Source organism: Sceloporus occidentalis, unplaced genomic scaffold (assembly GCF_023333645.1).
Source record: "Sceloporus occidentalis isolate IW3139 unplaced genomic scaffold, rSceOcc1.0.p SCAF_167, whole genome shotgun sequence".
Taxonomy (NCBI): Eukaryota; Metazoa; Chordata; class Lepidosauria; order Squamata; family Phrynosomatidae; genus Sceloporus; species Sceloporus occidentalis.
In genome coordinates, this window is record NW_028317147.1 from 523,082 (window position 1) to 595,170 (window position 72,089).

The 72,089-nt window shown below is 41.6% G+C and overlaps 1 protein-coding gene across 1 annotated transcript; it reads right to left on the reverse strand.

Moving 5' to 3' along the window:
- Positions 1-463: 463 nt before the first annotated feature.
- On the reverse strand, positions 464-34,829 carry LOC149279405 (translation machinery-associated protein 16-like). Its single transcript, XM_089501223.1, has 7 exons — positions 34,719-34,829; positions 26,962-27,071; positions 26,602-26,639; positions 25,158-25,242; positions 18,270-18,418; positions 9,187-9,229; positions 464-626 (listed from the first exon to the last, which is right to left on the reverse strand). The coding sequence occupies exons 1-7, from the start codon at positions 34,827-34,829 to the stop codon at positions 464-466; spliced, it is 699 nt and encodes a 232-aa protein (XP_089357349.1).
- Positions 34,830-72,089: the final 37,260 nt, after the last annotated feature.

Here is a 72,089-nt window from a genome sequence, read left to right on the forward strand (position 1 = left end):
GAAGGTACAGCTTCCAGCATCCATGGTTAAGCAGCTCTGGTATTTATAAAATGTGCGTTCGTTTTACACTAGCTTCAACGCCATATGAGTGGAAGAACTGCACAGTCGTGAAAGATAAATTTACATACACATAAAAACAAAAGTATTTCAAAGAACCTTTTGCAAACATGTAATTTCAAAATTCCAATTAATTTAAACAAATGAACTGCAACTAATACTTACAGAATTAGAGTCATTCAATTTATAATCATCTTTACGAAGAAATCAAGGAATTTTTCCCCCATTGATCTTGCATAAATTCCCCAGGGTCTAAAATATAAGCAACTAAAACCACACTTTAAAACTTCATTATATGAGGCGTAACAATAATGGAACTCATGATAACAGTTTGTCGCAAATTTAATTAAAATAAGTGTTAAGTGTTCTATCATGAGATACATTTCAATAGTCTCTAGGTAATTTATTAGCTTATATCCTCTTCAGAATCTGGCAAAGGTTCATCAGCATTTTCCATTGTTTCTTCACCTTCTGTCTTAGAATCTCTGTTGCTTTTGGGAAGAGCATCAGTGACAGATAATTTACGCATCTTCATGTTTGGCAGCTTCTTCAGATCTAAGTCCCATTCCCTATAAAAGATAAGGAGGCATTTCTTAAATTATCAGGTTTGATGCTCTGCTTACAGGAATACTCACAGTTACATGAAGTTAACACCAAAACCTTAAATACACAAAGTGAAAAAGTATTAGGCCCCTGTCTGATCTGCTATATTGGTTATGTTTTTCACATTAATTTGTGCAAATCATTTTGTGGGCTGTAACTATGTACAGATTGAGTTTCTGATAACATGCTTCATTGATTTGCGATGCCAGGTAATGAGACAAGGGGGTCACGGTCACTATTTGGAAATGCTTTACTGGATCAGGAATTGGAAAATCTGCCAATGTGGAAGGATCATTTTAGTTTGTTTACATCTGAAAATGTCAGGCCAACCATGAGCTGATGTTGAAGTAACTGGGCATAAAATCCTCATTACCCCAAACAAGATTATTCAAATTATTATTCTACAAATCAACTACAAAACTACAAATCAATTAACCCCTTAAGGACCGGGCTCATTTTTCGTTTTGTACCCTGTGGGACCGAGGCTGTTTTGACACTTTTGTGGTGCTTGTGTTCAGCTGTAATTTTCTCCTCACCCATTTAGTGTACCCACATAAGTTATATATTGTTTTTTTCAGGACAAGATGGGCTTTCTTCAGATACCATTATTTTGATCGTATCATCTTATTTACTATAAAAAAAATTAAAAAAACATGGTGAAAAATTGAAAAAAAAACACATTTTATGACTTTTACTTAAAAAATCTTTTACTCACCTAAAAAAGCAAGTAAAAAAACTAGCTAAATAGATTCTACTACTTGTCCTGAGTTTAGAAATACCCAATGTTTTTATGTTTTTTTGCTGTTTTTTGTAAGTTATAGGGCAATAAGTACAAGCAGCGTTTTATGATTTCCAAATCTTTTTTAACAAATCTGGTCAGTCTGCCTCCATCTCCTCTTTGGAACATCTTTGAAGCCGGTTAACTCAATTTAACCCTGTCAAACCATATATTTTTGAAAACTAGACACCTCAGGGTATTCCAAATGCTGTTATTTTAACCCTTTCCATGCACCAATTATACAACTACACTTTGTCAAACTTTGTAATAGTAATTTTTTTTTCCACACAAATTGTACTTTAGTTATAGATATACAGGTGCTGGTATATGTCACTGTCAAACAACACCCCAATATGTGTTCAGCAACATCTCCTGAGTACAGCGATACCCCACATGCATGGGTTTGTCAGATTGTTTGGCTGGTAAAAGGCTACTTTTGGGGCATGCGTAATTCAGGTGGTCATTTGGTCATTGTGCCTCCCTCTCCTCTTTGGAATATCTTTGAAGCCGGTTAACTCAATTTAACCCATTCAAACCATATATTTTTGAAAACTAGACACCCCAGGGTATTCCAAATGCTGTTATTTTAACCCTTTCCATGCACCAATTATAGAACTACACTTTGTCAAACTTTGTAATAGTAATTTTTTTTATTTTTTTTTTTCACACAAATTGTACTTTAGTTATAGATATACAGGTCCTGGTATATGCCACTGTCAAACAACACGCCAATGTGTGTTCAGGAACATCTCCTGAGTGCAGTGATACCCGACATGCATGGGTTTGTCGGGTTGTTTCAGATTTAAAATGCCACATTTTGGGAAGTGCGCTTTTTTTCTCCATTTTGGTCAGTCTGTACCTATGCCCTATCTTTGAGCTAGGCCACTCCAATTTACCCCATCAGCCATTTTTTTTTATATATTAGACACCCCTTGGGTATTTGAAGTGCTTTTATTTTAACTCTTTGTTGAGATTTTTGAGAAATTTTAGCACTTGCTCAAAATAATAAACTTTATTTTTTAATTTTATTTTATTTTTTTAATACTTTTTTTATATTTTTTTTTTTTTACACATTTTGCTGGTACTGGATGGTTCATCAAGTGACATCACTGCATAATTATTTTTAAATGTTAGCACATTTTTTTTTATTTTTTTTTTCCCATTTTTTATTTTCACAGCCCACCCAGAGGTAAGTGTTTGGTGTCGCTGGATGCCTCCTGATCGAGGCATTCCAGCGACACCATTTAAGTTTAGGAGGCGCTAAACGCTTTTAAAACGGGCGTCCGCCGCCATACAATGTATGGCGGCTGTTGACGCCCCGGGGAGGGGCCAGACATGGCCCCCGATGCCGATCTCGGCCTTGCTGAATGCCTCGACATCGAGGCATTGCAGCAAGGCCGTTTAAGCGAAGAAAGTGATCCTTGAGCTTTCTAAGCTTATTTAATTTTTTGACGGTTCAGGACCGTCAAAGGTCATTTAGTGACCTTCTGGTTATGACGGTCCTGAACCGGCAAAGGTCGCGAAGGGGTTAACATAGCATAAAATTGTATATATCACATTTGATGAAGCTTATAAAATAAAGATATTTGTAGTGAATCATTCAAGCAAATGACTGCTCATTTTTATACTTTTTATACTGAAACAACGAATCGATAAAATCGATAATTGATAATGAAAAGCGTTGCCAACAAATTTAATTATCGATTAGTTGAATCAATTTTACCAGCTATAAGATGAGGGTTTTTCCCAGAGCAAATGCTCTGAAATATACCCTCTGTTTTATAATCCGACCTCACATAGAGGTTGGATAATAACACTAAGATCCAGATCCCCCGCAGCACTGCAGGGGACCCGGATCCTCCTCTCTGACAGCCGGCAGGGGATGTCTGGATGATGCGTACAGACATCCTCCGCTTCTGCCCTCCACTTCCGCCGGAGCTTCTATGACTGAGCGCGGACATCACATGACCTTCCGGTGCTCCATCATAGAAGCACCACCGGAAGTGGAGGGCAGAATCAGTGGTTGTCAGTGCGCATCGCACAGACATGCCCTGCCGGCTGTCAGAGAGGATCCAGGTCCCCTTCAGCGCTGCGGAGGATACTCCTATCTGGCAGCCGGTGGGCATCTGTGCGATACGCACAGACAACTTCCGCTACTGCCCATCACTTCTGCTGGGACTTCTATGATGGAGCACCGGCGTCACATGACTTTCTGGTGCTCAGTCATAAAGCGAAAAGTGTTGGCCAGCAGGGGAGGTTCACCAGCTGCCCCCACTAGACACAAGGGAGTATAGGCGGGGGGGCATAAGGAATATCGGGGGGCATAGTGGCCTTTAGGGGCACTATGGCATATAGGGGGATATAAAGCATATTGAGGACACATTGGCGTATAAGGCATATCTGGGGGGCATATAGGGAGGTATTAGGCATATTTGGGGGGCAGAGTGACATATAGGAAGGTATAAGGCATATTTGGTGGTAGAGTGGCAAATAGGGAGGTATAAGGCATATCTGGGGGGCGGAGTGGCATATAGGGAGGTTTAAGGCATATCTGGGGGGCAAAGTGGCATATAGGAAGGTATAAGGCATATCTGGGGGCAGAGTAGCATATAGGGAGGTATAAGGCATATCGGAGGGGAGCAGAGTGGCATATAGAAAGGTATATGGCATATCTGGGGGCAGAGTGGCATATAGGGAGGTTTAACCCCTTCGTGACAAAGGCTGATTTTACTTTTTGTACCCTTCGTGACAATGGCCGTTTTAACATTTCTGCGCTGCTCGTGTTTAGCTGTAATTTTCTGCTTTCCCGTTTACTGAACCCACACACATTAGATATTGCTTTTTTCAGGACAAGAAGGGCTTTCTTTAGATGATTGTTTAGATTGTATCATATTATTAATTATTAAAAAAAGTATAAAATATGGTGAAACATTTAGAAATTTGTTCTAAAGTTTCTAACTTTTAGTTGAAAAATCTTTTACTCATCTATAAAACGTAATAAAAAAACCTGCTAAATAGATTCTACTATTTGTCCTGAGTTTAGAAATACCCAATGTTTTTATGTTTTTTGCTTTTTTCTGCACGTTATGGAGCAATAAGTACAGGTAGCATTTTGCTATTTCAAAGCCATTTTTTCCAAATCTGGTAATTCTTCCCCCCATGTGCCATTTCAGGTATCTTTGAACCCGGCCAATGCAATTTACCCCATCAAGTCATATATTTTTGAAAACTAGACAGCCCAGGGTATTCCAAATGCTAGTATTTTAACCCTTTCCAAGCACTTATTCTACCATCAAACTTTACGGTAGTAATTTTTTTACATTTGTTTTTTCACACACATTTTACTTCAGGTATGAATAAACAGGTTCTGGTATATGTCACTATCATAAAACACCCCAATACGTGTTTAACAACATCTCCTGAGTACAGAGATACCTCACATGAATGATTTTGCCTGGCTGTTTGGGGGCAAAATGGCCACATTTGGGGCATGCACATTTTTCAATGTTGAACTTTGGCATTTGGGGATCCACTGCCCATGCCCTATTTGGTACATCTTTGAGCCGGGCCATTTCAGTGTGCCCAACAAAACCATATATTTTTGAAAACTAGACACCATGGGGTATTTTAAATGCTGGTATTTTAACTCTTTGCATGCACACATTTTACCACCAGCATTTTTTCAAAGCTTGCAGTAGTATTTTTGTGTGTGTATTTTTCCCACACACACCTACTTTATGTATGAATTTACAGCTCCTGGTATATGCCGGTGTCACATGACAATATGTGTTCAGCAACATCTCCTGAGTACAGTGATACCCCACATGCATGGGTTTGTCATTTTTGGGGGGAACTAAAAGGCCACATTTGGTACATGTGCATTTTTCTAATTGGAAATTAGATGTGTGGCCATCCTTCCCCCCGTGTTAATTGGGACCTTGTTGAACCCGGCCAATTCAATTTACCCCATCAAATCATACATTTTTTAAAAGTAGACACCCCATGGGCATTTAATATGCCAGTATTTTAACTCTTTCCATGCGAGAATTGTTTTAAGCTAATATGGTAATTTTAGGACTTGCTCACAAAAATTTTTTTTTATATATATATATATATATATATATATATATATATATATATATTATTTTTTTTTTTTGAAAAAAACATTTTTTTTCAAGTTGAAGGTTCCCCTGATAGTGACATCAGTGGGAAATTATTTTAAAATTTTACTGTTTTTTTACTATTTTTTTTCTAATTATTATAAATTTTATTTTATTTTTAATTTATTTTTACTAATCACACTGTGATTAGAAAGCTGAGCTCCATTGACTTGCATGGTTGAATGCAGTACCTGTATTCAACCTGCAAGTGGAGCCAGAGTTCTCTAGAGGGTCTGGAGACCATCTAGCGAACTTTTTCGTCTTTATTGTTTTTTTTCACGGGCCGCTGCCATGTTGCTGATGGCAAAGATCACCGGCACCTGCGGCTGCTCTCCGGAGCGGTCACAGTCCATCCCAAGGTAGGTGTTTGGTGTCGCTGGATGCCTCCTGATCGAGGCATTCCAGCGACACCATTTAATTAAACGCTTTTACAAAGTATGGCGGAAGTTGACGCCCCGGGGAGGGACCAGAGATGGCCCCTTTGTGCCGATTATGGCGTTTCTGAATGCCTCGAGGTCGAGGCATTACAGCAACGCCGTTTTGGTGCAGAAAGCGAAAATAGATCACTTTCTGCACCCGTTTAAAGACGTGCCGGTCCTGGCACGTCAATTGTCGTTAACGACTTGAATTTCGGTGACGTGCCCGGACCGGCAATTGTCATCAAGGGGTTAAGGCATATCTGGGGGGCAAAGTGGCATATAGGAAGGTATAAGGCATATCTGGGGGCAGAGTAGCATATAGGGAGGTAGAAGGCAGTTCAGGTAAGGTGAGGGAGTAAATGAATGCGTGTGTGAGTGATAGCATGGATCCGTGTGTAGGGGGCACAGGGAGGCTGAAAGTAATGTGAATGTACTGGCTACCTGAACATGATGGGAGTGCGATTGCTAACAATTACTAGCAGCTAACATCAATCACACTCATATCATGCCAGGCAGCCAGTACAATAACTATGTAATATATATATTTTTTTAATTTCGCCCCCAAAATTAAGGTGCGTCTTATACTTGGGGAAATACAGTATATATATATTAGGGATGCACCGAAATGAAAATTCGGGACGGAAACTGAAAAGCCCCCCCCACCTTTAAAAAAATAACCACACTTTTAGTAACAAGTAACACACCAAAATTGGACAAAAACAAATAACTATATATATATATATATATATATATATATATATATATATATATATATATATACACATACATACATATATATACACACACATATACTTGTTAACAGCAATCACACTCCTTTCATGCCCAGGCATACCCAGATTCCAGCATGTACTGACTGACTTAGCATGATAGCATGGATTGCAATCACACTCCTATCACACACACTCCTTTACAAACATTCACTCATTCATTCCCTTAATCACGCATACTTGCTCATACACCCTCCCCCACCCCCTTACATGAACTGCAGATCTCTCTGCAGACTCCTGCAGGGGCTTTCTGTGCGAGCAACTTCTCTTGTTCCGCCCTCAAGGGAAGAAGGAACAGAGCAGAGTCATGTCACGTGCATTCATGTGACTCTGCTGGGTTCATGCTTCTCCTGGCCAGTACAAGAGACGCACAGGTAAGCAGCTTGGCTCCTGCGGATGATTATTTTCGGATGTTTTTTTTTTTTTTATTGCGGCATTTTACCTAAAATGCCCTTTTCTGACAATATATTTCGCCCACCGATATATCGGTGCATCCCTACTCGGGCGAGAGCGCACAGCGGTCAGCTTTCCCTACTCGGGCGAGAGCGCAGGTAGGCCAGCTTTCCCTACTCAGGCCCCTCTGCTCGACACACTTGTAGGAGGCATACACCCCTATTGGGAACACTGGTCCCAATACCATCTTGCCCATGGAGCTTGTCAATCTACTTTTCAACATGCTTGGATTCAGAGGAGGGCTGGCAACACATCCTTGCGGTGAGTCCAGTAAAGAGGGCAAGAAATAAATACAAAGTAGAACAAAACTCATTTGGCGGAAGAGGCGCCATTTATGAAAAAGACTCCATGGAAAGCACAATCAAAAGAAGCTCCCTGATCCATTTAGAGAATTAATGCTGCGAAAAGTCATTGTTACTCTACTCCTACCATAGTGGCTGTAGGTGGAATTACTAGAAAAAAACAAAGTTTTGGGTAGTGCTTTTAGATATTTATGCCAGGTCAGACCCCACTCCCCACCATCGTTTGGATCAATACTTTATTTGATAATACCAAATCTCCATGAAAGCCACAGAAAATTAATAACTTTCAGATCACAACACTGTGGTATGGTTTGACAACACTGATGACATTACGATTACTTTAATTAAAGCGGATAGGAGGTTAGCAAAGAATTTAACAGGAATTACTACCAGTCTGCCTCTTGACAAATTAACTTTCACTGGATTTTACCAAATATTACTTTGTGGCGTTTAAATTTATTTAATCCCCTCTCTTTGTGGTATAAAACACCAATTTAAACAACATTTTCAATTAAATAATCACATTTAACACACCGACTATATTTTTACTCAGATTCATAAGAATGGATGGGTTACACTGGCAAGATAGTTGAAAAGTGAAAGTAACAGTACTCTGACCTCTTATATAGTGATGCTACAGCCAACATTCAACTAAAACATTGACTCAGGATGCCAATAACTTGCTCACTGACCATGGAAAATATTTCTATTCAGTTTGTCGGTGATCCCACTGTTAGTTTGGACATGGTTGACCATTCCCTATTCCCAAAACACTGCATTTAGTATGGTTTTGTTCTGGATTGAATATTCTTTTTTTTTTGTCTATACCTCTTCCCTTGGATAATAATCCAACCTATCTGGACTTTAGTTAATCTCTCTGCTCCACTCTTTAACCTAGCACTAAACATGATAATGTCACATATCAACTTTACATGTGATCTATAGGCAATGCCTGATAAGATTTCTTTTATTCAGGTGCTCAACTGCCTGTATCACTACACACAGTGTCTAGATCTGTAAGCTTTATGGGAAAGGTAAATATAATAAAATATTTTCTTTAGCTTTAACGTAATGTAACGTGTTACATAGTAATGTACTTTATGCATTTTTTTTTTTATTTTGTTCCAAAAATCTTCCTTTATCTATAAACAATTAGGCGGCCATTGTAGACATTCATGCTATATTTGGGATGACTTTTCATGTCCAAACACCACACTGAGCTGATTTTGTATGGCAATGCTAATTAAGCCATGTTTATCTAATACAGTTCATTCCTCCATGGACTTTCATTAGTCAGTGGTAGATTAACACCGAGCTATTCTAGGGTTTACCACAGGGAGTAGAATAATGAGTTTTGTCTAGTAGATTGGGCCAAGATAACAGAGCTAGAACAAATAAAAATGACTAGTAGGCAGCGGCCTGAAAACAAAATGCTATTTTTTTTTTTTTTTTAAAGAAAAGCATCTTATATTTTTATAGTAATACAAAATAAATGAGAAACAGATAGTCACCAAAGGTTGCTTACTGGTGACTGGTAACATTTTATTGATTAGGAACTACTCAATCTGTTAGACAAATCAATCTGTAAGACTACCCAATCTGTTAGAAAACATAGAATATACTCACTTGAATTGTTTCAGATGTTTTGCATTTACAATATCTGGTATCTCTGAAAAAACAAACATATGAACGTCTTAATGCATGGCAGTGCCATAGGAATATGACTTTCAAAAATAAAATCTCAAGCACCATACACAATGTACAAAGAGGCAAATATAGTAGTGCTAAACATCACAGATCTTTCAGATAGACTGATAAAATATTTGGCCATAGTTCACATGAAAGGTCACTACTTGGGGATCTCAGTATCAGAAATACACATAGCCCAATGTAGATATATTTCTGAAACAATTGAGTTTCATTCGGCGTTAATAGTAAAAAATAACCCTGATTATTTAGCTGTATGTAAATGAAAGTATGTAAATCATCTTTTAAACATTCATTTTTCCCTCCTATTGGAAGCTAAGATGTTTACAAATAAAATGCAAAACAAATGTACTTACTGATAATGTTATTAAAAGATCTTCGACGTGTCCTGCCAAAACCACTAGCAGATCTACTTAACCAGTCACTAATGACAGGAGTAGTTCCAGAAGACTGGAAGTTGGCAACCATAGTACCACTGCACAAAAAAGGTAGTAGGGAAGACTCAGTCAACTACAGACCAGTAAGCCTTACATCAGTAGTTGGCAAATTCATGGAAACCATGCTAAAGAATAGGATTGTTAAATATCTGGAAATAAATTGTTTGCATGATTGGAAACAGCACGAGTTTACTACAGGAAGATTTTTGTCAAACAATTTTTTTGACTGGGTAGTTAAGATAATAGACCAACGAGGAGGTGCTGATAGAGCCTATCTAGATTTTAGTAAGGCATTTGACACTGTCCCTCATAGAACACTTATAAATAAATTGCATTAAATGGGTACAGATGCCAGAATAGTTAAATGGATAACCCAATGGGTTGAGTGAAAGGAGTCAGAAGGTCGTAGTTAGTGGTGTATATTCAGAGGAAGGGCTTGTCACTAGAAGGATACCTCAGGTATCAGTACTTTTTAATAATTTAAAATTACATAGGGTCTTAATGGTATGGTATGTATTTTTGCAGATGATACAAAGATCTGCAGCAGGGTAGACATTCCAGGTGGAACAACTCAAATGGGGAATGACTTAAGTAAATTAGAAGAATGGTCATGAGTATGCCAGCTGCCGTTTAATATTAATAAATGTAAAACAATGCACTTGGGAGGTAAAACTACCAAGACAGAATATAGCATTGGTTGTACTGTACTATCGATAACAACAGAAGAGAGGGCCTTAGGAGTAATTATCTCTTGACTTAAAGGTATGCAGACAATCCAATAAAGCATCTCAAAAAGCAAGCATGATACAGGGTTGCGTAGGGAGAGGCATTAGTATTATATTCAAGGTCATTTTATAATGTGACCTCAAACAGCGGTCTGACTATAAGACTAAGATCCAGATCCCCCGCAGCGCTGCAGGGGACCTGGTTTCTCCTCTCTGGCAGCTGGTGGGCATCTGCACGTTTAGCACAAACAATCTCCGTTGCTGCCCAGCACCACTGTCGGGGCTTCTATGATGGACTGCTGGCATGACATGACCTTCCGGTGCGCCACCAGTGGAAGTACTGGGCAGCAGCTGAGGTTGTTTGTGAGCATTGCGCATATGTTCACCGGCTGCCTCCACTAGACACCAGGGAGTCTGGAGCATGGGGGGAAAGTCTGGGGATGCATCGGTAAGTAAGGGGGGGGCAGATTGGCAAAGGGGGGAGTACAAGACATAAATGGGGGGACAGGTTGGCAAATAAAAAACAAGCAATGCAAATTTTTTTTAATCATAGTTTTTATTAAATATGAAAAAAATGTTTAGAAGTGAATATTTACTAGTAAAACTTTTTTCCTATAGGGTAATCTTATATTCAGGCTTTTTCTTCTTTTTTTCTAAATTAATATTCAAATTTTGGGTATGTCACTTTAGGTGAGGCCTAACCAGAGATCTGTAGAGTAGGGCTGCAACAACTAATCGAAAAATTCGATAATAATCGATAATGAAAATCGTTGCCAACGAATTTCATTATCGATTAGTTGAATCGAATTTTATCGATTATTAAATGAGGGTTTTTTCAGAGCAAACGCTCTGAAAAATACCCCTCATTATATAATCCGTTTTAGTGACTCACAGCAGCAGCTCCTACTTACCAGCCCCTCCCTGTAATCACTGTGACAACTGGCCCCGCCCCTTCCTTCTCCCAGAAGGCCAGAACCACATGGCTGTGACACTCATCTAACTGTGAGTATAAAATTAATATTTGGGCTACTGAAAGTTAGGGGAGGTGGGAGTTAATTTAGGGGCTGTTATGGTTAATGGGGTGTTTAGGGTTCATTTAGGGGCAGTTATGGTTAATGGGGTGTTTAGGGTTAATTTAGGGACAGTTATGGTTAATAGGGTGTTTAGGGTTAATTTAGGGGCAGCTATGGTTAATAGGGTGTTTAGGGTTAATTTAATGATGAGGACTGAGGGTTAATTTTATTAATTTATTAAAGTTAACTTAAGGTGCAGTTAGAGATAAAGGGGGGGAAACTAAGGGGAATCTAAATCCTGGGGGCAGTGAAGATTAACCCAGTACTTATTTATAAAAGTATGGTCTGTGACTCTATGAGGGGACTATGAGATATCTGGGGGTATAAGGCATATCTGGGGAGGACGGAGTGACATATCTGGGGGTATAAGGCATATAGGGTATATAAGGCATATGTGGGGAGGGCAGTGTGGCATGTCTGGGGAGGACAGAGTGGTGTATCAGGGTGTATAAGGCAGATCTGGGGCCTCAGTGGCTTATCTGGGGGTAGAGTGGAGTGGCATATGTGGGGAGGGCAGTGTGGCATGTCTGGGAGGCAGTGTGGCATGTCTGGGGAGGATGGAGTGGTGTATCGGGATATAAGGTGTATCAGGCACAGTGGCATATGTGGGGGTAGAGTGGAGTGACATATGTGGGGGTAGAGTGGAGTGACATATGTGGGAGGCAGCGTGGAGTGGCATATGTGGGAGGCAGCGTGGAGTGACATATGTGGGAGGCAGCGTGGAGTGGCATATGTGGGAGGCAGCGTGGAGTGGCATATGTGGGAGGCAGCGTGGAGTGGCATATGTGGGAGGCAGAGTGGAGTGGTATATGTGGGGGGCAGCGTGGCATGTCTGGGAGGCAGCGTGGCAAGCCTGGGCTCAAACGTACATAAATTGGGGGGGGGGGCTGGTTGCGAAATAAAGGCAAAAAATGCATTTTATCAAAGTTTTTTTATTATGCTGTTTGTATTTAATATAATTTGTTTATTACATTATTTTAAATAAATGAAAAATTTACATTCATTTTTTTTTTCCGATTAATTGATTAATCGAAAAAATAATCGGCCAACTAATCGATTATGAAAATAATCGTTAGTTGCAGCCCTACTGTAGAGTATTGCGTACTATTCTGGAGACCCAATCTCCAAAAAGATACAAACACTGGAGAGCGTTCAGAGGAGAGCTACAAAAACAGTGGTTTGCAGGAAAGAAATTATCAGGAAAGGTTAAAGGATCTTAATATGTATAGCTTGGAGAAAACAAAAGCGAGAGGGGATGCAACAGAAACATTTAAATACTTAAAGGGGTTTAACAAAGTACAGGAAGCTAATTTGAAAGGAGTAGAAATGTTGGGGCAAGAGGTCATGGTCTAAAACTTGAAGGCCAGAGGCTTAGATGTAACGTAAGGAAGCTCTACTTTACTTAGAGGGTAGTATATAAATGAAACGTTCTCCCAACAGCATTGGGATAGACATACAGCTATCTTCATTATGGGACCAGACCAAGGATTGATAGGGGTTTAAATCCCTCACATCAGGAAAAAATGGGCAGACTAGATGAGCTGAATGGTTCTTATCTGCCATCAAATTCTATGTTTCTATGTTTGAAATAACATGAAATAAAATACATTTGATTTACACCAGCAGGGATATTATTTTATTAGAAAGTGGTACATCCTGGATTGTTACACATACAACATAAAATTGCATAAAATGACTTGATGACACAAAAAATAACAGCAGATCTATGAAGTGATCTTTTAGCAGCAAAGAACTTACATTAGTGATTCTCTTACGTAGAAACACTGGCTTTTCACGAGAAAACAGATGGATGACTGAATTAATAGGTTTCATGAAAGTATTGGCAAGTATTTTTTTCTAACACTGGGTGACATTCCATTAGACAGAAAACCCTTTTTCCCAGAAAAAAAAAGTAGAACATATACTGTAATATTTTACAGTATAAAAATAACATAAAAATGCAATTTAGAGGAAGGAAAGCATTTTAAGAACCTAGACATAATCCAGCTTTAGATATGATGCTGATCACTTTCCATCTTTCCTAATGGCTGCTTTATTTTAACAAATGTTATTGAGGTTAAAAAAATACAGAAAACAGGCAGATGTGTACCGTTGTATTCATTTTACCCAAAGGATAGAAAAATAAATCTTTAGAACCTTGCCAGTTACGCTTCAATGTTATCACATCATCATAAATCCTTGTTTGGTGCATTGAATACACACATATGCAGAAAAAAAACTTTTATAAAGATCACACATTCAAATCATTATTCTTTATGGCCTTTAGAAAAATGTAATCCTACATTTTATCTACTTAACATTGGGCTCAAAAGGTCACTACAAGAAATGAGTGCTTTATTATAAAAAGCTTATGAGATACTAAGAATGTGTGAGAGCGCTTATAAAAAGCAGTTAATACAATTTAGAAAAATGGGGGACAAAGACAGAAAAAGCTACCAATCCTGCATAATACATTAAGTAACATGATAATGTTATTCATTTAATGGGACAGTTTACTTTCCACAATAGCCCTACTAAAGAATGCGTATGAAAGAACTTTAATATGCATTCTTAAGAAAGGGAAAAAGCACTTAACTGGCACAGAAGCTGCCTTTTCTTGCCACTGAATGGTTGAATCATTGACTGGAAATTGATCCCACTGAAACCAATGGGATCGCTTCCCACGCATGCGCATAGGGGTTTAAACAGATTGCCTTCTGCAGCGTTCAAGGAGATGTGTTTGGCCAGACATATCTCCTTCAATGAAAATAGCTGAGGGGTTGGGAAAGGTGCAAATACATAAGGCAAATTCTGCAGAGCACCCCCATACATTTAAAAAATGGAAGACACGAAAAAGTGACCATGCAGGTATTATACGCATGAAAGTCCTTTTAACTATGTTGTGATCCGAATAATAGCAATTGCATTGGAGTCTGGGCTCGCAAAGTGATCTTACACAGACAATAAAGGTTTATGCCAAGACAGACGAAAACATACTTCATTCATAGCGAAGATAGATTTTTTTCATTTACATTTTGAAAAGTGTTCATTGGTTAACCTGTTGATAACTTTAAGAGGGTAAAGCAAGGGTGCTAATAGTTGTCGGCAACACACGGTACACCAGAATTACCCCTACGTAGTTATGAGAAAATTGAAGCACCCTACGTTTAGCTGGCTAGACTGGTTATGTGCTCATCTGATACATACACACTCAAGCACATTTTTAAGTATCAGAGAGCATAACAGGTATTGAGGGTATACCATTTATAAGAAATTGCAAATAAAATAGGTGGATTGGGTGGATCAAGGTTTTGTCTCCATACAAGATCTGTTGTTTTTTTGTTTTAAGTTCAGGTACCGAATGAACAACAACAAATGTATGCTTAAATATCAACATTAAGGCATTTCTTCTAAGAGATCTACTGATTTAGTATGGGGAGACACCTTCAACTAGAATGATGTTCCATCTTCTGTAGTACTTGCTTGAGAGTTAAAAACTCATTGCATGATAACAGTCTGCCGTTTCACTTTTCAATAACCAAAAGGTCTAATCTTTGATCATGTCTTTTTTTTTTCAAACTTAAACCCAGTAAGCCACAGCTTCTAGCATAACTGAATTCTCCTACTGAAATGACTTACAGCTTGGCATTTTGTGTGAGAATCAAGGTAATTATCCTAGAGACATTTTGGAATTTGTGGCGGTGGAGGTCTGCGTCACAGGACAAACATTATTATAAGTTCTATCCCCTCTCATCCTACCCTCACAAACCCTGATTGAACCATTCAACAGCAAGTAGCACCATAACAGGCGACAGTAGGAATAATTTTCCTGGAAAAGGATATATACACATAGTTACATAGGCTGGAAAAAGACATGCGCCCATCAAGTCCAGCCTTTAATTGGTTGCGGTTGATCTTTCCAATTTTGGCTCTTTCCAATTTTGCACTAACCAGGGAAAAAAAATCCTTTTGACCCCAAAATAGCAGTCAGATTTGTCATTACTCCTAATTCACTACCGTTGCTTGTGCATTCCCTACCCCGAAGTGCATAACTTTACATTTATCTACATTGAATTTCATCTGCCATTTGTGTGCCCAGTCCGCCAGTCTATCTAGATCCCTCTGCAGCACTGTAATATCCCGCTTGCACTGTATTACTTTACCTAGTTTAGTGTCGTCTGCAAACACAGAAACATGACTTTCAATGCAGGGTCATTTATAAATATGTTGATTTATACACATCTTCAGGATATTGAACCTTGACTATCTATGCTTCGATCTGCATGATTACCTCTACTAAGTGATATCACCTTTTTCCTTGTCGCATATTGGTTTTGATTGGCTCAGACCACCTTTGTAAGGGTGAGTAGAATGGGAAGATCATTAGGGCAGGAATTGATTTTACTACCTACAATACAGATATCAGACTTTGAAATGAGATATCAAAAGTCAATTATGTTAGTTGTAAAAAAACAAAAACAAAAAAAACCACACAAAAGCAGTGGTAGCTAGAGTAAAATGTAATATTTTTCCCACAAGACATTCCTCTTAAACATTTAATGTTTGTATACTGTAATTAAGACTAGAAAAAAATTGACAGATGCTGGAAGAAAGTAAGCCTCTGCCATTCTTTCCAACACTGATTAATTTACCTGTCACGTGGTAAAAAGTGCTACAACAGCACCTCTGTGAATATTGGGTATTTAATCATTGTTTAAAAATAGGCTCCAATCACATTGATTTTGAATGCAATAAACATTTTATGGTACAGAACCGTAGATGATAAACATTACAACCTCTTCACAAAATCTAAAGCCAAAAAGATTGAAAGCCCAGGACAAGCATGCATATTGGAAACTGACAGATTGAATTAAATTGCTGTCTTCTTTCCTTAGACGGATTGCGGAGTTTTGTTTAATGAAGGTTCTACATAAGACCAATAACTTATAGCTAATTATTTCAACCTGTCAATTTCCTTAACTCAGCTTAAATAAGCAGAATGTGCTTTAAAATGTAAAAATGCCTCGGTTGGATTAAAAGTACTTTTATTGCCGCATAGGTCACAAAGAAATGATCTTAGCAAACTAAATGACAATTTATAATGTCTTTATGAGGCTCTATACAAAGTACCCCACATGTAGAGCTATTTTTGGGGTGTGAACTTGCCTGAAGTCTCAGGAAATCAAGTGGAATTTGTTATTATTCCAGTAACAGTTTAAACTGTTATGCTCAGTTCAATCCTGAAACCTTCGACCAGGATTTGAAGTGTTGGGAATGCATGTTGCATCAGGATGAAAGACTGCGATACAGGCTAATGCGCTGGCTTCTGTGAAGGAACCACTCTGAAGGATGCACCAAGGCCAAGAGACTTCAATTTTTTAAATAAAATAGAAAATGACCACTGTTTCAACAAAGAATATCATTGCAGCAGGAAATTATGAATGAAGAGCAATGGAGGTTCAGGGTCCTTCACTTCATCTAACTTGTGTTATTATTCAAATCGACAATCAATCATGCAATAGGCATAAAGCTGTACTGAGCCTAAGACAAGACCAAGGACTGATAAAGGTCTGAGTATGTACACCTGGAAAAATAGGCAGGCTAGATGGGCCGAATAGTGCTTTTCTGTTGCTAAATTATGTATTTCTATGTCATTTATTTCTCCAGTTCTTCCAAAAATGATACCCGAAGCAAAGAAACCCAATATACTTATCAACTCTGGGTGATACAATATGCACAATTAGCTTTTGTGTTCTAGAAATGTCTTAGATTATTTTATTGAAAGTGTAAATGATAGTTTAAACACACATGTTAAGAATTTAGTTTCACAAAATAGTAAAAAGAAAACGACTTAGCGAGAACATTGCATAATTCAAACGCACACAAATAGCACTTCTATTTTCGGCAAGTAATTTTAGTCTAAATAAATCCCAATCTGTACAAAACAAAGTCATTGTAAATCACTACTATATGTTTCACTGTATTTGCAATGTAAGCATTTTGAGTGATAATTTCTGCTGTGGAAAACTTTTCATGTTAAAAGGTAATAAAACATTTTTTACCTCAGAAGTTAAATGTGTGAAGAATGACAAACTAAAAATAAAAATACCTAAAGGAATGTTAAAGCTAGTAAACCAGAGTCAGCCAAAGGGTAAGCTTTGAAAAGGTTTCCAATGTCAAATGAGACAGACTAGTAGCAAAACAGGCTGTTTGACAAGTTGTATAAAAGAAATCTAAAATTCGACCTCTACAGTATTCTTAAAATGTAACTACTTCCTGATTAAAGAAATTCCTTGGAAAACATTTCATATTTCTACTCTACAGCCTATTAAAGGTACAAAAGGGAACACACAAGACCCCTTTTATCGTCTGAATTCGATATTAGTTATTAAACAAGAAATATATACATATTAAACCGTATTACCCACTGGGCCTTATAACTATAGTACCAATATATCTACTGAATTTGTAGCCCTATGAACGTCGATAGACTAGACCAAGGCAAAAAAGCTGGTAAAGATGAATCTGTTGAGACCACACTATATGATAAATCCATTCTTTAACGGCTGCGCATGAATCCATTTTTGAAAACAAGAACATTAAGGAACCAAAGCTATTGTGCAATAAGCAGATTGGCAAATTCAGCCTATTTTTACAAACGATATGGCTCTTGATATTACAGAATCCTCTATATTGTTGCAGCATAAACTATTTTTGTAAAATCATCCTCACAGAGATGCAAGCAGAAAACTCTCAAGATATCATACCGATTCCATATCCATTGTACAGTCTTCTTTCACGCTCCATTGTCTGTTTGATGACTGTCTCACGGGATCCGTGCTGTCTCGCTTGCCTGCCTTTGATGCTGTTATGTAATTCAATTTGCTCTAACTCACTATCGAACCGATGCAAATAACTGCAAGACAGAGAAAATTACCATCATAAACGTTCATAATTTTCCTGACATCTAAACAAAGCTTACAGTGACAGAAGACTCATATAGATGAAAACATCTCTGCGGGATATGCCTTGATATAGCTAAAGTGTGCAATGAAGGACTCAACAGCACGTCACCACTGACTACTTTTGCATAAAAGATAGTTTATGGCAATCTTGCTTCTAAGCGATATAAATGTAACATGGAGGCAGAGTAGCAATTTTCCAACAAAAGGTCTGGCGGTATATTGATTAATGGTGACCACTAAGATACCAGAGACCTTATTTCAAAAGAAAATAATTGGTCAAGGTCAGGAATATTTGAACAGAATATTTCATGTTCATGTTTAAGAGATTTACGGACTTCAATCGTTTTGGTTTACCAGGAAATCAAAACCAAGATTTAACTGCTCTGTTTCTTTGATGACATTGTATGGCATAATTTGAGTAATTAAAAAGGGGCACTTTAGTGCACTGTTATGGATGAATACATAATTAACATACTGTGTCAGCACTTTAATATGCATTCTTTAATGTAATTGCAGAGCTTCTGAAAGTATTCAATCACTGGTAGAGCAATGCCACCACTAAAGCCATGGGAGTGTCTTATGCAAATGATAGTAATAATAGTAATAGTAAGAATAGTAAGAATAGTAAGAATAGTAATAATTAGTAATAATAATAGTAATACTTGTACTTATGTTGCATTATTTAACATTTATGTTTATTATTATGCAAGTCCAAGTAATTTGGCTCTTGTTTTTTTTGTGTGCATATATATCAATCGACATACGTTAAACCTAATAAGAACACGTATCATGCAGGGATGAAAGCAGAAATCTACAGACACATCAGTTATAGAGGAGATCTTTTTTGGCAAGTGTGCACTGCACAGATACTCCTGCTAGGAGCTGATAAAGAGTTTAATTTCACATAAACCTTGCCACAGACAGGAGAACAAAATGAAATAAGCTATATAAAAAAAAAACAATACATGAGTCAAAGTATTGGAGATAAGAAAAGTCTTTGATTTTTAACTATAGCTCTATACCTTCTCACAAGGTAACCCATTAAAATAAAGTTAGGAAAGTGCAAGGACAACACATAACTTCCAGAACTAAGATTTTACAGCTTACAAGCAGAATATATCCTTAAATATAGTACAAAACACTTTGAAATCAATTATATATTCATTTATTTGTTATCTTGATGAATGGAGATATGACCATGACATGCACCGATGTTTATTTATAACTAGTGTGAAGCAAAACAAAAATCAAGAAAGAAAGAAAAGGCTATATAAGACCATTCAAATAGAAAAGGGAAACAAAAGTGTACATATATTGAAAAAGGAAATACTACTATTTGCCTAAATGTTGAACAAAAAGTAGCCAGTTTAAAGCTAGTTCTATAAAATACATGTATAGGTATCCCAACAAATAATGTACCATGCTAAAACTATACAGTTACTGCAAACCACACGTGCAATATGTTTACTTTTACACTTCCAACTTGAGAGAGAAAAAAATGTGTGCATTAATGACTCAGAATTCCATTACATGATATTAGGTGGCATGGAAAATAAAAAACACTGTACGAAAACTTGGAGCTTCATTAAGTTAGCCACGGATTGATATCAGTCATAGTATTTAGAACATCACACAATCTCGTTTTCAAGTTATGCGTACTTCGGAGTCACTTTGTGCGGACTCCAATGTATTGATGAATGCATTCTTTGCATTGTCATTGCTCACTCATTTAACCCCCCAAGAAATGTACCGATAATGTCCCCCACCCATGATGCAACAAGAATACATGACATTATCGGTACATTTCATGCACCAGGTCAATGGGTGCTAACTATCAATTGAAATAATTGGAGTAACAGCAGCCAATCATGTGTATGCTATGTGAACACTGATGTTTTTGTTAGCTTACATGTGATTGGCTGTTGGTACTAAGGAAGTAAGCATCATGCCGAGTAGATGGTTTTAGTAGATGCAGCCAGGGGAGGAAATTTCTAAACTCCATTAACTAAGCATTGATTTGCATGCAGTGAAATGTATAATATTTATTTTCTTTACAAGGTACGCAGTTCATAGATACCATGATTAAAACTAGGGCTGCAACTAACGATTATTTTAATAATCGATTAGTTGGCTGATTATTTTTTCCATTAATCGGATAAAAAATGCAATTTTTTTAAAATTTAAAATAATGTAATAAAAATGTACAATTTACACTTTCACCTCTTTATTGCAATGGCCTCTCTCTATTCACCTTCTTATTTTACTGACATAATAATAAAAGCTACAAGAACCCAAACAGTGTTTCTCAAACTAGGTTTTAATACAAAGTTATTAGTAAATATTAATTCATATGTTAACTATTTTTCATATTTAATAAAAACTGAGAAAAAAGCCTTGTTTATATTTTCTTTTATTTACCAAACTGCCCCCAGTTATGCACATCTGACCCCCAGCTTGCCACTCTGCCCCATATATGCCAGAGATTCCACTGTGCCCCCTGATATGCCACTGTGCCCCCGATATGCCTTATACTCCTTATATGCCAGTGATATGCAACTGAGCCCCCTGATATACCTTTTATGCCCAGATATGTCTTATGCCCCCTGATATGCCTAATATCGATATGCCTTATACCCCCTATATGCCTTATAACTTCCAATATGCCACTCGCCCCCATTTATGCCTTATACCTCCCTATATGCCACTGTGCACCCTGATATGCCACTCCGCTCCCCATAAATGCTCTGCACCCTGAAATTCATTATACATCGTGCAGACCCCCACCAGCTGACAGAGAATCGAGGTCTCCTGCAGAGGATCATCCTCTGTCAGCTGGTGGGGGTCTGCACGATGTGCACAGACAGCCTCCGTCACTGCCCTTCACTTACGCTGATGCTTCTATGAAGCTGCAGTGAAAGTGCCTGTCAGCAACGGAGGTTCACAAAACACCAGGGAGTCGGGAGAGAGGCAGAGCAGTGTATGGGAGGGGGGAGGAGTCAGAGGGGTGTATGGGAGGGGGGGGAGAGATGGAAGTGAGAGACCGGCCGACAGTTAGGGGAATCCATGTATCCTGCAGCGTTGCGGGGGATCTGGATTCTAGTGTTATAATCCGATCTCTGTTTGAGGTCGGATTGTATAAGGAGAGGAGTTTTTCAGAGCATTTGCTCTGAAAAAACCCTTTTTATAATCGATAAAAATCGATTCGACTAATCGATAATGAAAATCGTTGACAACGATTTTCATTATCGATTATTATCGATTTTATCGATTAGTTGTTTCAGCCCTAATTAAAACAATTAAAATCTAAAACTAAATCATTTTCTCCATCACCTATGTAGGCGGCAACATACAATATAATGAGGTTTGGGCACACATAAAAGGATTAAATCCCATATTTATTAGAAAGAAACAAACACATAGTAATAACACATGCTCACAAATATGCCAACCTTGTTTGCACTTCTGGTGCATCAGCTTTTAAGGTCTACAACTCCCATCACCCTTATCAATCTGGCTGAATCATTAAACCAATAATCAAATAAGAAAACCTCAGAAGTACTATTTCGTTGTATAGCAATACATGCATTTAACCCCTTCGAGACAAAGGCTGATTTTACTTTTTGTACCCTTTGTGACAATGGCCTTTTTAACATTTCTGCGCTGCTTGTGTTTAGCTGTAATTTTCTTCTTTCCCGTTTACTGAACCCACACACATTAGATATTGTTTTTTTCAGGACAAGAAGGGCTTTCTTTAGATGACATTGTTTTGATTGTATCATATTATTTACTATTAAAAAAATTATAAAATATGGTGAAAAATTTAGAAAAAAATGACTGTTTCTAACTTTTAGTTGAAAAATCTTTTACTCATCTATAAAAGGTAATGAAAAAACCTGCTAAATAGATTCTACTATTTGTCCTGAGTTTAGAAATACCCAATGTTTTTATGTTTTTTTGCTTTTTTCTACCCATTATGGGGCAATAAGTACAGGTAGCGTTTTGCTATTTCAAAGCCATTTTTTCCAAATCTGGTAATTCTTCCCCTCATGTGCCATTTCGGGTATCTTTGAACCCGGCCAATGCAATTTACCCCATCAAGTCATATATTTTTGAAAACTAGACAGCCCAGGGTATTCCAAATGCTAGTATTTTAACTCTTTCCATGCACCATATCTACCACCAGTCTTTGTCAAACTTTATGGTAGTCATTTTTTTGCATTTGTTTTGTCATACACATTTTACTTCAGGTATGAATTAAAATGTTCTAGTTTATGTCACTATCACAAAACACCCCAATATGTGTTCAGCAACATCTCCTGAGCGCAGCGATACCCCACATGAATGATTTTGCCTGGCTGTTTGGGGGCAAAAGGGCCACATTTGGGGCATGTGCATTTTTCAATGTTGAACTTTGGCATTTGGGGATCCACTGCCCATGCCCTATTTGGTACATCTTTGAGCCGGGCCATTTCAGTGTGCCCAATAAACCCATATATTTTTGAAAACTAGACACCCCAGGGTATTTCAAATGCTAGTATTTTAACTCTTTCCATGCACCATATCTACCACCAGTCTTTGTCAAACTTTGTGGTAGTCATTTTTTTGCATTTGGTTTTCCACACACATTTTAATTCAGGTATGAATTAAAATGTTCTCGTATATGTCATTATCACAAAACACCCCAATATGTGTTCAGCAACATCTCCTGAGTACAGCGATACCTCACATGAATGATTTTGCCTGGCTGTTTTGGGGCAAAAGGGCCACATTTGGGGCATGCGCTTTTTTCAATGTTGAACTTTGGCATTTGGGATCCACTGCCCATGCCCTATTTGGTACATCTTTGAGCCAGGCCATTTCAGTGTGCCCAACAAAACCATATATTTTTCAAAACTAGACACCACAGGGTATTTTAAATGCTGGTATTTTAACTCTTTGCATGCACATATTTTACCACCAGCATTTTTTCAAAGTTTGCAGTAATATTTTTGTGTGTGTATTTTTCCCACACACACCTACTTTATGTATGAATTTACAGCTCCTGGTATATGCCGCTGTCACACGACACCCCATAATGTGTTCAGCATCCTGAGTGCAGTGATACCCCACATGCATGGGTGTGTCATTTTTGGGGGGAACTAAAAGGCCACATTTGGTACGTGTGCATTTTTCTAATTGGAAATTAGATGTGTGGTCATCCTCCCCCCCGTGTTAATTGGGACGTTGTTGAACCTGGCCCATTCAATTTACCCCATCAAATCATACATTTTTTAAAAGTAGACACCCCACGGGCATTTAATATGCCAGTATTTTAACTCTTTCCATGCGAGAATTGTTTTAAGCTAATATGCTAATTTTAGGACTTGCTCACAAAAATATATTTTTTATATATATATATATATTTTTTTTATTTTTTTAAAAAAAAAATTTAACATTTTTTTTCAACTTGGAGGTTCCCCTGATAGTGACATCAGTGGGAAATGATTTTTACATTTTACTGTTTTTTTACTATTTTTTTCTAATTATTATTAATTTTATTTTATTTTTTAATTTATTTTTACTAATCACACTGTGATTAGAAAGCTGGGCTCCATTGACTTGCATGGTGAATGCAGTACCTGTATTCAACCTGCAAGTGGAGCCAAAGTTCTCTAGATGGTCTGGACTATCTAGCGAACTTTTAAAATTTGTGGTTCCTGTTACAGGACGGCGGCCATCTTCCTTGATGGCGAAGATTGCCGGCAGCTGCGGCTGTGACCGCTCTCCGGAGCGGTCACAGCCCATCAAAAGGTTAGTGTTTGGTGTCGCTGGATGCCTCCTGATCGAGGCATTCCAGCGACACCATTTAAGTTTAGGAGGCGATCGTCGATCGCCTCCTAAACGCTTTTAAAACGGGCGTCCGCCGCCATACAAAGTATGGCGGATGTTGACGCCCCGTGGAGGGGCCAGAGATGGCCCCTTCGTGCCGATCGCGGCGTTGCTGAATGCCTCGAGGTCGAGGCATTCAGCAACGCTTTTTGGGTGCAGAAAGCGATAGTAGATCGCTTTCTGCACCCGTTTAAAGACGTGCTGGTCCTGGCACGTCAATTGTCGTAAAGCACATGCTTTGCCGTGCCGTGCCAGGACCGGCAATTGTCATTAAGGGGTTAAATAAATACATGTTCCTTTGTGTCTTTATTATCAAATTTTTTAAATGTATACTTTGAATGCGAAGAGGAAGGTTTGGACTTCGAGGCGGGGGGGAGGAACATGTGATATCACAAGACCCTGAATTGCAGCTCAAGCTTATAATAGGCTACTACGGTTATGTTTTACTTTTTTCATGCTTCAAGAAGCACGGTCTATGCCCGATCTGCAGCTTTCTCATGTCCCCAGAGGAAGTCTCTACGTTTAACAGTAAACACCAGACCTCTTTACCTTGCATGTATACTGTTAAACGTGCAAGACTTCCACTAGATGCATGAAAAATGGATGCCAGTTGTCTCAGGAGCAGCTTGACAGCTTCCAATATACTATGGTGGGTTAACTCTGATATGCCACCACATATGAGATAACTGGTTGGTAGAATGGTTACGCAATATAATGGTATTGTTACAATGGTAGCAATGCAATGCACTATGCGACTATTTGGGGGTAAGTCTAGCTTTGCACACCTGGATCAAGCAATTGTGCATATTTTGCAACTTTTACCTTTCGATCAGCTCACATGCTTCTTTCTTTGTATATTCATTTTTGTTTGGGTCAATGTGATTTTGAAACCATTGTAGCTTTTCACCTATGGTGGAAAATACATAGAACACAAAATATATGTACAAGTAAAAACTGGAACAGATATCACATAAAATCATAAAAAAAATAGAGCTGAAGTCATTATTATGACTAGTATAGGCGAAAATAGGAACTTTCCTAAAACAAAAGCATTGTATATGGTTACCAGTGACATCACATTTAAGAAGCTGTTGGTGATGAGCAGTGAAGAGTTCATACTCATTTAACTGGTGTTACTGTAACCTAAACGTTGTACTATGTGACAAGATGGACAACTGGCAAGTACACAAGCATATTTATCTTATATAGATTATTTTGTAGTAAAAATATTAATTGATTAAGTTAACACAAAAAAAGAAATAAACGTTATCTTACCCTGTCTATGGCTTCCATACCTTACTAAACAGGATAAGCACCAGTTTCAAACATTTACTTTTTATTTCCTAATACCATTCTTATTAACCTTATCCATTCTCTTCATCCCCCAATCATATGAAACACTCTTCTTAACGCACATTTTTGAAATCTTAGCTCACATCTTTACCCTTCCTGTGTGATTTTACGTTTGGTTCCATTCTATCTTGTTTTTTTATAATGTTTGTCCAGAAACTGGCATACAAAATAAAAGAGAAATGTTTGCCTTTGAAGTATGGTGTTGATGTATATTAATATATATCATCTAGATCATATTTAATCCTTTGGGTAGAGAGTTGTATGTGAGCTGCCTTAATGCTATCCATTATAGTGTCAGTCATGGTGAATTTCTCCTGCAAGTATGTAAAGGATGGTTCTTCCTAACAATTATGTATCACTAAGGTCTGCTACAGAGTGGGTCTACATGCCACATAAGTAATGCAATAAGTAGCTTTCCCCTGTACTTCTTTATTGAATCTGCACGGTTAAATGTATATATGCTTCATATCCCAGCAGGTTGCAATGTTATTTATTAGATGGGATTTACAGCAGAATCAAATCTGCAGTAGTAAATAAACACAGAAAGTTTCACTGGTGAAGGTGCACATCTGTGACTACTGAGACGTAACTCTGACCGTACTGCGGGTCACCGGAAAGGGGAAAGTCTTTCCAGTAGGGAGAATATTTATTTGCAACATTTTTGAGACGCATTTTGTGGTTCCCCACGTGTTTTCAGCTAATACGCCAGAGCATGCCATTTAATCACAAAATCACATGCCCTGGGTATAGTGGAGTACTATGCAGTTTATAAAAATGTACGGCCCAGATATGTATGGCACTTTACATACATGCACAACTGTTCAAGCAATTTCGGGAAAAAAGTGTGACCAGACAAGGTCCAATTACATTGCTATTTCCCAGCCATCTGCAAAAGCAGGTAAATAATACTTACTAATAATGCTTAGTCGCAAAGCTTTCTCATTCTTTAACCTTAGTTTAAGGAAGAAAAAAAGAAATCAGAATTTTAGTTGAGATCAAACTAACAAGTTTATTTAAGAGAATCAAATGATATAAGATTTAAAATGGATATTAAATATTCTTGAACAGTTTTGTGATCTGTTAATTGACACAACGGTGGATAAAGCAAATAGATGCAGTCTACGCTAAAAATGACAAGACTATTAAATTGATTGTAGAATATATAGAACAGAATCAAATAGCCAAAATATTTTTTTTATTTAATTTTGTGCTATACAAAAATGGAAAAATGTGAATGCCATACACACACATATGTGCAAATGGTATAACTTACTTTTCTTTTCTGTCCTGCTTATGACCTTCTCGTACAAGTTGGGCTGCTTTCCTACTATATGGGTGGATTACCTTCTTCTCTTGCTTTGCCTTATTCTGCTGTGCCTTGGGCTACAATACAAAAAAGGGGGGGAGACCCCAAGGAATTTTAAAATGTGCACGACAAAATAACATTTGCACCCTAAAGGAATGATTGTATTAAGTTTAATTCTAAAAAAAAATATATATATATATATATATATATATATATATATATATATATATATATATGGATTTAATTTGTAACAGGGAACGAGCAGTTATTTCGATTATTATAGTTTCATCTGCAACAGGCAAGAACTGAAAATAGCTTTGCTAAAACAACTGCGCTAAGTAATCAGCTTGACTCCTTCTGCAATGAGGACTATTATTTCCATCCTTGTGACCTCTGGGCAATATCGCTCAGTGCTATGGAATCGGTAGCAAGATAGTAAAGCAGTTGCTTATCTGTGCAATTTGTGTGTGAAAAAATCCATGCTTGGTTTGTTTTAGTTTTCAGCTGCTAAATTTAGAGCTTGTGTTCATTTCCATGGAAACACAATATTTTAAATCCTAATGGACTTATTTATCTTTACCATGTGAAGAATTTATATTAGATTAGGAATTGAAGCTGAATTTCAGTTTCTACAACCACAGAGAAAGTACATATATTTTTCTTCTTTAAAAATACATTTGCTCTTAACGTTGTAGATATGAAAAGATTACAGATACAGATACACAGAGCTGTAGTTTTTATTGGTACTCATTTGTAGGAAGGAACAGTTTGAAGCCTGACTGTTGTTGCAACAGCATGAAGCTTTCACAGCATATGGCATCTGCTTACATTAATAACACACACACATTATATATATAAAAAGGATTGGAGGAAAAAAACAAAGAATAAAATGTACTCTATGCATTCAGTTCAGTCAAGCTAAAGGTTTACTAAATCTTGCATACTAGAATAAACCTTATGCTCATACATTTTATCAAACAATCATTTTTTTATGACTTCAAGGACAATTTACTAATAAACATATTTACTTAACCTATTCACGACAACTGACGTCACGAAAAAAAAAATACAAAGACAATTGATGTGCACGGTATGTAGTGAAATTCGCTTAGAAAGCAATCAACGATCGTTTTTTTTCTTCTTAGCTGGAACGGATGAAACGCCTATTTACCAAGACTTTCAGCAACAACAAAAAACATGGCTGGGTGCTGTATGATCACTCTCCAGAGCGCCCATATACACCATATTGAAAGGCAGCATGACATTCAAATATAGTGCTGCCCTTCTGCTACGAAGGAGCTTCGGAATAATAAATACATTAAAAAAAAAAAACATTGGCTATTTCAAAACTCAGGACAAATATTGGAATACATTTAGCTATTTTTTATTACTTTTTTTTCCAAGATTAAAAAAACTCAAATTAAAGTCAGAAAAGGTGTTTAAATTTTTTTGACAAATTATATGATTTGATCCAAATAATTGTATGTAAACAAAGCCCTTCTTGTTCTGGAAAAATAAAATTATTTGTGTGTAAAGTAAATAAATTACAGCTAAACATGAGTCCCACAGAAATCGGCAATTGTCACGAGGGGTGCAAAATGTGTCCAGTCACGAGGGGGATAAGCAACAGTTTTCGTACTCTACATATAGAAGGGCCGCAAATATATATATCTATTCCCAAACAGTCTCATTAAAAAAAGGATTTAAAAGAGTGTGCTTGGCATTATAAATATCCTAAAGTAAATAAAGGCCAAGGGAAGCAGTTAGTAACCTTGGAATTAAAAGGAGTTTATAAGAGTTAAACATCTCAACTCCTACATTTCCCGAAGCATCATACAGGCTGAATGTCTAAACAGACTCTGCATAGTAGTGTCCATGAAATCTTTAGAAATCTAACCAACAGAAGGCAGCAGCAAGCACTGAAACAGACTTTTCACTAAATGCCACACTGGTACTCATTTTTAAAGAGACTGGTATCCTTGTACTGAAGCTTTGTGATTACCGGTATATATATATATATAGTATACACACACACACACACACACACACACACACACTTTTTTCTCCCCTGAAGGGAGTCAAATATAAACTCGAGCATCAAGGTTTCAAGGAAAGGAGGTAGGAGAAGACTACTCCTAATGTAACGGAGACTCTACACTGCTACAAAGTATGGGATCCATAGTCCACTTTGCTAACCACATATATCATACATGGCTGGCACTCAAAGGCTGAATCCTAAGTTTTGTTTTCACCTGTTTATCCACAGCAACACCATAGAATGCACAATTGAGATCAAACGATTCAGTGTGGTTTGAGACTGACTAATTGGCTTACAATTGCAAAGTGCAAGCTGCTATTTTTCAATCTGTCAAGAAATGTATTTTCTACCACAGAAATTTAAAAAGGGCGAGGGGAAAAAAACAAAAACGCAGGCAACATCTATCAAGAAACCAGCATGACATTTAACTGATTATCCCTCATGCACTCCAAGAGTTAAACACGGAGATAATTTAACCCTGCACAAAGCTTAAAGAGAAACCTTTTTAAATGATAATAGTGGAAATGCATCATTGTGTGCAACAAAATATATATTGCGAATGGGGCTGCAAAAATACAAGCAGAATTTAGAAGCCAGACAGATAATGCTTGGAGCCAACTTGAATTGACCTTTGTAGGCGCCAGTAAAGGAACTCATCCACAGAGAGCCTCATAAAACAGCATAATGATTTAGGCACCGACGGTAAAAACTGAGAGCCATGGCACTGACTTTCAGTATTTTCGTCTCCCTCAATGTGAATATGGTTGATCTGGATTAAACAATGTAATGACTTAAAAGCATGCAATAATTAATTCAAGAATATAGGTGGTGGTGGTTCTGTACATCATATGATTGAACTTTTGTGTACAAAATTCATATTCAAATGCACAGCATTAATGACATTTTGATAGGGTTGTTAGTTCCTCTGTTTTTTGCATTCTTCTTACACATGATTAAAACCAGCGTAGCCTCCATCCTTCCTGACAAGTTCATTTCCATTTCCATTTGTAAGCAGGCCTGTATATAAATTTGTCCTGTCACTTTGATTTATCACTTAACGGGAATAAACTCATTATCAACTTAAGAATTTATTACAAGTCCAATGTGTTGCCAACAACATGAAGCTGGTTTCTAAGAGTTGGAACAGATGTCTTGGGCACAGATGTTATAGTTGCGTAAAGTGCAACAAATGTAACACTATTGCAATCAAGGAGATGTTTTTTGTTTTTTTTTTAAAATAACATTGTTGCAAAACAAGTTACCCTTTCCCTTTCAAAAAGCTACAAGTGTGAGAAACACAAAGAGCTAATATATTTTTTCTTGCCCTTTTGTACTTAGAAATTGTTACCACAGCAACATCACTTGCTTCCAAAGACAGACTTACTAGGGGATATAACTAGTCCTGTACAAAAGTCAGAAATGTTGCATACTTCTAAAAGAAATGATTTTTTTTCTAAATAGACAAATGAACTACTGTATGTGTCAGTACGTAAATACGGTACTCTGCCAACCCGACACGTTTCGTTCTTAAGCTTCCTCGGGGTATTGTGGCTATCCCTGTGTCTTCATTTAAGTAGCCATTCGAATGATTTAATAAAGAAAATCACAACAGTACATAAGATATATAATATAATAATCCTAAATGTGTAAATATAAATCAATTAATAATATGCTCTGCATGGTCTGTTTAAGTGAAACATTGGCTTCAACCGCCTTATGACTGGCTGATGGGACATTGGCGAAATGCGTAGATTAGCCCCCAGCAGGGCTCAGTACTTCTAAAGGAGAACGCGTGGGAAGAGGGAATTTTGTGTATCCTCCGCAGCTATGCAGCCATGTAAGCATTGCGTACTTACATTAGACACTACAATCTGTAAAGGAAACTTCCAATGTATCTCACTTAAGAACCACCTGTTTCACTGAAAAAAGGTGAGTGTGAGGCAAACGCTGTTTACGTATGTCTTGGGGAAAGGCTATTCTTCCCCTTTAATTAAAAAAAGACGCAAAAATGATCTTGATCAAAAAGAGACAAACTCAATGAGAACCTAGTTCTCTCCAATATCTCTTGGAAAACATAAAGCGACGTATATATATTGTCCAAAAATAAGTTTCAAAACCCCAAAGAACCCACATATAAATACCACAATTAACATATTTGTGCCGCTTGGGCCATTAACAAAATAACCAAGTTCATCTAATCTTTGCCGAAAAGCTCATCTAATCTTTTGCCTCTGCCTAGTTTTGTTTGTTTTCCCAAGATAATTATCTGATATCTATCAGACAACTGGACACATAGGGTGTGGGTGTGCAAGGGTTAAAGAAACCAGTCCTTTGGTCACTCACTTAACCCCAAACACTCCACAAGTACCACACCAGACTGGTAGTACGCTGCCACCACCAATTTATATTTTAAGGTTACTGAGATGTTGAGCCCCTCCAGTGTCACACAGAGATGTCCCAGGCCAATCACATACTCTTAACATACATCTGAAGATTGACAGATCCCATTGTGTCCTCAAGATGACCCAAACCCAGCATAGAAGACATCACCCTAAATTCCATATCATAGGGGAGTTACCACTAATGGTCATGGAGTCTGAACCTTAATTAATTTATGGCAGGGCTCTGGTATGTGCAAGGTGTCCATGAGTTTGTGTGGCTAAAGAGGGCAAGCTGTTGGCTGTAAAACACATCTAGCTAGGTTAACTCTTTTAATGCCAATCCCCTGCTTTAACCCAACACAGGCTCTGCATGACACCACCAACAATACTGCTATCTGGTATAATTGTTATGGCCAAAATGAACATAACCATAAACGTATTACACTGCCATATTTCACTGAAGAGATGGTGTGCTTGGATGAACACGGTACAAACTCTGCTTTGCATTTGGGGCAAAAAAAACCCCAAACAAAACCTTTGCCCACATCGCAAATGGACACCCCCTTGTGCTTCCTAACAAATTCCAGACATGCTATCATATTATATTTCTTAAGTATCAGCTCCTGTCTTGCCACGCTGCCCTACAGACTACTGTTAAGCAGAGCAGTTATGATGTTCATTGGTGCACCATTACTCTCAGCTACTGATCTCTGTAGCTCGTCCTTTAATAATGGAGTTTGTATCTTGACATTTGATAGTAATTTTCATGGTTCACAGATGGAAATTTATGGTAAAGTAACTATGTCAATTGATTTATTTTCTCAATATAAACTATATTGGCCATAAAATTTTACCAAGATAAAACAGTCACTCAACAGCAAAAGATTTCAAGTTTCAATGTAAGAGTTCTAAATATATATATATATATTTATTTATTTATTTATTTATTTTTTTAATAAGCAGTACAACATACTATTTTGTATAACCTGGTATAAATTGAGCATCAATGCTGGCAATGATTTAAGAAAATATGGATTTTACTGATTTTCTTTTGACTGATTCACACAGAAAACAGAAGAAATCGTGGATTAAAGGGATTACAGTGATGTGCTCTGCAATAAATTTAAAGGACAGAATGAAAATGGATGGAAGATTTCCTTGTCTAATTATACTAGATCAAAATGTATCTGCGATGAATACCTCATCCATTTGTTTCTACTAAAATGGTACAGAGGCTTTTAGTTTACCAGCGAAACAAAACCCCAGTTCTAATTAAAGGAAGAGACTCAATTGTCTGCAACAAACACTTCAGAGACTTTGGAATTACATGGTTGTTTTGATGAAAAAAGGTCCACCTGGTATAGTCTAATATAGTCTGAATTATTCCCTATGTTAACTCATACCAATAATAAGTACAACTGCACTGTACATGGTTTTACATCATCTAATAACATTTTATTTGCATTAATATGTCTTACAGTTAGATAACAGGTATATAGTAAAAGTTAACAAAAGCAAGCTCTGCATGATGGGTTGGCTCTGCATGATGCTTAAGTAATATGGCATATTTCAGGGGTGTCCAAGTTTTTTCTGAAGTGGGCCACTTCATCAGAACTGTATATGTGCGCAGGCCGCACTAATTTTTCAAAGAGAGAAAATATGGCCTTTAATAAAATATGCAGATTGAAATAATGTAAAAGACACAGAACCTTTACTTTTCCTCTCACTGAATTCTGGGCCTAGAAAGTTTTATCCTCTGAAGTGACTACAGATTCAGGATTCTGGATAAGTAAAAATCAAATAGTTCTATTTATTCTAGGGATGCACCGAAATGAAAGTCCTGGACCAAAGCCGAAAATTCAGGGTTCACTTAGCTGAAACCAAAAATGACCCCCCCCAAACACCTTTAAAACAAATAACCACACTTTTAATAAAAGTAGCACACGAAAATTGTACAAAAAAATGAATAATGTTAAGATACACACACACACATATATATATATATATATATATATATATATATATATATATATATATATATATATATATATATATATAATATACCCAGATTCCAACATGTACTGGCAGGCAACCATGGGCATGAAGTGTGATTGCTGTTAACAATCATTAATATAAATTAATATTGTTATTGTATTTTTTTGTCCAATTTTGGTGTGTTACTTAGTATAACAGCAATCACTCTCCTATCATGCACAGACATACCCAGATTCCAGCATGTATTGGTTGCCTGGGCATGATAGGAGGGTGAATGCTGTTATACTCCTATCACACTCTTATCATGCCAAGTCAGCCAGTACATTCTGAAACCTGGCTAGCTGCCCCCCCTTGTGTATTGATGCTGCCAGCAGTATGGGGTCTGCACATAATTTACAACCACCCTGTGCCATGCCCCCCCCCACTTATGCATCCATGCTATCACACACACAAACCAATTCATATACTCATTCATTCACAGGATTCATTCCCTCAATCACACATACTCATGCATAAACATTGAGTCAAATTGATCTAGCTATCTCTAACTAGATAAATAAGATTATCTATAACCTGCTTGTGCAAAAAAAATATTTCTGGATTTGGGCAATCCACTTCCCAAAGCCTGTTCACAGCATGCAGAGTGTCTATGTTCAATGTAAAGTGCTGTGAAAAATGATTCGGCCATTCTCGGTTTGTTTTTGCTTAGTTAAAAAAAAAAATAAAAATTGATGTCCTGTCTAACCATTGTACAAATAATAACAATTTGACTTACAGAAAAAACATAACAATTTGACTTACAGAAACAACATAACAATTTGACTTACAGAAACAACATAACAATTTGACTTACAGAAACAACAGGTAAGGAGGGCCCTGCTCAATCAAGCTTACAGTATAGGCATATGCAAATATCGTGTTATTATTTGGGAATATGTTCCAAAAATTACCTCTGAGCCTGCTAAACGAAGTGTTGTATACAATAAGGTAATGTTGCTAAATGAATTATTTGTGTCTAAACATTGCACACCAAAGTTGTGTTTAATTAAAAAGAGGGCTACAAGCAAAATGAAGCCTCTGAGCTTCATAACATTCTATTTAACTAATCCTGCCTAATGTTAAATCCCCTCTCGTTACTTAATACAGCGCTATATGAGATAGAAAAAGATAATAGCGTGAAATGCAGTTAATCATGTCTATAAAGACACTTCACTCACCATTCTGACGATTTCCGGTAACAAGTCCAAATTGCGCTTAATCTCTGCAGCAAAGTACGGCAGGGTACATCAGACTGTACACACGTGGGTTACCGGAAGTGAACGAGTGCTCTCCGAATAACAGTCCGATCGAACACCACAGACCGAACAAACAGTTCCTCTACAGACTGGGATGAAAGACGCGTGAAGCTGAGGCAAATTCATGTGTGCTATTATGTTTCATAAAATCTTGCTCGCACTACACACGTATCTAATATATACTTTTAGCGGCAGGAATTATTATTATAGAATGCAGAGTTGTTCATGGTGTCTGACTGAAATTTGAATAACACCACAAATTTCCTGTAAAGATAATTGTGTGTGTTTTTTTTCTTCTCAGTGATCATGACGTAATTGTGACATATACCTCATTTTTTGCAGCCTGTAGAAAGCTATTTTGGTAAGCCACTGTAAGAATGGAACTGTGAAGCCTTTTGGTTTACAGACCAGTAAACTTTGGTCTAATTCAACTCCTCCTAGTAACAGTAAATGTTTATCCTGCATTGTTTATTACCATTAATAGATGTGTTCACTACAATAATAACAGTAGTAACAGAATCCACTTCATGGGAAGCGTGTGCCATGTTTTAACTGCCCTGAGTGCAAAACAAAAAACATTTCCTTTGCTTAAGATGAAAGTGCTTTTCTTCTAACCGTTGAGGACATTACTGGGACATGTGTAAAGTGATATAAATTAAAAGACCCCGAAAAAAAAGTCTTATTGTCATTTTGTATTTGTTAATCATACTTTCTGGGATTTTTTCAACAAAGTAAACAAGCCCAATTTGTCTTATGCAATCTGCGGTAGCCTCTTTGTGACAGAGAGGTTTACCCTTCTAAATGACCAATTTTTTATTTCATTTTTAGCATATCTTTGTTCAACCATGATTTCTCTTTTTCCATGTTTAGTGCAGTTTTACTTTTCTTTTTCTTCCACAAATTAAGTCCCACTGATAAACCCCATTCCCTGGGTAGAATAATACCCTACATTCATGTTTTTTTTCTCCAAACGGGGTACAATGCTCCCTTATGTTGTACACATTTTATTCTTAACTTTTGATTGGGGACAGGAAGGTTTTTTAAATCTATATTTTTAGTGGGAGAAGCTTTATGAACAATTTTGGAACGCTACTGGAACAGATCGTGGTGACGTGGCCAATTACACCCCTAGTGAAACCCCCTCCCACATATTCCACTGGTGCAGGCCCTGGGATATGGCGTGTATCCCGGCTCTCATTCATTAGTTTGGGGACGGTTAAAGGGAGATCTATGATCTCCCAAGCAGGCACATGGGGCTATGCTTTAGCCCCAGAGTCTCCATTCAGGCCTATGAAGTTGAGACTCAGGGATTCAGCCCCAGTAGCCCACCCTAGCGATGCCGCTGGCCCCACGTGCATCTCACAGGGGAGCCACAATTGTTCACAAAGGGCCTGCTCGCAGCTGAGCTAAGGGAGGTGAGTGAGGGAAGGATAAGAGGGGAATGAGAAAGTGTACAAACACTTGTAAGCATGAATGCCTGTGTTTATATGTATGTGTGAGCACAGACGTGTATGTTTGTGAGCATGGACATGTATATGTGTGTGTGAGCATGGTCGTGTGTGAGCATGATTGTGTATATACAAGCATGTGCACATGTATATGTGAGCTTAGGCATGGATGTGTAAATGTTTGTGAGCATTAATATGTATGTATAAGTGTGTGTTAGCGCATGTGTGTTGACATGAATGTGTAAGTCTGTGGAAATGGGGGGGCGGAGCTAGCGCTCAAAGAAGATGGCCGCATAAGCCGATAGCTCTGCTCACCATCCGATTTTTACGCTTGTTTACTCCGCCTGTCCCAGCCGATGGGGAAAACTAATCGTGCGGGGACTACCCCCAGATCTTCCGGGACGCGGGACAGACCGTCTAACCCCTCTGTCCGGTCGTATTTTCACGGCCCGCACGACCAAGACTCCAGAGACTCAGAGTCCAAGATGGTGCCATCTCCCGCCAGTCAAGTCAGCGAGTGCTCGGATGATGGCCTTCACGACCAGGACTCGAGCTACCCACCTTCGTTGGCTGCTGGCCCATCGTGGCAGGAGGCTCTTAAAGCGCTCCCGACGAAAGCTGACTTGGTGGCCGTGATTGATGCATCGTTGGACCAGGCCCTCCAGAGCGTCCGGGCCGACTTCGTGGTCATCAAGCACGATTTGAAGCAGCTGGGAGACCGCGTGCTCGCGCTCGAGGAAAACCACTCGGCCGCCTGTGAACGTATTGATTCCCACTCATCCACTCTGCACGCGCACACAGAATCGATTCTTCAACTCCGACATCAGCTGGAGGACCTTGATAATCGGGGTAGGAGAAATAATCTCCGCGTACGCGGCCTACCTGAGTCGGTTCCTCCTGAGATGCTTCGCCAGGCGCTGCGGTCGGTGTTCAACTCGCTCCTCATGCTGCCGGATGATGCACCTATTCATTTCGGCTCTCCATCTTCCCCTCCCAGAGATGTGGTGTGTTACTTCCATGAATACACGGTCAAGGAGGCGGTGTTGAAGGCCTGTCGCACCGCTGGCGCTGTGGAATATGAAGGGGAAAAGCTCTCCATCTACCAAGATCTCTCCCCGCTCACTCTCCAGAAGCGTAGGGCGTTGAGGCCCCTCACAGCAGCGCTCCGGGAAGCTGCCATCCCCTATCAGTGGGGTTTTCCATTTATGTTGATTGCCCGACGGAACGGCGACATCTTCACCTTGCGGCACCCGGGCGAGTTGAAGCTCTTCTTGGAGGATCTCCACCTACCTGTTCTTGATGTCCCCGACTGGGAAGCAGCTCCTGCTATCCTTCCACCTCTGTCGGACCCGGCTGCCTCCTGGATCCCGCATTCCAACCAGAGAAAGAGGACCCGTCGTACCCCAGCGGCTCCAGCTGATACCGGCTGAACTTCTTCTTTCTCCGCCGTCTTCGGACGCTTTGCCCTTCATCATGGGACTTTTTCCGCTCGGGAATGTTTTGGACCTTCATCCCGCTGAACTTTGCCCGAATCCGGTCCTCGTTTCTACCCGCCTTCTGCGCTTTCTGACCAGGTATCATGGACTGGGGCTGTTGCCCCGCTCGGGTATTTCGTATTTTTTATGTTTTTCTCTTATTGTTTTTCGCCGTTTTTACGTTGCGCGTCAGCCTTTATGTGTGTTTTTCAGTGTTTTCTTTTTTTCCGCTATTCGCCTACATTTTATATTTCCAATATTTTGAGCATCGCCATCTTTGGAGGTGGCCTCCTCCTTGTTGGCCGTTTATGCCCAGTACTTTCCTGCTTCCCACACACACGACACACACATATGAGGTTGGCTGCCCGACGGCCCTGTATGCCTTGTTCGGATGTATTGGTCTAGCTCTCATGCACGCTCTGACCCTTACCTTGGGGCTTTCTCTATTTCTTCGTGCCCAGGTCTGTCGCCCATTTCTCCTTATTTTCGCTCATTTCTCCTCATTGTCCCTCTTTTTCTACCCCTGTGACTGGCTGGGGTCTTTTCTTTTTCTACTCTCTTGGACGGTGTAGCAGATGCCCTCATCTCCTTTCTTGCTATTCTTCTCTCTTTCCCTCCTTTCTTGCTTGCATTTCTTTTCTACCGCTTTCGTGGGCCCCCCCCCCGAGCACCCCTGTCCTTCTTGGGACAGTGATTTCGGGACTCTCTGAAGTCCGTCAGCTCATATGTTGCCGACACTCCGTGTTGCTATGATAGGTTATCCTGTGGCCTATCTACACTCCATGCACTACATTTCACATATGTGTTTATTTTCTTGTTGTATTTTTTTGTTTTCTGTTCTTGGTTTGTTTGACCTGTGGTGGCTTTTTCATCTAATTTGGTACACTGTCAGATCCAACTATGGCTTCTAATCTCTTACAATTTGTGACACTTAATATAAGGGGCTTAAATAAACCGGAACAGCGTTCCAAACTTTGCTCCTTTCTCCGCTCCTCTAAATCTCACATAGCTTTTATTCAGGAAACTCACTTTAAGCAGGGCAATGAACATAGACTTTTGGATAGGAACTTTTCCCACTCCTTCTTTTCCAGCTCCGCTTCCTCGAGAACTAAAGGTGTGGCTCTCCTTATACATAAGAGGGTCCATTTTCACCTCTTGGAAGACTGGAAGGATGATGAGGGGCGCTGTATATTTGTGAAAGGTTATATTGGCTCCCAGAAGGTTACCCTGGCGAATCTCTATGCTCCTAATAAATTGCAGGGCCGTTATATCATTTTGATACTTAATAAATTGGCGGACTTCCAGGAGAGGATTACTGTCCTGGGTGGGGACTTCAATATGGTGTTTGACCCTCTGGTGGATACTTCCTCTGGTCGGTCGCATCTTCCATACTCTCTTATTCGTAAAGTCCTCAAGCACCTTAAATTCAATCAACTTATAGACACTTGGAGGACCTTGCACCCTGGAGAGAGGGATTATACCCACTTTTCCGCCCCCCACGCCACGTACTCCAGGATCGACACCTTCTTCATTTCCCATTTCCACCTCTCCTTTCTGCGCTCTGCTGTGATCGGCCCTTCTACTATCAGCGATCATGCTCCGGTGTTCATGAGGCTCTCCCTGACTGCTCTTCCTAGACCCCGGTGGAGTTGGAGGCTTAATGAGTCATTGTTGGATGACCCCCATAATGTGTCTGCTTTATCTTCCCACATAGCTAATTACTTTGCCGAAAATTCCACTCCTGACGTTTCCTCTGTCAGAAATTGAATTTGCGGTTAAAAATCCCCCCCCCCCCCCGGTAAGAGCCCGGGACCGGACGGCTTCACTGCCATTTATTATAAAAAGTTTCTCCCACTCTTAGGCCCACATTTGGTGAGCCCTTTGACCCCAGAGCGCTCGATGCTAGTATCGTAGTGATCCCTAAGCCTGATAAGAATTTGGACCTTTGTAGCAGCTACCGGCCGATTTCGTTGATCAATGTTGATGTTAAGCTGTTCGCAAAGGTGCTCGCCAATCGTCTCCGGCCTCTTCTACCTGGCCTGATCCACTTTCAATAAACGGAGAATTGAAAAAATTGTGGAAATGGAGTGTGTAAAAAATGTGTACATTTGTGAGTTACTGGAGGGAAGGCAAGGGAAAGGTGGCAGCAGTGATACCAAATATCATCATGAGCGTTTGGGACAAGGGGAGAGATAAAAAGAAAGAAGAGAGATGGAGGTAATGAGAAGGGGTGAGATAATGAGAAGTGGGGGAGATAGGGGGAAAGGGAGCGATAAAGTGAAATAGGAGAAGAGATAAACAAACTTGTATAGGCAAAGTCTTATTGTATCCTTGCACTAGTTAAGTGAATTCATTCCACGTTCTCTGGATTTTTTCTTAGTTGTAATTACCGTATTTGCTCGATTATAAGACGAGGTTTTTTTCAGCACCGGTGCGGGGAACTCTGATCTCTGACAGCCGGGGAAGGTATCCGCGACGGACGCAGACAAACCCCCGCTGCCAACTCCACCTCCTTCCGGCTGCAGCGGAAGGAGACGTCAACCCGCTGCCCCGGCAATACAGCTGGAAATTGGAAGCACCGGTAAGTAAGTCTTATACCTCCCTATATGCCACTCTGCCCCATAATATGCATTCTAACCCCCTAAATGCCAGAGTGGGATATAGGGGTATAAGGCATTTCTGGAGGCAGAGTGCTCTATACAATGCCTTTTAACTCCCTTAATGCCACTCTGCCTCCTGAAATGCCTTATACCTCCCTATATGCCACTCTGCCCCATAATATGCATTTTAACCCCCTAAATGCCAGAATGGGATATAGGGGTATAAGGCATTTCTGGAGGCAGAGTGGCACATAGGGGGTCAAAAGGCATACCATGGGGCACAGTGGCATATAGAGGGTTAAAAGGTATATCATGGGCCACAGTGCCATATTGGTGTGGCAAGCCTGGGGGCAGATGTGCGTAACTGGGGGGCAGGTTGGAAAATACAAGGAAATAAAAACAAAAAAAATATTTTTCTCAATCATAGCTTTTATTTAAAAAAATAGTTAATGAATTAACATTTACTGGTAAAACTTTTTTCCTTTAGGGTCGTCTTATATTCAGGCTTTTTCTTTTTTTCCTAAGTTAATATTCAGATTTTGGGGGGTCGTCTTATAATCAGGGTCGTCTTATAATCGAGCAAATACGGTAACTACATTTAAAGGACAGTCTTATCACCCATTTCATCCTTAACTGTGGCTGTTATACATAACGGATTTTTTTTTTACAGGTTTCTGAACTGTGAAATAAGAAGCAACCAAAGCTCATAACCAGATCACTACCCAGCTGTAGTTCACTGTTCTCCTGACCTGCTCTCTGTTTTACCATAATTGTCCATAATTGTGTCAACTTTACCTATTAGGTTATATAACTATTTGTTGTGCTGCTACAAAATATCTCTGTAAAACATATTAAATTAACCTTACTTTACACTTTTGCACAACAGAGTTCAGTTTGTTAAAATACTATTTTTGATACAGAATATGTAATTAACTTTATGATGTGAAATATCTTATCAAGACAATGTATTGCTACATTCGCTAGATTGCTTTATTTAACTAAAGAATGCGGACTTTTGGATGAAGTCTATTAAGAGATTTATAAATAGTCTCTACTGAACGCTGATTCTCGGATTTGACTGTTGACCATTAACAATTGAGAACAACTCCTACTGTTTTCTATGCTGTCACTAGAGTAGTGAATATCAATTTATACTTTCCGCCCACACAGATGACTTGTTCTTTAGCAGCCTTATACTGTAATCCTAGAACTAATACCAGATTTATTAGGAAAGAATAGTAGAAGCAGGCCATAATCAAGTAGAATAAGTATATTATGGAAGACAGTGTAAACAATAAGTAATAAAGGTTTGTATTAAGTTTTACTTAAAGTAATGCATTCAATGAAAATATACTTCTTATCAGGAAGAACAAGAAATTTTAGTGTCAGTCATCATTTTATTATCAATAGTAGTTATTTTCCAGATGCTCATAATGTACTCATACCTTGTTTTTTTTTTAACTGTATTTTTCATTTTACGGCAGGGAAGCTACACTAATAACATTGTTTCCAGAAAGAATTTTGCCATGGTTCTGTGCAGCAGAAGTACTCATTCTGTTCAGCACTCACGCAGCACAAGGTTCATACGAGCAAATATGACCTCCTCTAGCTTTTATGCTCTTTCATCAGGCACGGACTGGCCATCGGGCACACCGGGCATTTTCCTTAAAATAGGCTCAGTCAGGACTGGACTGGCTGGGCCTATGCGGCCGCATTAAGGCAGGGCATAAGGGGCACCTGCCCCTTAAGCCCGCAGCAACTGCGACCGGGTCCGCCACTCTAGGGGGCCGGGCAGCCCCAACCAGGGCTGGACTTAGGGGTGTGCGGCTGCACAGGTCTTAAAATAAAACATCAGGGTTTTTTTTTGTTTGTTTACTTTATTTAACATCCTTCATGTTAAATAAAGTTTGTTTAACTTTATTTAACACGGAGGATGTTAAATAAAGTTAACCCCCCGATGTTTTAATTTAAGCCCTGTGCGGCCGCACACCCCTAAGACCGGCCCTGGTGGGGGCTGCCCGGCCCCCTAGAGTGGCGGACCCGGTCGCAGTTGCTGCTTACTCCGGCAACAAGGTAAGTAGGGTAAGGGAGGGGGTGCAGTGAGAGGGGGGAGAGGGGTTAGATAGAAATGGGTAGAGGGGATAGATAGTAAGAGGGGGTACATATTGAGAAATGGGGAAGGGGGTACATAGTTAGAAGGGGCAGATAAGATGGGGAGGGGGGGTAGTGTGAATGCGTACAAGAATGAATGAGTAAATGTGTGGATGAAGTGTGTGAATGCGTATGAGAATTAATGAATTCATATGTAGATGAATTGCTTGAATGATTTGTGAGACTGCATTAATGAGTATGTGTTAATGATTTGTATGAATGAGTGAGTAAGTGTTTGTTTCTATCATGAATGTTTAAGTGATTTGGGGAAATGCAAAGATGGTACATGAAGGGTGGGCTTTAACAATAAATAAATGGGCTGCTCAGTCTTAAATGCCCGGGCCTATTTTTTGTCCCAGTCCGGGCCTGTCTTTCATTGTTAAATTTTTACTTGTGATGCAGTCATCTGGTAGCCTGTTTTTCAATAATCTGGTCCTTGTTCCTAAATTGAAATATTTAAGCTTTGGGATAAGCTTCATAACAGTATCTTTTTAAAAATGTTTATATGAGTGAATACCCACATTCAATATAGAGAAGACAGCTTAATACACACTAAACACACCTGTCAGGTTCAGTAGATTGGGTAATGTTTTATTGTGACTATCAACAGAAATGTGCCTCAGAATAGTTGAAGGTTAATAATTAAAATGTTTTAGATAGAATATATTCAAACCCAATGATTCAGAATCATATGTTCGGTTAACTTGGTATGACACGCACACAGTGGCGACTCTAGAAACAATATATAGGGGGGGCACACAAGATACCACAGTCAAACTGGGGGGGCATTTATAATTTCCAAAAGTAATGTGCTATGGAATTATACTTTTGTTATTGGGCTAAAATAATACTTGATCATTCAACATGGGAAGCCTGAACCCACATTTGAGTGCGACTAATCCTTGAAATAAATATTATAACACAATAAATAACTTTTCCACTAAATGATTTCAGGGCCTTGAACGTTTTGTCCCCTGAAGTCACTGCAACTTCAGGAGGGCATTTTATCTCTGGATAAATATAAATTAAATAATTCCTACTGTAAGTTAAGTGCCAGGAAACAGATGACCAAAAACACACACAAACACAGGCTCTTTCACACCAACACCCAGACACACACACACCAGGACAGGCTCTGCCACACCGACAACCAAACACACACACACACACAGGGCCGGCCCAAGGCAAAATGCCGCCTGGGGCGAATTTTAAAATGCCGCCCCCCCCCCATTATCTACCCTTCCTCTCCCTCCGTCCCTGCCGCCCCCCTTGTACTTACCTTTCAGCAGTCCTGCGGCGAGTCTCCCTGTTCGGTCTCGGTGCCGGCTTGTAATGCTGAGCGCCGGAAATCTTCCAGCACTCAGCATTACAAGCCGGCACCGAGACCGAACAGGGAGACTCGCCGCAGAGGGGAGAGAGAGAGGGGCGCCGAGCAGGTACTGACAGCTCGGTAAGCGAAAACCACTCGCGCCCCTTTCTCTTTCGCTTTTTTAAAAAAAAAGGGCTTGGGGCGGCAAAGTGCCGCCCCTTCAAACGTGCCGCCTGGAGCGGTTGCCCCACTCAGCTCCATTGTCGGGCCGGCCCTGCACACACACACCAGGACAGGCTCTGCCACACAGACACCCACACACATCAGGACAGGCTCTGCCACACCCACATCCAAACACAGACACACACACCAGGACAGGCTCTGACACCCAAACACACACACCAGGACAGGCTCTGCCACACTGACAACCGAACACACACACCAGGACAGGCTCTGCCACACCAACACCCAAACACACACCAGGACAGGCTCTGCCACACCAACACCTATACACACACACCCAAGGACAGGCTCTGCTACACTGATAACCAAAAACACACTAACAGCAGGACACAATCTACGTCACAGACGTCTACATCAGGATGGATTTTTCACACTGAATTGTCGTTTATACCACCATTAGTGTTTTTGCCCCTTGTGTACTGATGCCCCTGCTGCCCATATATATTAATATTAGCCCCAGTTGCCGATAGCAGGTATAGATCAACACATTAACACACAAACCAAGCTTTGCATGTATAGATCAAGTGAAATTCACTTGTAATCTCAGCACTGAAGGTATATATCAAATAAACAGAATCAGACATACAAATCCTGTATTTGCAGGTATACAATAGTATATGAAATGTAGCATTGCAGGTATAGATCAAATAAATACATGGAAACAGCATTGCAGGTATTAATCAACTGAATAAGACATACAAACACTGTATTTTCAGGTATACATAAATAATGTATGGAAATATATAGATATGGATCTACAGAATAACACAAAAACCCAGCTTTGCAGGTATAGATCAATTGGAATTCACATAAAAACATGTCATAAAAAGGTATATTTAAAACCCCCTAAATTACAGGCATAGATCACAGGTTGCACACCCCAAAGCCAGCCCTGGCGTCCACACAGCAATCACACTCCTATCATACCCAGGCAACCAGTAAATGCTGGTACCTAGGCATGATGGGACTGTGCTTGCTGTGATTGCTGTTAGCAATCACACTCCTATCATGCCAGTTCACCAAGTACATGCTGGTACAGGGTGGCTGTAAGTGATGTGTAGACCCCATACTGCTGGCAGCATCAATACACAAGGGGGGCAGCTAGCTAGGTTTCAGCATGTACTGGCTGACTTGGCATGATAGGAGTGTGATTGCTAACAGCAATCACAGTCCCATCATGCCTAGGTTCCAGCACTTACACATCCATGCTATCACACACACACACTCATTCATTCATATACTCGTTCATTCACAGATTAATTCCCTCAATCACGCATACTCATTCAAACACCCTCCCCACCCCCTTACCTGCACTGCAGCTCCTCAATGCCACTCACAGACTTCAGCAGAGGGCGTGGCCTCCCTCTGCGTTGTCTGGTACTGCACAGAGGAAGCAGGACTGGAGCAGAGTCATGTGATGTCACAAGAACTCTGCTAGGTTCCGCTTCCTCTATGCAGTACAGAAGACCCTCCCACAGGTAAGTAGCAGGGCTCGAGGTGCGGCCCGCGTAAGATCGGTTGCCCTGGCTGCCGATCTTACGCGGGCCGCACCCTCTCTCTCCTCCGCATAAAAAAAAAAGATGGGATTTAAAGTCGCATTGCGACTTTATTCCAAATTCGGCAGGGGGGCAACAGGGGGGGCAAGGATTTACCTAGGGGGGATTTACCCCTGTAGCGACGCCACTGCACGCACACACCTACTATATAGCTACATATATTTTCTAAACAAAGCCCTATTTGTCATGAAAAATACAATATATAATTATGTGTTACATGTAATAAATAGATAGGTAACCTTTATGCGAAAGAGGAAAATTATAGCTAAACAGGTTAAAAATGCAATGCCCAGTGATTTATTCACAAATTCATTAGTACTGTTTTAGCACTGTGAAAAACCAACAAAAACATCGTAAATCCTACTCCAATTTGTAAATTAACTATAAAGTAATTCTATCTACCAAGTGGCCATCTTATCGACCTCCCAGTTCCAAGTAACATCTATTCAGCAGGTTTCCACATATTAATTGCCTAATCCCCCCACTACAGCTCCCAGAGGCTATGTTTTAAACCAGGGGCGTCCAACATGCGGCCTCGAGGTGCGGCCCGCGTGAGATCGGCAGCCAGGATCACAAGAGCCCTGCGGCTTACTTGTGGGAGGGTCTATTCTCTGCTCCAGTCTGGCCTCCTCTGTGGGGAGAACGAGGGAGGCCACGCCCCCTGCTGAAGTCTGCAATCACAGTCCCATCATGCCTAGGTTCCAGCATTTACTGGTTGCCTGGGTATAAAGAGTGTGATTGCTGTTAGCAATCACACTCCTATCATGCCAAGTCAGCCAGTACATGCTGAAACCTGGCTAGCTGCCCCCCTTGTGTATTGATGCTGCCAGCAGTATGGGGTCTGCACTTACAGCCACCCTGTACCAGCATGTACTGGCTGACTTGGGATGATAGGAGTGTGATTGCTAACAGCTAACAGCAATCACAGTCCCATCATGCCTAGGTCCCAGCATTTACTGGTTGCCTGGGTATAAAAAGTGTGTTTGCTGTTAGCAATCACACTCCTATCATGCCAAGTCATATTGTTGATTTTTTTTGTCCAATTGTGGTGTGTTACTTTTAATAAAAGCGTGGTTACACACTAAAATTGTACAAAAAATACCGGTACAATGCCCAGCCAACCAGTACATGCTGGAATCTGGGTATGCCTGAGATTGCTGTTAACAATCATAATATATAATTTTTTGTACAATTTTGGTGTGTAACTTAAGTGTGTGGGGGGGGTCATTTTCAGTTTTGGCTAAGTGAACCCTGAATTTTCGGTTTTGGTCCAGAATTTTCATTTTAGTGCATCGCTAAAATAAATAGAACTATTTTATTTCTACTTATCAAAAATCCTGAATTTGTAGTCAGAAAACTTTCTAGGCCCAGAAATCAGTGAGAGGAAAAGTAAAGGTCATTTACTTTATTTCAATCTGCATATTTTATTAAAGGCCATATTTTCTCATAGTGAAAAATGAGTGTGGCCCGCGCACGTATACAATTCTGATGAAGTGGCCCACTGCAGAAAAAACTTGGACGCCCCTCTTTTAAACACTTGCAGTGCTGTTTATTTGCCACTAGCTGGAAGAAGCTGCATTCAATCTATTAACCCTATGATACTGGGACTAAAGTGTGCACATAAATTGCCTTCTTTAATTTATCCTACTTCCAGATTAACACTGAAGTGTGAAGTGGCCATGCACTCTAAACAATGATCTGCATTCTCATGTAATAAGCATTTAATAGACTTGCGCTGTAACACCCGGGGTAGGTTTCAGGAGTAGGAAACTGATATGCGGGAGTGAAGGCAGCACCACGATGTGGTGATACCAATAGAAAGAACCAGTCCAAAGAGTAAAGAGGCAGGCTGCAGACAAGAGTAATCCAGGTCACGGTCCAGGGGTCAGAGGCAGGCTGTAGTCGAGAAAACAAAAACCGGGGCACACACCGGGTCAAAAAGCAGGGAGACACAGACTGCAACTAAACAGCTCTGAATCGCTGGGCACTGCCATCATGGTTCCAGGAGCTTTTGTAGGACCGTCAGGTATTCCCTTTATAACTCCGCCCCCACTCGCTCCGTCAACAAAGGGATTAAGGGAGGAGTTATCCGCATGGCACATAGAAGCGCCGCTGTCTCCAGCTCCCAGCGAGGACGCAGGGAGTGAAGAACTGGGGGAGGAGGAAGGCAACTGCTGGCACAAGAAGGGCCGGCAACCCGCGATGATCTTCGTTCATTTGTTCCTTCACCACGTCCGCCATTTTAACTACACTACACAGGAGGAGAATATCGTCATTTTGCCATTTATGCATTTAGAGGAGGGACATTGAGTGAGCTGATCTTCGTTTGTCCAGTCAGCTCACTCCTGTCACGTCATGGTGAGGGCTTGTCCAATAGCGGTGCTGCATCTTTCGTAAAAGAAAAAGCTGACTAGTAATGAAGAGAGCCTATATAAGAGCAGACAGGGGAACCATTCATTTGATTGTGACAGCTTTATGTGATACTGCTGTGTTGCATCTGAGCATTTTACAGAGTAAGAGTCTTCTCTGTGAGACTTGGTGAGCCTCAGCCTGCCATTTCTCAAAGTGTTTAAAACTGATTTAATTAATATTGAATTGAATTCATTCATTTAATTAGCATTATTTAACCAGTCCACTGTTATCCTTGGTCTCAAATTCCCTATTGAACTTCTTCTAAGGTTTATTTCTTGTTTCCATGGTAATCGGACGGACAATAGTGAACAAATCCAAATCGTGATCAAAAAGCATATACCAAAAGACAAGCCGGGGTCAGGAACCAAGACGGGTACTCAGACAAGCCGGGGTCAGGAATACAGAGATCAGCGAAGTCAGGAACAAGCCAGGAATCAGGAGCTGGGATGGACGTCAGAGAAAGCCAGGTCATACACAGGAATTCAGGAACACAGCAATAGCACTTGCAGCCGGAAACAACACAAGGGCAAGGAGGAAGTGAAGTTTAGCTGCTAAAATAGCCAAAAGGGACTGGCTGTGGGCTGGACAATGGGCTGAGTCACAGGAGTGACAGGAGTGTAGCCATGGCAACCCAGCCAGGGTGTAAGCCTCCAGCAATGCAGCAGAAAAGCAGCTAGACCATAACAGTACCTCCTCCTCAACGACCCCCTCCCCGCGGAGCAGGGCCGGGTTTGAGGGGAAAACGCGAGTGAAAGGCACGAAGGAGAGCGGGAGCATGGACATCTGAGGCTGGAACCCAAGATCTCTCCTCGGGACCGTACCCCTTCCAATGGACCAAATACTGGAGCTTCCCACGGAACCAACAAGAGTCGACTATGGAGCGGAGCTCGAACTCCTCATGATTGTCTACAGTCACCGAACGGGGGCGAGGAGTGACTGTAGTAAAACGATTACAGACCAGAGGTTTCAACAGTGAGACATGGAACACATTGTGGATGTGCATGTTAGAAGGAAGATCCAGGGCATAGGCCACAGGGTTTACCCGTCGAAGGATACGGAAGGGCCCCACATACCGGGGAGCCAGTTTCTGGGAGGGCACCCGGAGGTGGAGATTTCTGGAGGATAACCAGACCCTTTCCCCGACCTGATAGGAAGGCGCGGGTAGGCGTTTACGATTAGCCTGGAGCTCCTGACACTGTTGTGAGCGTTGAAGTGCCTCCTGAACCTGCACCCATGTGGAACAGATCTGCTGGAGATGATCCTCCAGTGCCGGAATCCCCTGGGAAGTGAAATTATCAGGAATCATGGAGGGCTGATACCCATAATTCACCATGAAAGGGGAGAACCGGGTAGAGGCCGAAACAGCACTATTATAAGCAAATTCCGCCCAGGGTAGCAGATCCGACCAGTTATTTTGGTGGTCCGAGATGTAGCACCGCAGGAATTGCTCCAAGCCCTGATTGGTCCTTTCCGCAGCCCCATTAGATTGTGGGTGGTAGGCCGAGGAGAATGAGAGTTGGATACCCAGTTGCGCACAGAAGGCCTTCCAAAATCTCGAGACGAACTGGCTACCCCGGTCAGAAAGTATGACTTTGGGAACCCCATGTAGCCGATAGATCTCCTTGATAAAAACTGTAGCCAACTCCTTAGCGGAAGGGAGCTTTTTGAATGGGATGCAGTGTATCATTTTAGAAAACCGGTCAACAACCATGAGGATAACTGGACAGCGGAAGATCGACTATGAAATCCATGGCAAGGTGAGACCATGGCCTCTCACAGTAGGTATGGGTTGGAGAAGGCCCACTGGAAGGTGACGGGGTGATTTAGTCTGCGCGCAGACAGGACAGGCTGCTACGAAGGCAACAATATCTTTGTTAATTCCTGGCCACCAGAAGAGACGGGAAACCGACCAGAGAAGTTGGTTCCTCCCGGGATGACCTGCTGATTTAGGATTATGATAGGTGGAAAGTAACTTGGTACGCAGGTTGACAGGTACAAAACATCGCCCTGAGGGGGTTTCAGCAGGTGCATCTACCTGAGCGGCCCTTATTCTGTCCCCGAGGGGAGATGTTATGCTGGTACGTATGGTAGCCAGTACTCGGTCTGGGGGAATAATCGGACTAGGAGGACACTCCTCTTTAGCTTTCGAGAACTGTCTAGAGAGAGCATCGGCCCGGACATTTTTGGTCCCCGGCAGGTACGAGACCACATAATTAAAACGGGATAAAAATAATGCCCAACGGGCCTGCCTCGGAGTTAAGCGTTTAGCCTCGGACAGGTAGGTGAGATTTTTATGATCTGTGAGAATTAGGATTGGTACGGAAGTTCCCTCAAGCAAATGCCTCCATTCTTTGAGAGCCAGTATTATCGCAAGCAACTCACGGTCACCAATTTCATAGTTGCATTCCGCAGCACCTAGCTTCTTGGAGAAGTACCCACATGGGTGCAACTGGCTCTCAGGAGTAGGACGTTGAGACAGGAGGGCGCCTACCCCTGTCTCAGACGCATGGACCTCAAGTATGAATGGAAGTTCGGGTTTCGGGTGTACCAAAACAGGAGCTGCGGCAAAAGTGGCCTTCAATGACTCAAAAGCTTTGATGGCCCCTGGGGATCAAAGAGAGGCATTGCCATCTTTTTTGGTCATGTCTGTAAGAGGCTTAACAATAGAGGAAAAATTCCGAATTAATTTCCTATAATAGTTAGCGAAGCCGAGGAACCGTTGAAGGGAGCGGAGACCCACAGGTCGTGGCCACTCGAGAACAGACAAGAGTTTTTCAGGATCCATAGCGAAACCGACCTCTGAAATTACGTACCCCAGAAAGGTGACCTGCTTGCGGTGGAACTCACACTTCTCCAATTTGCAAAAGAGATTATTCTCTCGTAACCTCTGTAGGACTCGGGTTACATCAGCGTGGTGGCTTTCTATGGAGGTGGAATGGATCAAAATATCATCTAGCTATACCACCACACATTGTTGGAGCATGCCCTTAGGACATCATTTATGAATTCCTGGAAAACCGCGGGGGCATTGAAGAGACCGAAGGGCATAACTAGGTATTCATAATGCCCACTCCTGGTGTTAAACGCGGTTTTCCATTCGTGGCCCTCCTTAATCCTTACTAAGTTATACGCCCCTCACAGGTCGAGCTTTGTAAATACCTTGGACCCTTTTAAGCGATCGAATAACTCGGTAATGAGTGGAATCGGGTAGGCATTCTTAACCGTGATACGGTTGAGCCCCCTGTAATCTATACAGGGTCTCAGTTCGCCGCTCTTCTTTTTCACAAAAAAGAATCCGGCCCCAGCAGGGGAAGAGGATTTACGGATGAACCCCCGGGACAGCGCATCTGCAACATACTCCTCCATGGCCTTATTCTCTTTGACAGATAATGGGTAGACTCGACCTCGAGGGGGTATGGCACCAGGTTGCAGCTCAATGGCGCAATCGTACGGGCGGTGAGGTGGGAGCTCACCAGCCCGGCTCTTATCGAATACATCATGAAACTCTTGATACTCCTCAGGCAACAAAGAGACCGGAGAAGTGGTTAGCACCTTCACCACTCTCCCTAGGCCTGTTTTGGAACAATTAGGCGACCATGCCAAGACTTCGGCCCTTAAGTATATCCGAGAGCCCATTAGAAAAAGCAGCCACGAGAGCCTCATTATTCCAACCAACCTCAGCGGCCAGGGTGCGAAACTCAATAGCATAGTCCGAAACCGTCCTTGTACCCTGCCGAATGGACATTAATCGTTTGGCAGCCGAAGCAGAGCGTGCCGGTACATCAAATACCCGTTTTAGAGACGCAACAAACTCAGGGTAATTGTGTACTAAAGGTTTCTGTGTCTCCCAAAGGGGATTTGCCCATGCCAAGGCCCTGTCTGAGAGTAAAGAAATCACGAAGCCCACCTTACTCCTGTCAGACGGAAAGGCCTGAGGTACCATCTCCAGATAGATACTGACCTGGTTCAGGAAACCTCTGCACAAATTAGGGTCGCCCCCATAACGTTCGGGAAGCGGGGCAGACCCTGTCAAGCCTCTGGCAGTATTAAAATCACCAGTGGCAGACGGAGCGGAAGCAGCAGCAGGTGTAGAGGCAGCCTGTGCCGTGGGGACCTGAGCTGGCAGAACCAAATGTGCAGTACGGAGCAACAAGGTCTGGAGAGCTAGCGCAAATTGGTCCATGCGCTGGTCTACCTGGTCCAGCCTGGTAAAAACATTTGGTGGATTGCCTGCCCCTTCTGGGTTCATGGCCCTTGTGTAATGTTAGGGACCAGGAACCAGACGGACACAAAACGTAAAATGCAATCACCTTTATTGTAATGACAATAGTGAACAAAGCCAAATCGTGATCCAAAAGCATATACCAAAAGACAAGCCGGGGTCAGGAACTAAGACGGGTACTCAGACAAGCCGGGGTCAGGAATACAGAGATCAGCAAAGTCAGGAACAAGCCAGGAATCAGGAGCTGGGATGAACGTCAGAGAAAGCCAGGTCATACACAGGAATTCAGGAACACAGCAATAGCACTTGCAGCCGGAAACAACACAAGGGCAAGGAGGAAGTGAAGTTTAGCTGCTAAAATAGCCAAAAGGGACTGGCTGTGGGCTGGACAATGGGCTGAGTCACAGGAGTGACAGGAGTGTAGCCATGGCAACCCAGCCAGGGTGTAAGCCTCCAGCAATGCAGCAGAAAAGCAGCTAGACCATAACAATACCATATGGAAACATAGTATTGCAGGTATAGAGCAACTGAATAGCCTACAAAACCAGTCTTGCCGGTATAGATCAACTGAAAAATCACATGCAAATTAATAGTTGACGGTATAGATCAAATAAATAGTGCACTATTTTTAAACCCTAAATTGCAGGCATAGATCACAGGTCGTACATCCCAAAGGCCAGCCTTGGCATCTAGGTTGCACCTATAAGACACCCCAAATGCCAGCCTTGGCACCAAGATTGCAGCCATAAGACTTGCCTCAGCACCCAGATTTCAACCACATGATTTGCCCAGCACCCTGATTGCATGCAGACACATGACTTTCTATTACTTCTCTCTACGTGCCATTTAGTTTGAGGGTGGTTCACAGATGTACTTAATGCTTTTATCTGTAATAATCACCATACTTCTTTCATAAATCAGGCTACAAAAGGAATACCCTGGTTGATCCAACCAGAGAAAACACAAGGAGTGTTGAGAAGTGGTATAACTTCCAGATAGAGGGTGACATAACCTAATATAACCAGAATGTATTGATTACCCTAAGATTATTTTTATAGAGGTCCCACCAAATCCATAGTGATGTGCTCCAAATGTGTCTTAATAAATGGTAAAGATGGTTCCTGTAATTATGGGCATCAAACTCAAAAACACACTCAAAAGCAAGTAACTAAGGCTTTGCTGGGCTGTATTGTTTCCTGGTTGCAGTACTCTCAAAGGCTATGCGGTAAGCTCCCATATCATTTTGTTGCATCATTTTTTGCAGATACTAGTTTGCTTTAATTGGTTTTGAACTGCTGTTTTGATTGTTGATAAAGGGTTCCAAGCAACGTTAATCCCACTTCTTACACCATTTGGCAAAAATAGCTGTCATGCAGTTTTTCAGTGATTTAATGCTTCAGCAGTGTGAAAAACAGACAAAAACACTTTAAATTCAGTTTGTAGTCTAACTAGGCAGTAATTCTATCAACTGACCATCTAATCCACTTCCCATCAATTAGATACGGTGTAAACATTTGCAGTCTAATTTCATTACCTTCATCGGAACGAGGTACTGCAAATAAAGAGTGTTCCAACCTGCTACTCACATAAGATGCCTCCTTATGTCTGTCCCACTATATAAAGGAGTGGTTGCTGTGCATACGGCGTATATATATATATATATATATACATGTGACGGATCGTCCTGTGCCCCAGACTGGACACATCCGCCCGTCAGCTCCTTCCCTCTCCCAGTAAGCGGACACGCTGTGGCTGTCCGAAGAAAGCAGTCACAGACCAGCACTTCCCTCAATCATGAGACAGGACTTCATGCTTTGAGGTTAAAAACAGAACTGTCTTTATTACAAACACACAGAACTTATATACAATCTACATTCACTGTGCACCGAACCCAACCCCCAATCCTATCAGCCACATCCCCTCACAAATCCCATCAGCCACATCCCCTCACAAATCCCATCGGTATACAGGGGATGTATCAGGTGAGGGGATTAAGGGATACAATGGGTTCCCCCACCTGTGTTATCCCCCCTGTAGTGCGGGTGCCGTCTGGGCAGACAGGGCTGTGTTGGCTGATTAAGAGCCCCAGCCAGATTATAGGATCGTCTCTTTGAAGGCTGGAGCTGCAGCCACATTCAAACGGTACAAATAAATATAATAATAATAATAACAGTGAAGATCAGACATAGGTTCTTCACATTACTCCCCTCTTGTGCAAACGTCCGGCAGACACAGCCAGATCCCTAACGGATCGGCTTGGGGATGACCGGGCCTCTACTGTCTCTAGTCCTGCGGGGTAGGGAGAGCGGGCGTGCGGCTTCTGGGGCACCCTGGCAGCCCCATGTCAGTCACCCGGGCTCCTAGGCCTGGCCCGTAGTCAAAGGGTAAGAGGCCAGCCCAGAAGCCTCTCCAGTGGGCAGCCCTCTTTAGTCTCCTCTGCAGGCATGGGAGACCTTTCTCCAGGGCTTCCTTTCCCCTCTGGGCACTCAGCCCAGACTCGGCTCCCTCCCAACCTGATGGAACCCTCCCATGGTTACCCTGACTACGGGCTTGTCCCGAGTCAGCTCCACATTCCCCCACCCAAACAACAAGAGCCCACTCCAAAGCAGCAGCAGTTTCACTTACCCCTACCTGGCTCTCCGAGCTGGGGCTCGTTTTGCCCACTGGACCATGCCGCTGGGGAGGAGTGCCGGTTTCCCTTCCTCCCATAATTGGTGACAGCCGCTGGGGAGGGTCGCCGCCTGCGCCCCCTCCCGGATGCTCGTGCTGGGGAGCGCCAGATAATGGGGGTGTAAGCAGTGCAGGGCAGAGGTCAGCGACTCTCTGCCTGGTTGCCAGTGCTTCTGCTGGTGCAGGGAACGGTGCTGGGCAGAGAACAGCGTCACTCTGCCTTGTAGCCAGCGCTTCCGCTGGTGGTTCCCTGCTAGCAGGTGGGGACCCTTCGCTGTGGGGCGGGCAGAGGCCAGCAGCACTCTGCCCTGTTGCCGGCGTTTCAGCCAGAGCGAGGATTGCTGGTGCAGGACAGAGGTCAGTGACGCTCTGCCCGGTTACCAGTGCTTCTGCTGGTGCAGGGAACGTTGCTGGGCAGAGAACAGCGTCACCCTGCCTTGTGGCCAGCTCTTCCGCTGGTGGTTCCATGCTAGCAGGTTGGGACCCTTCGCTGTGGGGCGGGCAGAGGCCAGCAGCACTCTGCCCTGTTGCTGGCGTTTCAGCCAGAGCGAGGATTGCTGGTGCAGGACAGAGGTCAGCGACTCTCTCTCCGGGTGCCAGCACTTCTGGTTGGTCCTCGTTAGCCGGCGGGTACACTGTGCTGGGGGATGAGCAGAGGCCAGCAGCACTCTGCCCCGTGGCCGGCTCTTCTGCCGGTCTGGCATTTTGCGGTGCTGGGCAGAGGATCGCGTCGCACTGCTCTGGTGGGTCCCTGCTAGCAGGCAGGGACCTTTCACTGTGGGGGGGGCAGAGGCCAGTGGCACTCTGCCCCGCTGCCGGCGCTTCAGCCGGAGCAGGAGGGGCGCATGGTGCTGGGCAGAGAACAGCGTCCCTCTGCCCTGTTGTTGGCGCTTCTGCCGCCTCTAGTGGAAACCCATAGACTGCTGCCTCAAATTCCGGCGACTGCATGCGGTCCATAATCGCCCGGAAGACTTCCTCCCAAAAGTGATTGCCCACTTTCACCTCTTTGGGCTCTGGCTGCAATACCAGGGGCAGAGTGGCTGAACCTTCAAGTCCGGAGGCTTGCCAATTACAGTGAGCGGCCTCCGGAGCTCGCTCTGTGACATCTGTCGGCTCACACTGCAGGGCGTAGCGCCCCTCGAACAGCGCCAAGTATTCTGCCTCAAGGCACCATTCTCTGTCTACTAGTCTCTCAAGGTCTTGGCTGAGTTCACTTGTTGCAGTGGGCGGCAGGGCTCTCCGGCGCTTGTCACTAATGTCCCACCATCGGTCCATGTTGCCATTGCCAAAGACATCCCTTTCCTCGAATGCCTCCCACAACAGGCCAGGCCCGCCAACATCCATCCCTTCCGGAGAATGGGGCTTTCTGGATTTTCGCTGTGGGCCTCGGGCTTCCCAGTATATGGCTCGGTACTCCTCTTCGAGCCCAATCTCCTGTCGGATCAGCTTCTCTAGCTCTGCAACCTCACCTGGAGACGCAGGTCCCCCGAACAAGTAGAGCCTCCCATTCACCTGGTCCCTGATTCGTTGTTCTAGGGTGGGCAGATGTGTACCTTGGTGGGCGCTCCACTTTTCTAGGGCCGCTCTCCATCCCACGAGCCGGGCTCGGGTCCGTCTCTCAAACTCCCATACTGGAGTCTCCGATTCGAGGGTCTCATCTCCCCTCCAAGTCACCCCGCATCCCGGTGACTGTTCAATCCACTCCATCTGTGGATCCGTTTGGCTCTTCCTCGCCAGGGTATAACTTTGTTCTGCGGCTAGTTGCTTTGGTCCGCTCTGGTCTGGAAGGAGTAGATCCCACCGCTTGCCACCAATGTGACGGATCGTCCTGTGCCCCAGACTTGACACATCCGCCCGTCAGCTCCTTCCCTCTCCCAGTAAGCGGACACGCTGTGGCTGTCCGAAGAAAGCAGTCACAGACCAGCACTTCCCTCAATCATGAGACAGGACTTCATGCTTTGAGGTTAAAAACAGAACTGTCTTTATTACAAACACACAGAACTTATATACAATCTACATTCACTGTGCACCGAACCCAACCCCCAATCCTATCAGCCACATCCCCTCACAAATCCCATCAGCCACATCCCCTCACAAATCCCATCGGTATACAGGGGATGTATCAGGTGAGGGGATTAAGGGATACAATGGGTTCCCCCACCTGTGTTATCCCCCTGTAGTGCGGGTGCCGTCTGGGCAGACAGGGCTGTGTTGGCTGATTAAGAGCCCCAGCCAGATTATAGGATCGTCTCTTTGAAGGCTGGAGCTGCAGCCACATTCAAACGGTACAAATAAATATAATAATAATAATAACAGTGAAGATCAGACATAGGTTCTTCACAATACATATTTGCAAAACATTCCTAAATTAACAGATTGCACCCACAGTGGTCTGCTCTCCTCTTGATCCCCACTTTCTCTTTACCTCAGCTCTCCCTTTGTCCTTTATCTCTCCTCCTCTTTCCTTTAATCTCTACATCGCTTTGATCCTCCTTTTCATTATTTCTCCTCCTCTTTCTCTTTATCTCTCCGTTCAATCTCTTCCCTTTTTGTGTATTTATTTTTCTTTCTTTGTATCTCTCTTTCTTCTCTTTATATTCCCACCATTCTTTTTATCTTTCTTTTCTCCTCTATCTCCTTAGCTCTCCTCATCTTTGTCACCTCCACTTATCTGGAGCTCGCCCTCCTCTGGGTCAAACCTAGAAGTCTTTATTCACTAAACTGCTTGGTAAAAAGTTGGTAAAAATGCGAGTTTGCAGCAGCAACACATAAACAAACTCTCATGCAGGAAATGAGAATGTATGAGGGCGCATGTGAGTTCAGAAAAACAAGCAACTCGCAAATTAATTAATCTGTGAGTTTCCTCCAACTTTAAATACACGTTGAAACTTTAGTTTAGATTAGTTAGGGCGTCACTACAAAACACTAACTTCACAATGTATAGGCTAGGTTTCCACTTGGGTTTTTGTCCTGCGTTATTTTCTTGATGAAAAACGCCAAGAAAACTGCCGCTGCATTTTCCTGCGTTTTGGCGTTTTTTCTGGAGTTTTTTCTGGCGTTTTAGCCTTTCTGTGGAAATTGCTTTTTTGACCTTAGGCAGTTTTTCCAGCCTTTACACATTGGAATTTACACCCAGCTAAAAGGGATTAGGATAAATGGCAAGTATCTGCCCCCTCCTGATGTCATTTCCTTGGTGGAGTTCTACTTAAACACGCCCCGGCGGACCCTTTTGTCTCTTTTCTGTGGTTTGTAAGGCATGCTTTATTCCGAATGTCTGCTCGTCTAGGAAGATTGGCCCCAAATGATGGTGCAAATTGTTTGCTGTTGCTTTTGGCACGCAGGATCCAGTTGATGCGTCGCGTATGTTTGTTTGTAATGGCATGTTTGTTCCAAATGGTGTAAAATTCAATATGAACTTTTGTGTGAAACTGTTTGTTTCCAGCCTATTTCTCGTAGGACACACAGATACTGGGTCCATCCTCTGCATTGTAACTGTGGAAAAAACGCCATAAAAAACGCCAAGGCAAAACCCACATGGCTTTTTCATGGCGTTTTTTCTCTCCCATAGACTTCTATTGGAGAAAAACGCCAAGATTTCCTTGCAAAAAACGCCAGAGTGTCAACATGCTGCGATTTTGAAAATCTGCCACAGAGCCCAAAAAAGCAGTAAAACGCCAAAGAGGACTGAAAAAACGCCAAACAGAAAAATGCCAAGTGGATATGGCATTGTGCGATTTCCTATTGAAGAACAGCTAACATCTGGCCGCAGCGTTTTTTCACTAATAAAATGCCATGTGGCTGAATTGGCGTTATTATGGGCGTTTTTGCGAAAAAAACACCCAAGTGGAAACCTAGCCATAATGAAGTGCCGACTCCAGTAAGATTGTCCAACTATAAGTGTTTGATTGGCCTAATATAAACTGCACTTGTTGAAAGTAACCATCCCAATTGAAGTATGCATTAGTCAGGGCCAGCTCAGTGAATGTGCAAAAGTGGCAAATTTCACCTGGAGTGGCATCATTGGCCCTTCACCCCCCCTCACCTTTTCCTGTTGAGGTGAAGGGACTAAAGTAAATAAAATCCCTTTGGAGGGGCACAGAATCCTTCCTGTGTCTCTCTCCCTCCTTTCCTGTCCTGTGGGATGGAGGGAGTTAAGCGTTATCTATTTATTTATTATTATTATTTTTCATAATTTTTAATACATAAATGCTTACATAAATACATACGTGAATATGCATAAATATATATAAAAATACATTTAAGTTAAGCTTAATTTAATAAAGACAATAATAAATTTAAACAACCTAACCACCCCAACCCCATAGAATTAATGGCACTTGATCTTCAATTTTTCAAATATTAAAAAAAACTGATGTAAAGAAAAAAACAATTGACACAAAAGAAAAATCATAGTATACCATATTCATTTTTTAATCATTCCTATGAAGAGATTAATTAAATGTAACCTACAATCATTCTACTGAAATACAACGATTCTACTCACAGATATTACTAAAGGATAACAAACCATGAATATTTGTTTAAACTTAAATGATAAAATATCCTAATAGGCACAGGGCTCTATGTTTGCATATATTTGTGATCTTATGATATTCGTTACATATTTATTTCATTCAGGCAAACTGCAGTGTAATGAGGCAAAGCGTTTTGAAAACGGTTAAATATAGTCCACAATGTACCTCAAGCACTGAGAATATGACATTCCATCATCATTCTCATTGTACACCACATGTAGAAAATGCTCTAGTTTTATTATTTGTACATTATGTATATAAGATCCATTTAATAAGTGAGACTGTTGGACATCTCATTTTGGAGTGTGTCTGTGGGAATTTCTACTCATTCAACCAAAAGAGCAATTGAGAGGTCAGGCGTTGATGGTGGACTAGATGGCCTGGCTATAATCAATGTTCCAATTAATCCCAAAGGTGTCGGGTCAGGTAGTGTTAAGGTCAGGGCTCTGTGCAGGTCACTGGCATTATAAAATGAAATGGTGTATTCATTTGAGTATCATCTGTAAAGCACCTGATTGATATTTCATTAAATATTATTTGATTTGCAAAGTTTCTTTAAATGGCCCTTTTCAAGCGCTGCTTCCAAAATAAAACACACAAATAAAAAAATGCAAGAATGTAGTAGCCTTTTTCACTGGTTAAAATTGTTACTTATTGATGAAGAATATTGTTTTTACATGGTTTGGGAACCATGGTGTCAGGCTGTATCATCATTAGCTTTTTAATAAGACTGCAAAAGATTTATTTAACAGATCATGGATAACATTTAACACCTATGTAATATATTTTAATTAACAGTTTTTCATCTTTTTCCCACTTGCATTCACAACCTTATATCACTGGCACACTTTTACATATTTTTTTTAACAACCTGCTTATTCTCCATTGACCCAGTAGTGTTTTATTTTATGCTGTCCTCAAAGTGGACTTTATTTAAAAAAAAATGTTATTGGAAAATGATCATCCCCGACGATTGTGTAAATAGTTGCACTGTGTTCGTTCATAAGAATTGCTAAACACCCTTTCATAAATAAAACAATAAGCAGAACATTATTTGTGCCTAATTACTTTACCTGACAGATCTGAATTTTAAAAATGTGCAGAATCTGTTTGGCTCCTTAAGACTATTTGTTCCTCATGCTTTGCAGTATCTTATAGTTCGGACAGTGCCTCTCTGCATATACATGTTCTATCGCTCATAGTCCTTCACCTTTTACCTGCAATAGAATAAAGGTACGTATTCCCACTAATGTTATATTCAACTGGGATATTGCACATTTTTTTTGTTAGTTAACATGGCAGGAGAATTAGTTGTAGGGTTTTTTTTATGAGTGCTTCTATTAAAGTGCAGTGATTCTTATGACGTTGCTCCAGGAGCTACAAGGAAGGACATCATTTTGTAGAAACATAAACAAGATATGAATGTAAATCTAGAGTATCCTTGACCTCTTTGCTTGTAATCAAATATGTTATTGGAAATCTTGTTGTGGAAATGTTACCCTTGTTGCAAATCTTGTTGTTTGGTGACAGATAGTACTTATTTTTCAGGGAAACATCTGTCAAAGTCTTCCTTCCTATTGTTTTTCCATAAATCTAGTTCTGGAACAGTCTCCAGATTTATCTTCTTTTGCTTTGGCATTGTTTGTTGTTTCATTCCCTGCCCATTCAGTTCTGCTGAAAATTCAAAGGCATTTTTTATTCAGGAATTAAATTTGTTGTCTGGTGCCCACATTCTCTGCCGACCACTTGTGCTTCTGCTGACCACTTTGGCATCTTCTTCATCTTCTATCTTCTAAGTTTTATATTCTCTCTCCATCTTTAGTCTACTGTCTTCTATCTAGGTCCTCATCTCCCCGGACATAACCTGGCAAGAATCTCCACCAAAATCATGGGCGTAGGGACGGGGGGGACAGATCCCCCCCAGTAACTAATGCGGGGGGGACCGATAATGAAGAAATCCCCCCCAGGGCCGTAGGAACCCCCCCAATAAAAACGCTGCAAATGCGGCCCGCGAGACCTCGAGGTGCGGCCCTCGTAAGATCGGCAGCCAGGGCAACCGATCTTACGCGGTCTGCACCTCGAGCCCTGCTACAACAAGAGCCCTGCTACTTACCTGTGGGAGGGTCTTCTGTACTGCACAGAGGAAGCGGAACCCAGCAGAGTTCACGTGACATCACATCCTGCTTCCTCTGTGCAGTACCAGAGAATGCAGAGGGAGGCCGCGCCCCCTGCTGAAGTCTGCGAGCGGCATCGAGGAGCTGCAGTGCAGGTAAGGGGGTGGGGAGGGTGAATGAATGAGTATATGAATGAATGAGTGTGTGTGTGATAGCATGGATGTGTAAGTGCTGGAACCTAGGCATGATGGGACTGTGATTGCTGTTAGCAATCACACTCCTATCATGCCAAGTCAGCCAGTACATGCTGAAACCTAGCTAGCTGCCCCCCTTGTGTATTGATGCTGCCAGCAGTATGGGGTCTGCACATCACTTACAGCCACCCTATACCAGCATGTACTGGCTGACTTGGCATGATAGGAGTGTGATTGCTAACAGCAATCACAGTCCCATCATGCCTGGGTTCCAGCATTTACTGGTTGGATGTGTAAGTGCTGGAACCTAGGCATGATGGGACTGTGATTGCTGTTAGCAAGCACACTCCTATCATGCCAAGTCAGCCAGTACATGCTGAAACCTAGCTAGCTGCCCCCCTTGTGTATTGATGCTGCCAGCAATATGGGGTCTGCACATCACTTACAGCCACCCTGTACCAGCATATACTGGCTGCCTGGGTATGATAGGAGTGTGATTGCTAACACACTCCTATTCTGGTCCAGAATTTTCATTTTGGTGCATCCCTAGAATAAATAGAACTATTTCATTTTTAATTATCCTGAGTCCTGAATTTGTAGTCACAAAACTTTCTAGGCCCAGAAATCAGTGAGAGGAAAAGTAAAGGTTTTGCCTCATTTACTTTATTTTAATCTGCATATTTTATTAAAGGCCATATTTTCTCACAGTGACACCCCTGGGGTAGACAGTGAGAAGGGGGGTAGGAAGAGGGTAGCTAGTGAGAAGGGGGGTAAGGAGAGGGTAGCTAGTGAGAAGGGGGGTAGGGAGAGTGTAGCTAGTGTGAAGGGGGCGGTAGGGAGAGGGTAGCTAGTGAGAAGGGGGGTAGGGAGAGTGTAGCTAGTGTGAAGGGGGCGGTAGGGAGATGGTAGCTAGTTAGAAGGGGGCGATAGGGAGAGGGTAGCTAGTGAGAAGGGAGGGTAGAGAGAGGGTAGCTAGTGAGAAGGGAGGGTAGGGAGAGGGTAGCTAGTGAGAAGGGGGGGTAGGGAGAGGGTAGATAGTGTGAGAAGGGAGGGTAGGGAGGGGGTAGAAAGTAAGAAAGTGTGAGAGGGGGTAGATATTGTGAGAGATGTGAAGAAAGTGGGGATCTGATGGGGGAAAATGCTGTCCCCCCCAGATTTTTAGGGGTTCGTATGCCCATGACCAAAATGGCTGCGTTTTGCGGTGACGTCCTTGATTGGAGGATTGGAAAGAGTATGTTAGCGGATGCGCTGCCATATTGCCCGAGTTCAAGTGATTTTGCTGTCTACCAGAAAATCCTAAAGGAAAATATCTGGCCATAAGTTTGTGACCTAAAGTTCAAGCGCAGTTGGGTTATGCAGCAGGACAATTATCCAAAGCACAAAAGCAAGTCTATCTCTGAATGGCTCAAAACAAACAAAATGAAGTTTTGGGAGTGGCCTAGTCAAAGCCCTGACTTGACTCCTATTGAGATTCTGTGACATAACCTTTAAAAAAATAATTCATGCTTAAAAAACCTCCAATGTAACTGAATAAAAAAATTATACCAAGAAGAGTGGTTCAAAAGTTCCCCAAAATGCAATCAGATTTCTCTATGCATTAAGAAGCTCTAAAATATTAATGTTTATTCTATTATTTTTATCCCTGTATGTTAAGTGTTCTTTAAAAATATCCAGACCTATTTGAAGGGATCTATTACATTTGATAACACCACCTCTCTTGGCAGTGAATTACATACCTTTATTGTCCTTTCTGTCAATAATTATTTCCTTTGCTTTCTACGAAATCTTTGATCCTCCAGTTTCAAGAGATGGCCTCTTTCTTTGTGCATTTCTGTTAATGTACAAGTCACAGGAGAGCACTTTATGTTTGCCCTGCACACATTTTTAGAATATAATATTATCCCCTCTAAGATGCAGTTCTAGCGTATATAAATGCAACTTTTTTAGTCTCTCTTCTTAACTAAAATCTTCTAATCCCTTTAATCTTTTAGCCATACTTTGCACTTTTTCTAGTTCCATAATGTCTTTTTTAAGCACCAATGCTATAAATGAAAAATGATGTAAAACATTTAAATGTGACAAAAAGCCAAAAAAGCCATACACATAACTGTATGTCACAAACTTTGTGTTTATTCAAGTTTTTACAAATATCAAAAGTACAAATAATACACAAATACATCTTATGCCAGATGTTAACTATCCAGAAGACTTATAATAGAGCAGTCGTGAGTTAAAAGATTCAATGTCATCAATTTCTTGATAAATCAAGTTCATATTTACCATTGGAAATTATTTATTTATGAAGTCTATTTAGGAAAGGCAAGTTTCAACTGTAGCGAACGTTGGATGTACTGGAGGTAAGTCACACTGGGAACAAGTCACTTACAAAGCTTTACATGAACTTTCCTTCTCTTGTGCTTCAAAAGCATACTTAGCACAGATTGCCAAGTACCCTACTGACAATAGAAATAGAAATAACACCTACAGAAAAGGTGTTAGTGTTACTGATAGTTGAATTATTAATGAAAAAAATACACAGCAATTTATACACAATTTAAACCCTGGCTTTCTTGCACATTGTTAAAGTGTGGTCTTTGATTTTTTGCCTTCTCTTTGAAATAAAACTGTAACATGTTATTTGGAGGCCTTGCCTCTAGCAGCGCAGTCACTCCAGAAACAATGACTATGCTTTTGAAAGTGTTGCATGTGCACATCAGTGCTGTCATGGAACAGAAATGCTTCTATTTCTCTACGGATCTGTCTGCATTTTTCTGGTGTCCTGGAGCAATTCAGGAAGCCAGGGTAACTCAGCTGATCACTGGAAACTAAATAAGAAAATTAAGAACTAAATTCAAACTGAAATTGGGCACTTTCACCTTCCCTTTAGAAATTAACGAAACTGGCAAATTTAGTTGAAATTCTTATGAATCTGAATGCATGAGTATTCTAAAAATAGCTAAAAAGAATCTGCAGGACAAAACCTATGACCTGTAAACAGTGTAATGGGACATTTTAGCCAGGTTTGAGCACTTATCTTATGATGTTGGCATTGAAAATGTTTGAGTGTGCATGTACATTGTGTTTAATTGGTTCACTTAGTCTAATCAGGTCTAGTAGAGGTTAAATGAAAAAATTTAATGATCTGAAAGGTACTGGCAAAAGTTTATGCATTTTAGGTTCTCTTATAAACTGTATACCCATGGGCGTAGGAACCGGGGGGGACAGATTCCCCCCAGTAACTCATGCGGGGGGGACCGATAATTAAGAAATCCCCCCCAGGGCCGTAGGAACCCCCCCAATAAAAACGCCGCAAATGCGGCCAGCGAGACCTCGAGGCAGGGGCGGGCTGGGCAGGGGGGCAATTGCCCCCCAGGCCGCCATAAATCCGGGCCGGTGGGCCGGACGGACGACCGGCAGACGAGCATTCAATGCGGCTGCGGCCGCAAAGTTAAAAACTAAGCGGCCGCGAGCAGGATTGAATGCGGTCGTCATGCGTACCTGGCGGGGGGGGGGAGGGGGGCGGTCCGCCCCGGCTGCCGCTCATCTGAGGGGTGCCACCATGCCGGCACGCCTTCAGAAACGATGCGCGCGGCAACTGTGGCTGTGCGCCGGGACTTGATGTCAAATCCCGGCGCACAACACTGAAGCCACGCCCACCGTCTTCCGCGCTCAGTGCACCGGAAGGACAGGAAGAAGTAGAAGAAAAGTGATGGGTGTTATGCTGAATGTAAGTGTGTGAGAGTGATGGGTGTTATGCTGAATGTTTGTGAATGAGGGTTTCAGATAGCATGGATGTGTAAGTGTTGGGGGATAGCTTGGCATAGGGAGTCCGTAATCACATTCCTTTCATGCCCAGATTCCAGCATGTAGTGGCTGCCTAGGCATGATAGGAGTGTGATTGCTGTTATAAATTATTTTTTGGTCCAACTTCGGTGTGTTAACACTTTTATTGGACAGAATAATTCAATGACAGTATTAATATATATATATATATATATATATATTTGCAAACAGCAACCACACTCCTATCATGCTAAGTCAGCCAGCACATGCTAGAACCTGGGCATGATAGGATTGTGATTGTTGTTATATATATGTGTATATATATATATATATATGTTAATATTGTTGTTGATTTTTTTGTTTAATTTTGGTGTTACTTTTAATAAAGTATTTTAAAGTTTTTTTTGGTTTTTTTTTCAGTTTTGGCCAAGTGAATGCTGAATTTTTAGTTTCAGTCCAGAATTTTCATTTCGGTGCATCCCTACTATATACTATGCCAGTCATTAAAGTGGTAAGCCTACACCACATCAATGTTTGGCTTAGTATATAGTGATAGGGGTTGTCAGTGTCTGGCTTAATCTATAGGCACACATTGACGGTGGTACCGCGTAATCCCTAAGCATATAATGATAACAAATATGCTGTACCCCTGTCAATGTTTGCCTAACCATAGAAACTATGCAGTTTTAAAGTGTGTGTGTGTGGGGGGGTGCCACATACAGGGTCTGCCACAGGTGCCAAATACTCTAGGTACCCCCCTGCATCATGCGGCTGTCAGACCCAACGGCCATTCCTCAGCTCCTCTTCCCACGTCTTAAAAGGGGTGTGATGAAGAGCTGAGGCATGCGGTGCGTGCACGCCGGCCAATTTAATTTCATTAGGCGCTGGTGGAGTGACTGCCACACGACGGCCGCTTTCAATGTCGATCGCAGTCGCTTTGATGGTGCAATGGGCCAGTTGACTAGACTTGCCCCCCAGGCCTTAGGCTGACAGCCCTCCCCTGCCTCGATGTGCGGCCCGCGTAAGATCGGCAGCCAGGGCAACCGATCTTACGCGGTCCGCACCTCAAGCCCTGCTGCTTACCTGTGGGAGGGTCTTCTGTACTGCACAGAGGAACCGGAACCCAGCAGAGTTCACGTGACATTACATCACATCCTCTGTGCAGTACCAGAGAACGCAGAGGGAGGCCACGCCCTCTGCTGAAGACTGTGAGCGGCATCGAGGAGCTGCAGTGCAGGTAAGGGGGTGGGGAGGGTGTTTGAATGAGTATGCGTGATTGAGGGAATGAATCTGTGAATGAATGAGTATATGAATGAATGAGTGTGTGTGTGATAGAATGGATGTGTAAGTGCTGGAACCTAGGCATGATTGGACTGTGATTGATGTTAGCAATCACACTCCTATCATGCCAAGTCAGCCAGTACATGCTGAAACCTAGCTAGCTGCCCCCCTTGTGTATTGATGCTGCCAACAGTATGGGGTCTGCACATCACTTACAGCCACCCTGTACCAGCATGTACTGGCTGACTTGGCATGATAGGAGTGTGATTGCTGTTAGCAATCACACTCCTATCATGCCAAGTTATATTGCAAATTTTTTTTGTTCAATTGTGGTGTGTTACCTACTTTTATTAAAAATGTGAGTTTTTATTATTATTTTTAAAGGTGGGGGGTCATTTTCGGTTTTGGCTAAGTGAACCGTGAATGTTTTGGTCCAGAATTTTCATTTTAGTGCATCCCTAGAATAAATAGAACTATTTCATTTTTAATTATCCTGAGTCCTGAATTTGTAGTCACAAAACTTTCTAGGCCCAGAAATCAGCGAGAGGAAAAGTAAAGGTTTTGTGTCATTTACTTTATTTTAATCTGCATATTTTATTAAAGGCCATATTTTCTCACAGTGAAAAATGAGTGCGGCCCGCGCACGTATACAATTCTGATGAAGTGGCCCACTTCAGAAAAAACTTGGACACCCCTGGGGTAGACAGTGAGAAGGGGGGTTAGGGAGAGGGTAGCTAGTGAGAAGGGGGGTGGGGAGAGGGTAGCTAGTGAGAAGGGGGGGGTAGGGAGAGGGTAGCTAGTGTGAAGGGGGTGGTAGGGAGAGGGTAGCTAGTGAGAAGGGGGTGAAAGGGAGAAGGTAGCTAGTTAGAAGGGAGGGTAGGGAGAGGGTAGCTAGTGAGAAGGGAGGGTAGGGAGGGGGGTAGATAGTAAGAAAGTGTGAGAGGGGGTAGATAGTGTGAGAAAGTGGGGATCTGATGGGGGGAAATGCTGTCCCCCCCAGATTTTTAGGGGTTCCTACGCCCATGTGTATACCTGCCTTTTAGGGAAGGATTTTTATGATTCTAATGTAGCATTTTCTGTGTGTTTGTGCTGTCAACTATATGATCATTCATTTTTTTCAGGCCATTGAATTGCTTTTTTAGCCTTTATTGCCAATTAAGGTTTCATAAGGTTGTTGCATTAACCTCATTATGTATAATGCTATACATAATACTAGTAGAAAAAGTTAAATCATGTCTTTTTCTTTCTAATAGCATTTTGCTGTGTTGAAATATGTCACTAGAAATCATTGCAAACTGAAACAGTTGATTTTACCAGATCTAATTTCTTTAGACAGCTGCACAGCACTTGCTGTATTTTGGAACTTTTCCCCCAGGTTCTATAGTACTTAATTAATTATTTGTGATCAATGCCCATGACCAAAATAAAGATAAGAGAGGACATCCTCATTTTCATTTCAGTTCTCTTAAACAACCCTGCCATATGTATTGTTTATTTGTATCTTCCTGCTATATGTCTAACCAAAAGCACTCATTTAGAAGCAAGCACATCTGCAGTGTACAGTCTGTCGGCAGCATTCATGGTGGATTATAGAGGAACGAGACGTGTATGAGTGAGACCAGCTAAGACAGGGTTACAATAGTCAAGGGAGATAATGAGGGCATGGACAAGATCATCTTGAGTTAGGAAGTGACAAATGTGGGCAATGTGCTTAAGATGGAGACTGCAGTTTTTGGAGACAGACTGTATGTGCGGGTTGAATGAAAGGTCAGAGTCAAGGGTGACACCAAGTCACCGAGCATCAGGGGACAGAGTGTTAGGGACCAGGAACCAGACCGACACACAAAAATGTGAAATGAAAAGATCCTTTATTGAATAAATAATAAAGTAGCAAAAACATAATGCAAAATCATAGTCCTATAAACAACCTGGGATCAGGAATCAGAACAGGTAGTCAGACGAGCCAGAGTCAGGAATATGGAAGTCAGTGGTTTTAGGGTGCAATAGCCAGGAAGCAGGAGTCAGAAGGGTAGTAACACAAAGCCAAGTCACACACAGGAAAATGAGGAACATGGAAACGCACCAGAGCCAAACACAAGGACAATAGAATCCTGCAGGCTGCAGGCTTATATGGTTCAGAGCAAGGTGCAGGTTCATCGAACTGCCCACAGTAATCAGGCAGAGAGCTCATGCGATTAGAGAAATTACAAGTGTGGCTGTGAAACCATGACATCGGGAGATTATTGCGCCATTGACATTGAGGGAAACTGTTGAGGGAATTCTAGATTTAGAGCAAGGGGCGATGAGAAGTTTGGTTCTGGAGAGATTTAGTTGTAGGAAACGTGCAGATATTCAGTTAGAGACAGATGCAGAGTAGGTAGTTATACAATCTAAGACAGAGGGAGCAAGATCAGAGGATAGGTAGATCTGGGTGTCATTGGCATACAGGTGGTATTAAAAACTAGGGCTGAAACAACTAATCGATAAAATCGATAATAATCAATGAAAATCATTGTCAATGATTTTCATTATCGATTATTCGAATTGATTTTTATCGATTATAAAAAGACGTTTTTTTCAGAGCAAATGCTCTGAAAAACTCTCTTTATATAATCCAACCTCAAACAGAGATCGGATTATAACACTAGAATCCAGATCCCCCGCAACGCTGCAGGGGACCTGGATTCCCCTCACTGTCGGCCGGTCTCTCACTTCTGTCTTTCTCCCCCCTCCCATAGACCCCTCTGACTCCTCTTCCCTCCCATACACTGCTCTGCCTCTCTCCCGACTCCCTGGTGTTTTGTGAACCTCTGTTGCTGACAGGCACTTTCACTGCAGCTTCATAGAAGCCTCAGTGTAAGTGAAGGTGAGTAACGGAGGCTGTCTGTGCGCATCAAGGTCTCCTGCAGAGGATCATCCTCTCTGTCAGCCGGTGGGGGTCTGCATCGCACAGACAGCCTCCGTTACTGCCCTTCACTTACGCTGAGGCTTCTATGAAGCTGCAGTGAAAGTGCCTGTCAGCAACGGAGGTTCACAAAACACCAGGGAGTCGAGAGAGAGGCAGAGTGGTGTATGGGAGGGGGGAGTCAGAGGGGTGTATGGGAGCCACCCTCCCATACACCACTTAGGCTCCTCCCCCTCCCATATGCCACTCTGCCTCTCTACCCGGCTCCCTGATGTTTTGTGAACCTCCGTTGCTGACAGGAGGCAGAGTGGAGTATGGGAGGGGGGAGGAGGCAGAATGGTCTATGGGAAGGGGGAGGAGGCAGAGTGGTGTATGGGAGGGGAGAAGGCAGAGTGGTGTATGGAAGGGGGAGAAGGCAGAGTGGTGTATGGGAGGAGGGAGGAGCCAGAGTGGTATATGGGAGGAGGGAGGAGGCAGAGTGGTGTATGGGAGGGGGAGGGGCCAGAGTGGTGTATGGGAGGGGGAGGAGCCAGAGTGGTGTATGGGAGGAGGCAGAGTGGTATATGGGAGGAGGGAGGAGGCAGAGTGGTGTATGGGAGGGGGGAGGAGGCAGAGTGGAGTATGGGAGGGGGGAGGAGGCAGAGTGGAGTATGGGAGGGGAGGAGACAGAGTGGAGTATGGGAGGGGGAGGAGGCAGAGTGGAGTATGGGATGGGGGGAGGAGGCAGAGTGGTGTATGGGAGGGGGGAGGAGGCAGAGCGGTGTATGGGTGAGTTATAGTGGTGTATGGGGGTATAATGAATTTCAGGGTAGCAGAGCGGTGTATGGGTGAGTTATAGTGGTGTATGGGGGTATAATGAATTTCAGGGTAGCAGAGTGGTGTATGGGGGGTATAATGAATTTCAGAGTGGCATATCTGGGGGAGGGAGAGTGGTGAATCAGGGAGTATAATGAATTTCAGGGTGGTGCAGGGCATTTATGGGGAGCGGAGTGGCATATCAGGGTGCACAGTGGCATATAGGGAGGTATAAGGCATATAGGGGGTATAAGGCATATCGATATTAGGCATATCAGGGGGGCATAAAACATATCTGGGGGTAAAAAGTATATCAGGGGGCTCAGTTGCATATCACTGGCATATAAGAGGTATAAGGCATATATGGGGGCAGAGTGGCAAGCTGGGGGTCAGATGTGTATAACTGGGGGCAGTTTGGTAAATAAAAGAAAATATAAACAAGGCTTTTTTCTCAGTTTTTATTAAATATGAAAAATAGTTAACATATGAATTCATATTTACTAATAACTTTGTATTAAAACCTAGTTTGAGAAACACTGTGTTTGGGTTCTTGTAGCTTTTATTATTATGTCAGTAAAATAAGAAGGTGAATAGAGAGAGGCCATTGCAATAAAGAGATGAAAGTGTAAATTGTACGTTTTTTATTACATTATTTAAAATAAAAAAATTTGCATTTTTTATCCGATTAATCGATTAATCGAAAAAATAATCGGCCAACTAATCGATTATTAAAATAATCGTTAGTTGCAGCCCTATTAAAAACCAAAGGTTGAGATGAGTTTTCAAATTGAGACAGTGTAAAGTAAGAATAGTAGGGGTCCTAGAACTGAGCCTTGGGGTACCCTGACTGAGAGGGGAAGGGAAGTGTTACTGGAGAGGGAGACACTGAAGGTACCTTCAGAAAGGAAGGATGTGAAAGGAAAGATGTGGAAACCAAGATCATGAAGAGGTTTTAGGAGGAGTGTCAAAAGCAGAAGAAAGCTACAGTATGATTAACATAGAGTAGTGGTCCTTGGATTTAGCAGCGAGGAGGTCATTAGTAACTTTCATAAGGGCAGTCCCAGTAGAATGTTGACAGCAGAACCCAGATTCAAGAGGGTCAACTAAGGAGTTAGAAACTTAGTTAAATGGAAAGAATACTTTCAAGAACCAGTCGGGCCCAGGGTGGGCTTTTTTATGAAAGGAGTTATGGTAGCATGATTGAAGGAGGATAGGGCAAATAGCAGAGAGGCAGAGTTTGAAGATATGAGCTAGTGTTGGTGACAAGAGTAGACGAGAGAGAATGGGTAAGATGAGAAGGGATTGGATGAAAGGGACATGTGGTTGGGCAAAGGAAAGCATGCTCATCTGCAGTGATAAAAGAGAATTGGTTTAATTTAGAAGAGGGAGAAGAAAAATGATGTAGATTTAGAAGTAATGTCGAAGGGTCGTTCAAAAAGTTTCCGCACTTTTTTTGCTAAATAGTTTTTGCTAAAGGACTTACAGAGGACATATTGGAGGGATATCAAACATTGTTCTAATCTTTTATGGAGAGCTGAGCGTTCTTGTGATTCATCCCTGCAGCTGCATATATGATAGACCTTGAATGCTTGAATTAAAAAAACATTTAATGGACTAGCAATCTTTTTTCCATTTTATTAACATATTTATTATTAATTTGTGTTTAAATAAAAGATAATATTGTTCCTCTAGT

Bases quoted from the DNA above. Each gene is read 5' to 3' on its own strand.
- LOC149279405 (XM_089501223.1), bottom strand. From the start codon at position 34,829: ATGAATTTGCCTCAGCTTCACGCGTCTTTCATCCCAGTCTGTAGAGGA. The intron at 26,640-26,961 runs GTAAGTTATACC...CCTTAAACTAAG, and splicing joins AAGCAGGACAGAAAAGAAAA to GTTAAAGAATGAGAAAGCTT. The intron at 25,243-26,601 runs GTAAGTATTATT...TTTCCACCATAG, and splicing joins TTTGCGACTAAGCATTATTA to GTGAAAAGCTACAATGGTTT.